The sequence below is a fragment of the Toxorhynchites rutilus genome, chromosome 3 (genome assembly GCF_029784135.1).
Source record: "Toxorhynchites rutilus septentrionalis strain SRP chromosome 3, ASM2978413v1, whole genome shotgun sequence".
NCBI lineage: Eukaryota > Metazoa > Arthropoda > Insecta > Diptera > Culicidae > Toxorhynchites > Toxorhynchites rutilus.
The window spans coordinates 72,622,340-72,694,428 of NC_073746.1; positions in this window are offsets into that span (position 1 = coordinate 72,622,340).

Here is a 72,089-nt window from a genome sequence, read left to right on the forward strand (position 1 = left end):
TTGATGTATGATAATTGTATAAAACATCAGGTATGATACTAAAAAAGGCACTTATTTGACTGCCTATACGTACATGGTCCTCTCTGACTGAACCGAATGAAGTATTTTTTAATATTTGGTTCACTATGACTGAACAATTTCGAAATATTTCTAATTCAATTAACAGTTGTGAGTCAAAGTGTGCCATTCTGTTATGAGAATTAGAGCGAGAAAGGGTGTGATGCATAAATTGCACAACATATGGTTGCGTTCAGAATAATAGTCTCTGTCATCTATTACAGGTATGAATATGATTGCACGCCAAACATGTTAAAGCATAAACTTCCCATTTTCAATCATATTAGACAGTATTCGTCTGTAGAATCGTCAAATTTGAATTCATTGTCATTGTTACAGTCTAAACCGCACCCTGAAATAATACATTTTGCGATCATTCACATTGAAGGCCAGCATTTTTCACTGATCTGTTCAGTTGGAGTAAACCAAGTTTATTTTTTAATATATTCAGAATGAGCACATTTTACACTAACGGGTTCAAGCACATTTCAACAAGGTAACTATAGGTTTCAAGAAAAAGTTTTGTTGGTTCGTATTCGGCGCTTGAAAATGGTTTAAATTCAAAATACAGTTGATTGATACATGGTCCACTCTGTCTGCACATGATATAGAGCTATTTCGCCATGGTAAATGGTACACTCTGTCCAACTTCTAAAAGACCAGTTGATGATCTTGCTGATTTGTGTCATTGTAAACAAACAATGCTGCAATTTATATTCTAGTGTGTAGGTATTGGTGCCTACCATACACTACATGCGAGATGGAAAATAAAAAGTGGGAAGATTTTGAAATCTGTGACGTCACAGATTTTTTTCTATGTATGTTACTTTTTTTTATAATAGTTCACTACATAGGAAAAGTGTTGTTATTAAAAGTAAAAGTATATAAGTAGATAAGATGAAAGAACTAGTTTTTTTTCTGAAATCAATGCTAGCGTTTAAAATCATAACGGACCAGCTGATATTTTAGCAGAAACTGAAATTTCAGCATTATTGAGGTGTTCTAAACTTAATTTCAATTCAATTCTACTTCTCGTTACGTCGACCAAAAACATAAATGAACAAAGTCAGAGTCACAGAATCTTTTGTTCCTTTGACGGAGAAACATTCGACAGTGCATGGAAAAAAGATTGCAAGTTTTTTTCATGTAAAATTCACTTGAAAAATAAATTTAATTGACTCCGTATGACCGTATGTAAATCAGGAAAATTCCGAAGGGAAAAAAGCTCACGGAGAGAGAAGAAAGACAAATCGATGCATTTCAACAACAAAAATGTTGGTATCAGAGAAATTGCTCGTCGGATTGGACAATCTCATCAAGTAATGCTCAATTATTTGGCGAATTCTCAAGGATTTGGTAAGAAGGAGAAAGCTCCACGAAAATCGATTCTCTCTGACCGGGAGAAACGGGAAATAGCTAGAACAGCTTCGAATACCTCAAAATCGCTTATGCAAATAAAGTAATATTTTAATTTAAATGATACTCGGGTGACAAATCGTCAAATTTTGGTAAAAAATCCTCACATAAAGAGGGCTTAGAAGCTAAAAGCTCCTCATCTTACACCATCTCATATCGAAAGATGTCTGAATTTTGCCAAAGCTCACATAAACCGACATTGGGTCATGGTATGTTGTGACAATGAATGTATCCAAAAGAATTCATTTAACTATACACCATAACGAAATGTTCTTCAATGTATAGGTTTTTGATGGTCCTCATGGTTTTAATGGGTACTGACGTGACTTACGGACGGGAGAACAGTGTTTTTCAACCAGGAATTTTGGTGGAAGCTCGTGTATGGTTTGGGCGGGATTCTATGCAACCGGATAGCTCTAGGGAGCTTTCACATCATCCAAGGATTATATACATCCTCTGGAATCCTCTCTCCTACCGTTTTCGCGTGGATATCGTCACAAAAAAATCATATTCCAGCAAAACAATGCTTCTATTCATACCAGCAAGTAAACTAAGCAATGAATTAAAGTCCACAAACCTCATTTTTTGGACTGGCCGGATCGCTCTTCAGATTTGAATTCTGCTGAAAATCTTAGGGGAGATCCTTGTACGCAGAATCTACACTGAGGGAAAACGGTACACCACGATTAAAGAGCTCAAGGTCGCAATTTCCGAAAAATGGAAAAATATCGAGAAATGCATTCAGCAGAATCCGGTAAATAAATAAAATCCGGTTGGAATACTTCCAACACGAATTTTCAAGGTTATTAGTCGAAAAGGCAGGGTTGCCAATTATTGACATGTAAATCAGCCTATCGTTTTGATTTTTTCATTGATAATACTTATGAATTTTGAAGTGGTCTTATAGAAACTGGACAGCTGAAATTATCATATTTAAGCACAATAAATAAACAAACAACTTTTTTGAACGAAATTGACGTTAAATATACTTTATTCTAAGGAGTCTACAATGTATGAATGTATCTTGTTGAAACTCTAACTGTTTGTGTTGCAACGAAATATAATCAGGGTGGTCTTATAGATGTTGGACAGAGTACATGGTCCGCTCTGACTGCATACTATGAGGGGTTTTCGTTGATCAATCATAACATTTTCGTTCAATTATTCCTGCTGTATGCATGCTTTTCGAAATCTGATAAATGAAGTATGTAGCATACTTAATGCTTAACCAAATGTAATCAATAACTCGAAATTTACAATTTTGCGACTTGGTCCCCTCTGACTTCACACCGACCATTGGTGACTATAATACGATAAAATTTTGATAGAGGCGTGTATTTTTTATACACAGGTCCAATGTTTTGTAATAAATCACCACTTTTGACGAAAATCTGAAGATTTCCGTGAAAATCTGTAGTTATGTACCTTCTCCCGAAATATTAGATCTGTATTTTTTGTTTTTTGTGCTCATTTCCATTTTAGGATGGTCCGAAAAATCAGATTTTTCTACTTTTTTTTTCCCAAAAATAACTTTTGAACTACTAGACAGGTTTAGATAGTCGCCATACCAAATTGAAGTCAATTAGCTGATCTTTTTTTTACAAAATACTCTACTTACAGAAAATTTGTGTTAATAATTATTGATTGTAATTTTTTTTTTTACGGTTTACTTGGGACCAAGAGCGCTGTTTTTTTCATATTTTTTCTTAAAAGCTGAGGGTTTTTTTTCGAAATATGTTTAAAAATAAGAGATGTGTTCTTTTTTGTTTTTGAGTTATGATTTTTCAAAGTTAACCGTTGATCTGAAAAATCATCTTTCATCAGATGCATTCTTTCAAAAATTCATAACTTTTGAACTACTACACACAATTGACATTATAAATTGAAGTCAATGAGTTAATCTTCTTTTAACCATGCTACACCATAAATCCACAAACTCAGTCTAGTCGCATAGGAATATTGAGCGAAGACTGAAACCATGTTAATATAGAAAAATCATAGCTCAAAAATGGAAATAAACATATATTTGTTTTTCGGATATGATATGAAAAAAAACTCCAGATTTCAAAAAGAAATATAAAAAATATTACACCCTCAGTCCCGAGACCATGTAAACTATAAATAGCAAATACAATCAATAATCACGAAAACAAAATTCAATTTTATCGCAAGTGTAACAAACAAGCGATCTAGTATTTCGAAAGCTATGAATTTGAAAAAATGTTTTTGGACCATCGGTTAACTTTGAAAAATCATAACATTAAAAAGAAAACGAAAGCATCTTTGGTTGTTGGATATAATATGTAAAAAATCCTCTGCTTTCATAAAAAAACATGAAAAAATATAGCGCCTTGGTTCCGAGACCACGTAAACTATAAGAACAAATAGGGGTAGTGGGGGCAAATTGGTCATGGGAGCAAAGTGGTCAGCTGCTTGTTTGGTAGTATAACTATTGACTATAGATACCGTATTGATAGTCACCTAATTTATGAAGAATTTAATGACTGTTGAGTCACCCTGTACTTCAGTAGAGCTGTCGCATGTCAAAATAAAAATATAAACAGAAATTGCTCTCTCGATAGCCATTAGGCCGTAGCTTTGTGCGTTTCAAATTTAAAGAATTTCTAGTGAAATTTAGTTTATTCAATCTGATATATTGGACGAATCATCGGCTTGGACGACTATTCATATATTCTAGGAGAGGTGAACAGATATTTTGTTCAATCTAAGCGATTAATTAGCATGGAAATTACTTTGCTGTTTGGGGACAAAGTGGTCATAGGTGAATATCGACTTACAATGCTCTGTTTCTTAAATCTGATATACCGCGTCACATTCTGCTCTTGAAGAGGATTCTTTTGTGGCTTTGGCCCTAAATAAATATGCCACTCCAACTACACCAAGCCTAATTATGCGGAATGTTGTTTGTTTCATACAACGTTTTTGTATGCATGAGAAAATTTGAATTGAGACTCTAGGTGAATGGGCCAAGCTTATCTCATATATGTACCTACTATATTAAGTATGATTTGAACAAATTTGGAAAAAATCGCATAAATCTATCCCATTTAGCTTGATATGTGCGAGTGACCACTTTGCCCCCACTAGGTGACCAAATAATAATGTTCGATTTTTCACGTTTTTTTCTAATGATGAAAAGTGTACCATTTTGTATTTTTATAATAAAAACCGTTTGCTTTCTTAAACAACTATGAGTTGAACTATGATATTCTTCAAGAAACGGGAATTGAAGCGTTATGTGGACGCTGAAAATGGACCCTAAGGATAGACCACTATGCCCTCACTTCCCCTACAATCAATAATTACGAGAGCAAAATTCAAATTTAATATAGTATTCTTTCAAAAAAGAGCACCTAATTTGCTTTAATTTGATATGTTGATCATCTAAATCTGTCCAGTAGTTCTAAACTTATGAATTTATAAAAAAATCAGCTTTTGAAAAAGGGGAAAAATATTTTTTGGATAATCCTAAAATTGAAAATTACCCCAAATGAAAAACAAATTATTTTTTGAAGAATTTTATTGAGTGAATAAAACTGACAATAAAACTAATCAATCAAACATTCTTAGATGTACCTGCTATGTTCTCCACAACGAGGGAAGGTTTACGTTAGGAATGTTTGGCAATTATGATAGCGTTTATCGTTTAACCCGTTACAGGTTTATTCGGTAAAGATACCAATAACACGTTTTTTCTATGAAATAAATAGTTTTAATGTTAGTAACTATTTTTGTTGCGAACCAATCGAATTGGAAATTCTCTAAGAATTGTTTGATATGTTATACATTACGATTCCCTAATCAGTAAATGATTTAATCAACAAGAATTGGAAGCACGTTGATTTTCCTATACATGTGTTCTGTGCATTTTTGTACTTATCTACCCATATTTTCTATTCCGAGGAATGGGTGTAGCCGTGAGGTACAATTTTTATATACAACTGCGAATGACGCGCCGGTAAATCGCTCGTTAGAAATGTAAATGCAGCGTTTGTAAACACTGTGAAGGGAGGAGATATTGCAAAGTAATCTCTTGCGTTTATAACTTATAGGGTATAGATAAACCTTTTCTAATATTCGGTCTCGCTCCAACTAGCGAGCAGTCAGCAGTCTCACCTAATGCTGATGTCGCACACAACGGTTTTGGTTGTTACAAACTTCAAAAGCAAAATCGTTCCACGTGCTGAATCAGTCTCAAGTGCTTAAGGTGAAGGTGGAAGGAAGCCATTGTAGTAGTATAGGTAAAACCACGTGTAAAAATGGGGTAATAGTGTTTGTGGGAGAAGAGCAATTTGTTTCGTCTGTTTTGATTTTTGTACGTAAATAGATCTATTCACTAGCGTAAACAGATCAATTCACTAGTTCAACTAGACTGTGTGGCGCTTCACTGACACAAGTCTTAGAATACATTGATGAGTTCCGATGAACAATTGCAAATATAAATATATATAGAAGGTGCATTTGCATATGAAGTAAGATTCTGATTACACGCGCGCGTAACATGAGCGAATTGGGGATCTTTTGGTATTAACAAGTTCTTCTGCACAGTAACTCGATGTTGATAATTCCTTAACATTTTCCTTCGTTGATCGTATTGTTTTCACATATCGTTGGCCGAGGCATTTTGATTGAATTTGATACCTTTCCGTTTACTATTTTTGAAAGCATAGGCAGCCATATCAGTGTTTCGAGCTCTGCAATACAATTTTCTTGAGCAATGTTAAAGTTACTAAAACTTACATTATAGACCCATTAAACGTAAAAACAATAATAGTATTGATATCATCATCATTTTATTTTATTGATTTTCATGACATAAAACGCTATGACTCAGGAATAACATTTCATTGAGTAGTTTTTATAGCTGTTTCGATGATATTGTCTGGCATCAGCGTCGAAAAAATAACGATCCCTTCACCAATACAAACAAAACCATTGCGTAAAATTGAAAAATGAAAAGTTAACTTCCAGAGCACTAGCTCGAGTTTTCCGACGTTTTTCACTATACAGTACGACGGCAGATTGAAATTTTATATCTTGTGAGTAATCGATTTGAGTTTGGTTGATATTACTTGGTCATTTGTGGCTTCCTTCCACCTCAACCTTAAACGGTTCAAAATCTGTGTACAGTCAAAAGCAAAATCGTTCGGAGAGTGTAGATATAGTACATCAGGATCCCTTGGATTGGCAGCAACCCCGAAACAGAAAATTCTGCTTGTTTAAAAACCCCCTCAGATAGAAGCGATCCTTTGATGGGGTTGTCTGAAGTATTACTGCACGATGATTTTTTGCGACTGGCATTTTGTAGAGATGGGACTTTATATCAAAGCCTAGCAGCAGCATATTTTGCATAGACCGTTTCAATGACTGCCCAATTACTCTTCGTCATTTTCTGGTGTTCTTCAACTCGTATGCCTTCTTTTGTGCCATCAGAAATGTGCTTCCTGTAGCAATCACACAGTTTAACCAGGTTCGAATTGTTTTGAGAACCGAGCTCTAAACGAAACCCTGATGTTCCTCAACCAAACCATCAGTGATTGATAGTGGGATCTCGAGACAAATAGCGGCATGGCACTGACCTTTGTACCCTCTCTCCGACAGAAGTTGGAAACAAGCGAGTTGAGTAAAATAATTCCGTAGTCCTGCGTCATCAACGCGGTCTTTTCTTGGATCCAACCCCTATATTTTTTAGAACACTTCTCATCTCATTAGTTAAAAATACTTCTTGCCTTTTATTTTGAGGAATTCTAATAAATAATAATAAAAATCAAAATTAACAGGGACTTTAGAGGCAGATATATAATTTCTTTCTACAAGGCGAATAAATGTCAAATTAATAATTTCTGGTGGGAAGGGACCAATCGAAAATGGTCGAACAAACGGTACTGTCCCGTTCAAAACGGTACGTTTGGTCGGCTTACTAATTGGACATACCGGGACTCAGACGAAAAAGATCGATTGGGTTTTGTTTCTTGAATCCGAAACCTATCGAATATTCTAGAATGTATTTCGTCCTTTTCCTTTACTACTTCCGGATTCACGAATGATGATTCGTGACTTAATTCCCGCCGCGTCATACTTGAAATATGGAGTCTTCATCGATTATTTTCTTCAAGTCTGAATCCATTGGGTTTCTACTACTAGTAGTCTTCTACGAGGCGTGAAATCTACTAAGCTCTATTTAAAACGACTATGCTCGTTTCAAACTAAGCATTAAAAAAATATTTTCAAATATTTATACCAATTGTATTTATTAGCAGTATTCACCGTGCTTACGTAACATTTTCTTGCTAAGCATACATTAAGATAGCATACATTGTTATATTTGAGTGATACGATAGAATGGGTATCGATAGAGTGGGGGAGAAAAGTGAATAATGTTGAAATCATACATATTGATGAGAAAAAAGATTTTCCATTTTAAAAAGTTTCAAATGTATCACGATTCCATTATATCATTTCTCGATAACTCAGGTACCTACCACAGTCCTGAAATTTTGGACTTTTTTTAGTTAAAGTGTCTACTTTTCATAGAAAACATAGAAAAACAAATCGGCGACAGGCACTTCTCCGATTTTTGTCCGTCTGAAATCCCATAGTGGGATGATGGCAAAGGATCGTCGCAGGCTATTGAACTTCATTTTTTGTCATGGTCCTCAGTGTGATTTTGGCAAGCTGTATATCGGAAGGTCGCTTTTTGCGCTGCTATTTATTTTTGATTATAGGTTTATATTTGAGCGCTTTGTTAGGTTGAATCCGTCTTGTTTCAACATCTCGCAGTAGCAAATAAACGTGTTTATTTAATGGAAATGCTTCGCGTATCTCCCGTTGCCTGTGATGGTTTCTAAGAACAAAAATACCAATAATTATTCACATTGCTTCGGGTTCAGTTGATCTTTGAATTTTTTGGGTTGGAAGCGATTGGAAAGCGAGCCACCAAGAAGTTTTCATATCAAATCTCATCGAGGAAAAAAAATCTTTCTTCACGAATTTATCTCGATTGAATCAAAATCGTTGGGAGTATTATGTCCATCCAGTTACTGTCGAACGAGAACTTGGGGGAAGAAAGAAGACTAAACGAAAGTGCGCCGTCATGAGCCGCACATCGTCACCACTGACAGCGGCAGGGGCTGCCATAAATTTTATTTATATTGTTTTAATCAACACCAATTTATTTCTTTATGAGTATCGTTTTCATTTTTTCACACGGTACGAGTCGAGTCCGGTGGATGGAGTGTCGAACTCTCAGGATGTCGTACCGAAATTTTTAGGATTGATTGTGATTGTTCTTCTCTGGTGATATGAGGAATGATGTACACTCGTAGTTTATTCTAAATATACAAATGAAGTGAGTGGCTTTCGTGTGCTACCCACAAGATTGCCGCACTGGAATGAATTTTGGCAAAACTACGGTGAGATTCTTCAAGTAATTCGTCAAGTAATGAAATCACCTCGATCGGTACCAACTATCTCAAAAATTCGCCTAGTAGTCTTGGATTCTTTCTACTTTTTCTCTAACGACTCGTTTGAAAGATCGATTCCATGAAACAAAGAGCCATCATTTGATGTGATAAAGTGTTGAATTTACCGTTTTTTAACAGGACTAAATTCAAAAACAATTTTACCGAAAAATCAGAGTCATACGCCTTGCTTTCGTTCTTGCCCCTAGGCTTCAAATCTTATACATTTTTACTTTCATTACTTTCTTTCCATACTTTCAATACTCAAACATCACAGGTAAACTTAACTATTTGTTCAATTCTAGAGTAAAATGTTTTGTAAATAAAAATACTGAATTTCGACGAATATAGTTAGATTTATTTTTTGTAATGTGAATTATGACAATTAGATATTGAATTCATCAATCCAAAAGCCACCCACATGTTGGTCGCCATCCTACGGTTATGTTGTGGAGGATTCCAGGATTTTGCAGCGCTCAATGTCACGGCCATAATGATCGATGAAGACTGCAATTGCCAGGGCATACATTTTCATGAAGAGCAAAAAATGAAACAATTTCTGCCATCATCATTATCGTCATAATCAGCAGACATCAAATTAGAAAACAGTAGAGTGTTCGAATGGATCATCTCTTCGCTGCATTTGTTTTCTGCATATTACTATCGGTCTGATGCTGTGGCATCAAAATTTGTGCGTTATTTCCTCCGCTTTTATTCATACACCATTCGAGAATAGACGCAGCGTGGGAGAAATAAAAAAAACGCCTGACTGCCTCATCCCAATCAAATCTGAGAGCAAATCATTTCAAAATGCAGCCGCAGCAGTCATCGGAGATAGGAAAGCGACCCGCTACTGTCTGCTGATTGTACATTAAAATTATAATTTATGCCTTTGTGAGTTTCAATACACAGTGGATTGCAAAATGTTTCGCTCACTGAATGGTATTTTCCAGTCCATGTCCCTTTTCATTCAGAGGGTCTTAAAGCCTAGTTCACCCAGAGTGTTTTCATTTTAAATGCCACACATGAAATTGATTGTGATGAGGTGTGTACTGCCGTTCTATTTTTTTTGACGATTTTCACTTTTCTTCATAAAACGTTGTTTTATGCATAATCTTACGGAAAAACACAAAAAAAACAAATAGTTTATTCTCAATTTTTATAAAAACAACATCAAGTTCAATTGTCCTATGTTGATATTCCATTCATAACTGTCCCACTATTTTTTTTTGTAGATCCATATCGAATAAGTCGGTTCAAGTACAAGAATTTCATGTGACACTTTCAGCAGGCCTAATGCACTCTTTTCTGGTTTGGAAGAACGAACTAATTCTCAAACAAATAGGAAAAAGTTTAACAGAACACGTGTACACCTTGTTAGCGAATGTCTAATAACAATGAGATTTATATTCTGCGAAGGTTTTGCAGATCACTCATTTCTTCATAAAACAATGTTTCTATGCATAATCTTTCGAAAAAAAAATGGGTGGGTTATATCTATGATATAACCGCAAGGTTGACGTGGGACTACCTTAGCTTAGCAATCATTCGTTTGTATTGATTAAATTCTTGATTGAATGAAACAGTTTCCAAATTTAATTGAATTCAATATATTTGCTTTGTGAGTAAAAAAAAAAATAACAAATGCCATGTAAAGTCAATTTATTTATTGTTATAGATTGTTCTTTGTTACAAGTAAATTTAATGACAGACCTTTTACGTTTGGTATGATGACTAGGACAAAATATATGTACGGAAGAATTATCAAGCGTTTGAGGAACCAGACTAAGGCTGAAAATCTTTCTAATAAAGAGAAAAAAAAATCAAACGATTATTTTATTTTACATTTTCCTTTGAAGTTTACCTCCCTCAAGTGTACGTACTTCTCGAACCTCGAATTTGCTTGAAACTGGAAAGTTCATTCGCTCCTAGTGTCTGCACGATTTTCTCAGGTTCCTATGTTTAGAAGATCGTGTTAGGACAGACATATCCCACTCTGCACAAAGGCAAGCGAGGACAAAAGTACTCGCAGTTTGCATTTATTTGCAGAGCCGATTTCCCCAGAAACCTTGGTTTTGAAGTCTGTGTTAGAGAAACGCTTTTCAATCGGAACAAAAATACTCCCGATTTGTATGAATTCGCAATGTCGATTTCCTCAGAAACCTTGATTTTGAAGTCTCTGTTAGGGAACTTTTTTCGATGAGAACAAAAGTCCCCCTACTTTCATGTATTTTCAATGCCGATTTCCCCAAGGCTGCTTGGTTTTGATGGCTGTGTTCGGGAAACCGTAAATCGGGCAATCTAAATGATGCTGTTAGGGCGTTTAGATAACGCATAATGTTTTACAGTTATTCAATTGTTTATCTGATGAAAAACAACATTTTGTTACTTGCGATAGATACGTAGAAATATTTCCTATCATTTGATGCAAACATCTTTCCGATCCAGTAAGAAATGTTCGAGTTATAAGCATTCGAAATCTTTAATTTTTTCCTGCATGTTCTGTGTTTAGGTTTTCATTTTACCCCCCATATATTCCGGTTAGACGTAGTCCCACGTCAAAAAACTCAAAAAAAATTGTTTGTTCCCAGTATATCAAAAAACAACATCAAGTTCAATTGTCCCATGTTGATATTCCAGGCATAACAGACCCACCATGAATTTTTAAACCCGTAATCAAGCTTAATTGATTCAGTGAGGGGATCTTATCATATTTCATTAAACAATAGTGCTTATAAACAACCCGGTGTCTTGCTGAATTGAAATGCTTAAAGCTTTTGGTAGACAAATATGCGAGGAAACTTTGATTGCGTTTTTCTCAGTTGCTGATTTTGGAACATGGGACAACTATACGTAGAACGGCAGTGTAGGTTTTAAGATGTATAACGCATTACTATCAGAATTATTGCTAATCAGGACGAACATGCGTACAAGTTCGGTAAAAGACAATTTGACATTAATTTCGATTCACTGGGTATTCAAATTTATTGATCTTTCTTTCAAAAAATCGTATTTCGAAATCCAGATGTGTGATTAAAATATGATATTTGACAAAGTCATTGGGAAATAAATGAACCGTTTAGAAAAAATAATATTTCAAATGTACTGTTCAAAAACCATTTTCAAGAATTAAATTTAATATGAAAATCTTATATATCTCAAAAACACCCCCCTCTTTTTTGTATATTTTTATTGGAAAGCCCTTCGAATTTAACAAAGTTTGACGTACAGTAGTGCCGTGGTAAACTCACCAAAATGGAGATATGAATTCTTCAAATTTGTTGAAATTTCGATACTTTGTGAATACGTTATTATTTTAGAAAAGTAAAATGGAAAATGAAATCTACATGCGATCTCTTGGGAGATCGATTCTTGCCCGTCTTCTAGTACGATTTAAGTCGAAGAATCGTCCTGCGAAGCCCATTTTGGTGAAACTGCGTCTAGAGAAACGACTAACAAATCACATGAAGACAGAGAAGGTCAAGTCCGAGTGCGATGACCCCTTTGTTCCGACTAATTAATTCAAACCACGTCTAACGCTCACATGGTACAAGGTTTCGTTAGCTTTGTTAGTAATTATGCAAAAAGTGATGGCTCTGAATATTTATGGGATTGGCGGATCCTTCGGCTGCAGAAGGTCTCGATGATTGATCAGGAATCGGGATAATCTGGCACTTTGGTCTTGAGGAAGACCATTGGATATACACAGGACAATTCGCAAATAAAACACTTGGGAAACACATTAAATCTGTCCACCTTGTTTCAAGTAGGCTTCAAGTCGGGGCTTTGGGGTGGCCACACCATGGTTTAATCCGGGTCGATCAGAAGAATGCTGCCGTTTTCTTTGCAGAATGCTTCGGGTTATCCCGAGAAACATCCCCACACACTGGTATTTTCACCACCATGCTTCATAATCGGTTGTAGATGCCGTTCCTGGATTTTCCTCGTCGCTCTTCCGACACACCCGGAGTCGTCTTTTTTTTTTGTTAAACAGCTTGAACTTGGACTCGTCCGATCAAAAAAAAATGTAAGGGGTTGTGTCTAGGACTTCGAATATTATTTTAGAATGCATCGTAATTTTTGTAATAGATTATATTCTACGTTACAAAAAAAAATGATGAACGTCCTTTTACGTTTGATATGATGCCTAGGACTACCAAAATATGTGAACGGAAGAATTGTCAAACGATCATTGTATTTTACATATCCCTCTGACATAATTGCACATCTCATGTTTACGTAGTTCTCGAACCATGAAAATCATTCACCTCAAGTATCTGAAATGGCTATTTTCCCAGTATTCTCAGTTTAAAAGTACGTTTTAGGGAATCATATTCCAGTCTGCACAACGACAAGCGAGTACAAAAGTACTCAACACCAAAAAATACCCCCGACTTGTATGTATTTGCAAAGCGGATTCCCCCAAGCACATTAATTTGGAAGTCCGTGTTAGGGAAACACAGCTTGGTGGGAAAAAAATACCCCCGACTTGCAAAGCGGATTTCCACAGCTACATCGATTTTTAAGTCTGTGTTGGGGAAACCGTAAATCGGGCCAATCAAAACTTGACAGATAGTTCAGATAACGCTTGACATTTTACAGTTATTCAATTGTTCATCTCATGAAAAATAACATTTTATTAATTGTGATAGACGCGTAGAAATATTTCCTGCCAAAAGATGCAAACGTCTTTCCGATCTGTTAAGAAATGTTCGAGTTATAAGCATTCGAAATACGGGTAAGGTTAACACTCAAATCGGCAGAACAAATGTATGGGAAAAAGGGAAGTTTTTCCAGTTTTCATGAATTCAAACCGTTTAGAGATTAGCGAATTGTAATGTTTAGTAAATTCAAATCTAGTTTTAGGAGAAAATTGAAAACGTTATTTGAATAAGAACTAGTTATATCATAAATTTGTTTGTCAAATTTAACTTTTATGCACCAACCTTTGAGAGAGGCGAGTTTAAAAAACTAAATAATTATATTTAACATATTTTAGGTTTTCACTATTTTTATGTTTCTTGAGATATCTCTGCACATGCTTAACCAAACTGCAATGTCTTTATACCGTTGAATGGGTGATTAAATACTTGCTTGAAGAGCCGTGGGTAGACCTACGTTTCATTTTGTAATTTATGAGAAACAAGCATTTGAAAAACAGGTATTTTGAAGCGTTATCACGTCACAAAAAAGAGCATTTTTTAGTTCATCAGATGAACATGGGTTTAAACATTTTTATACTAGGGTTTCTCTGAGCAAACAATGAAGGTCAACAACCCACAAAATTTGGTTGGGATCGGTCCACAAATAGAGGAGTATAAACTGTCTCCAGAAGTTGTTGTCACGTCACAAAAAGTATACAATCCATTCCAGTGTGACGTAACAATATTTTGACTCACTACGAACGCTTTTTTTTGCGTTTTCATGAATAAAGCAAAATTAAGAAAATTTCCAACAAGAATCATCAGTTGGATAATATTTTATAGTCAGATTGGCTTGTTGTCAGTCAAATACTTTTGTGACGTGGCAACACCATTCTTTTAGCTGTTTCGGACTGTTGGACATTAATGATTAATTTAATTAATTACAGTTCCGTTTCAAAACATACAAATCATCTTTCTCCTATGTTTTATCAACAATAAATGAACGTAGATTCCATAATATAAGATATAATCTTATTTCAACTTCCGGTTGCTGATGGTAATATTGAATGCTAAAAAATATGGATACCCCATACGGAATGGGCTTACCAGCGGAAGTCGAATATCGTATTCCGATGCCATTTCGGAATCGAGGATGGTGACTTCCGTTTCGTTAAAAACGGATATAAAAGACCGGGAATGGCATGAAATCCCACAATACGATCGTGAATGGTAATGTTGGCATATACCCATGGGTGCGCGAAGAGGAATAAAAAAATGTTTGATAGTGAGAGATAGGGTTTAAATAAGAGGGAGATAATGTTTGAGTGGAAGGTACATAGCCTTAAGCGGCCCTTACACGATCAGTAGCATTGACATTATCAGTAATGACAATATTGACAAGAATCGCTCCATTCCGCAATCACCTTATTCTTCAACCTTACCCGATCATTCTTATCGCTTGTAGGAATGCAGCAACTCTGGCATTCATAGTTGTAAGAGAAATCAACACATTTTCGAAATGAAAATTATCAATGAAAATCAATTTATTTTATCAAATAAACATCCCCGTGAATAATTTGAAAGGTATTCTGCAAACAATGAAAAAATCTTAAACGAAACATGTTTCTAATAATGATTTCTAATTATAATTTCAACATTTTGATCTGTTCTTGTAATGTTTTTCAGTAATGGATGAAGAATGTTCAGAATAATATGTTATGAACATTCAATAAAACATTTTGAAATGCTTTTCATTGATCTATTAACAATTCGAAACTGTATTTTGTCATAGTAATCCTAATAGATTATGCTTGATTCATTACCATTCAATACCTTCGTAGATGTCGACACCGTATCTTACCCGTGTGCTCCACCCCCGTATTTAGGTAATAGATATCGACACTGTGTAGCAGCCATCGCGATTTAACATTTTATGCTTCGTGCATCATCGTTGTGAAGCGAAAATGATAATGGATTTTCAGGTAGAATGGGCAAACTTTTAAAATCAAATAATGTAAATGAAAATCACTTTCTTCGCATCAAATATGTTGCTCTATGTAGTAGAATAACAGGTTTTCCGCAAATGGTGAAAAAACCTCGAACTGAAATAATATCTGGGTATAATTTTATTTTATAATTATGAGTTTTAGTGGGGATTTCAGAAAAATTATAAAAAATTGATGAGGTATGGTTCAGTGCTACGTGTTTTATGCATTCAAGTAACAACAAGCAATAACTTTCATTCAAATTTTAGAGATTGAAAATTCTCTTGGGCCCACTAACCTGATAGAGAGTAAATTTCCTCACAAACATAGATTTTAACACAAGATGTCGCACAGTATCTTAGACACCACGAATGATAGTGTCACTGTCCTATTACAGAAATTATGGAGCGAGATCAGAAAATCCGGATATGCATCATTATTGCCCGTCATTTCAATTTTGCCAACCTTACACGATCATTTTTATTGTCAATCTGATGAAGAAATGTCATTATTATTTATCGTGTACGGGACCGTTTAGAGCGACGTGTGTGGAGTCATACAAACAAAATGCACATACAAATGTACACGCAAACATCAACGATCAATGATCAACAATCAAAGTCAACGTCAAAGTCAAAGTCATCTCCAACTCGCAAACATAAACGCCCTTGCACAGGTATGTGCGCGGATGCTTACAAAGAGTTTATCGAAATTTTCTGATAGCAAAATCAAATGCGTTCCCCCTGTAGTGAGCGCCATTCGATGAACCAGGATTGTGCTAGCCATTGAACGTGTTAAATAATCACGATGTAAAAATTGGAGGTCGGCTTAGGACCACCCTGAATTTTCCCAAATAAAGACATACCGTGTATTACAGGTAACGGTAGATTCAATTTATATAGCTTATTTTGATGAACATACCATAAACAATTAAAATTGCCTTGTTTCGCAATGTTTCACAATCTAATAGAACATAGAACTCATTTTGCACCTAGGTCGAATATATATCTTCTCTGTTTTTGAAGGAATCAAAACGTAAAATGGCGCTGAAACGCTAGAATGAAGTGAGCCAGAAAAGGTCACCATATTATCAAACTGTCAGCGTTAAGACACCTTTCATTTGACACTATTGAAAATACAGCAGGAAGCACCGTTCCTGAGATACAAAGGAGGGTAGGTTCAGGACCAGCGGTTACCACCTTCCCTTATAGGATGGACTTTTGGAATAGGAAGGGGATATCTCAGAGGAGACTAAGAAGTATTCAGAGTAATAAAAAAAAAAAACATTAAAAATAGTATATCGCTTGCTACAATACGGTGAAATTCTTATTTAATACATCTTTTTAATTGTGTGACGTGACTACGCTTCGTGGAGACTGTTTATTCGCACAGAGCGCGTTGTCACGTCACAAAATGCATGTTCTTGTGAGTTTTTTGAAAAACTGAGTATGCAGGAATTAACGTTCATCTTTCATTGACAAATCATAGAACAAAGTTTATCTGTATGTTTTGAAACGGACCTGAAAACACAACATTAATGTTCAAAAGTCGGAATCCGCAAAAAGATAGGTGTTGTCACGTCACAAAAGTATTGGGCTGGCGACAAGCGAATTCAGCTGCAAAATATTCTCCAACTGATGATTCTTGTAGGAAATTTTCTCAATTTAACTTTTAAATCGTTTACCATTTGGAAATCGTGTCATTTATACATGAAAACAAGAACAAAAACCTTTTTTTAGTGAGTCAAACCGTTGTCACGTTACGCTGGAATGGGTCAGGTGTAAACAACCAGCTATTAAACCTAAACAAACGATACTGTGGTAACAGATTAGTCAGCAATGGAGACATGGAGTCCATCAAGTGGCGATTTTGAAGAGCTCCACGGCGTTTCAACAAAATTAGCATCAAATTCGAGGAGAACTATTATAAGAAATAGATATTTTACTCAATATATTCAAAATTGAATAAAAAAACCTAATGATAACATAATGATGTTCGTAGGAAAATGTGCTGATTAAAAACGATAATTACTGTCTAACGTTATCAATTTAACACTGCTAATGGGAATTGGAATGATAGAACACCTCTTTATCGGACTCGATTATTTACTTTGCTTGTATTTTCACCAGGAATCGTTTGAATTGATATTGTGGAATGTGGAATTAAGAAAGATAGAAGTTGAGTGTCAAAGCACAAATTGTACAGCGGTTAGAGAGCTTTAATTTGATTGATAGAAATAATCATGTTTCATATGAATTTTTGGGGTAACATTGATAATAACACATTAAAAATTACTAACTTTCAAATTTTTCACTTCCAAAATGTTATTTAAATCCGCTAGTTTAGATGTTCCACTACTATATTCTATACTAAATTTTCAAGTCTTTCAAATGGGAACAACAGAAACGTCTTACGTAGCGTACTTTTTAATATAAATCTAGTTTGAGGCAACAAAAAAAGTTCTGTAGTTCTGCCATTGTTGAAATTCGAACATAACGTAGAAGGATTTTTTTTCATCAAATAGGATCATCTATCACCCGACCAAGAGATTCTGGATAGTTTTTTTTATGAATTAAAAATTAAATTCTTTGCATAAAAAACGAATAAAAAATTTTATTGACTCGATTTTATATCGTGAAAAGAAACCCGAGACTGTATATAATTGAGTTCGCCCTGTATACTGTGCTACGAATTGAAGAAAATCACCCAATCTAAGTCCCAGCGTTTGAAGGGGAACACGCATTCAAACTCAATAAACCCTGATTCTTCCGTTAATTTACTATCGACCTCTGTCACGCGCCTTTAAATTTTTGCCCTACATCCTCACAGCACCAATGCAATAAATCTACTGCAATTACATCACTCCGAAAAAATATTTTTCGTGGCATTTCAAGTTCGAAATTCATTACATCCATAAGAATTTCGAAAGAGCGTTGCCTCCATCACTCCACTTAAATTACTTTCCACTGTGACAGACGCGGAGGGAACCGCTTGTTGTTGCCGCAACCCGCCTCGAACCCAACCGGGTTCTGCCGCCGCCGTCGTTTCGTCCTTCCATCCCAATCAAGATCATAATCTGAAAAGCAGATACACATTTCTAATTTGCGTTACCCCCCACCGCCATCAGAAGCGAAGCTGTTGGCGCCCCGGTCCTTCGTCACCCACAATTTGTTGCTTCAATTAATTATTCTGCCTCCAGTTTCTTTCGGCGAGTGTTTATGGAAATCATTTCCCAATTAGTCATAAAGATGAAGCGTTAATGAAATCTCAGCCACCGCTCCCTCATCACAGTCATTATTCGAACGAAACGGCGACGAATATAACAGTCAAACCGGCATCAAAATGAATGCTTCGGAAAGTTTTACAGAGTTTTATATTTTTATTTGTTTCTTTTTTTCAAGAAGTCATTTTACCCCTGCTCATTTTCCAAGAGATTTGGCAGATAATGAGAGAACTTGTGACACTTGTGAATGAGTGATGTTCGTGTTTCATGTGAGGTTCTCCTTTTAAGAAATTGAAACTCAAATTTGCCTTATTTGGTGACGGAATGTAATTAATTCATTGATTTTCTGGTTCCGGAATCATCATACGCTCCAACTGGCGCTCTTATTTCACATCATAAATGTCTTCTCAGCGGGAGGTTGTATTTATTTACCAACGCGAAGATACGCATATCCCAACTTTGATTAACATTCCGCGTATGTCACGCGGTAATACTACTACAAAGTCACGTATAGAAATTATAATTCAGTTTGCTATATCAACACACAGCTCCGCGCCTTCTGTTACCCTCAATTGGCGCTACTGCGAACGTGTTGGGCCCCTGAATAACCCTTCGGAAAATTCCGGGCACACTGTTCCTGCCGTGGTGAACCGTAGCGTTGGCCGTGGCGTTAGTTTATGATGTGATAACGATGAGCATACACCGACGCCCACTCAGCCCAGCCTTCTTGGTTCGTGGTACAGGATTGTCGTGTGTCGTGCAGTAACCATCAATTGATCCCCAACGGTGGGTAAAAAGGAGACCTACCGACGACTAAAATTAGATCAGAAATTACACAAACGCAACCACTATATCTCAAATTTGGTTCCATCAAAGCACCGATAGGTTCAAATTTTTTCCTCAATTCAACCCTAAACTGGAACATCGCACAGGGACACATAACAAGCTTGACTTTGCAACCGGAAAATTATTTAATAACTGAGTCAGAGCTGTTTCGTCCCAGCATGCAGGTCCCACTGTTGGAGCGAATGGAGGCGCCAGCCAGTCCTGTTTTTACCGGCATTAAATCTTCATTAAATTGCGTAGAGCTTCCGACACAATCACACACAAACACTCACACACACATGCCTACACACATCGGAGGCTAAGCCAAACCAACCGAACATAGCATCGGTTGCCATTTTTGGGACCAGGGCCAATTGGGTGATGTTTGAAAACTGCACTGCACCCGATTTCACAACCCCTCACAAAGGTGGGGTCGTTTCAAAAATGGTAGTTCTGCTGATGGCGGATTGATGTCGATCGATGGCGATGACTCATCGAACTAAAACGCGAATGTGTGGCGTTTGTGATAAATTATTTCTCGATTGTGGGTGACATTTGATGCGTGGCTTGATGAATTTTGTTTTGGATCCCAGTGTCTAACCCGATGCATTCGGGCGAATGATATTTGGGTTCCAGCAAAAAAAAATAAGGCAAATGTCAGGCAGCTGGATGCTTCGAGTTCTTTGTTTGTAGAGATAATCGACTCGGCTCAAAACTCTGCTGTAATTCAATTCATTAGAAGTTGTACGGTTTAAGCTATTACTGAGTATGGCATTTTTTTTGACGAGGGGCTACGTTTTTCATTGGAGGTGCCAAATCATAAAACATATACCATTCATTCTATACTCGAAGCAATGAACATAACTTGTTCTACCACACGCATGATGTCTCTGGCATTGCAATCCATTTTTTTTTGAAAACTCTATCATTATGGCTATCAACTGATAGGATTTAGCCGGCATAATACAGTTGTATCATGAAAAATCAAAATCCAAGACGGCCGACGGATTTTTTAACGCAACTCTCGCATATAGGTATCAAATGAAATTTCCCCATCCTTTTGATTATTTGCTCTTAAATTCAGTACAATTCATTATTTATGTTGTCGTTATAACTATACGTATTGATAACAAAAAAATGTAAGGGGTTGTATCTAGGACACGACCGCATATTTTCGAAGTACAACTACGCAATGATATTATGCAATCCACTTGTTTACCACTTCGAATATAATTTAAGAATGCATCGAAATGTTTGTAATAGATTATGTTCTTCGTTACAAATAAATTTGATGAACGTAAGAATTGTCAAACGATCATTGTATTTTACATTTCCTTCTGAAAATATTGCACATCTCATGTACTACGTAAACATGAGATCTTGAACCGCGAAAGTTCATTCACCTCTAGTATCTGAAATGACGATTTTCCCAGGCTTCTCAGTTTAAAAGCACGTTTAAGGAAAACATATCCCGGTCTGCACAGCAACAAGCGAGTACAAGAGTACTCAACACCAAAAAATACCCCCGACTTGCATGCATTGGCAAAGCGGCACATTGATTTTGAAGTCCGTGTTAGGAAAACACAGCTCAGTGGGAAAAATATCCCCGACTTGCATGTTATGACGAAGCAGATTCCCCCAGGCACATTCATTTTGAAGTCCTTGTTAGGGAAACAAAGCTCGGTGGGAACAGAAATACCCCCGACTTGCATGTATATTTTCAAAGCGGATTTCCACAGCTACATCGATTTTGAAGTCTGTGTTGGGGAACCTGTAAATCGGTCCAATCAAAACTTGGCAGTTAGGGCGTTTAGATAACGCTTGAAATTTTACAGTTATTCAATTGTTCATCTCATGAGTACTAATATTTTATTAATTGTGATAGACGCGTAGAAATATTTCCTATCAAAAAATGCAAACGTCTTTCCGATCTGTTAAGAAATGTTCGAGTTTTAAGCATTCGAAATACGGGTAGGGTTAGCACACAAATCGGCAGAACCAATGTATTGGAAAAAAGGAAGTTCTTCCAGTTTTCAATAATTTAAACCGTTTAGAGATTAGCGAATTGTAATGTATAGCATGCTGTGCTCCCGTGGCCGAGTGGTTAGCGTCTTAACTAACATGCCGGGTGTTCGGGTTCGATTCCCGTTCTGGTCGGGGGAATTTTTCGTCAAAGAAATTTCCTCCGACTTGCACTGTGATCACGCGTATTCTAGAGCTTGCCACTCAGAATGCATTCAAGGCGTGTTATTTGGCATAGAAATCTCAACTAAGTACTAATAAAAATGACGCAAGTAATACTACGTTGAGACGGCGAAGTTCCTCTAGGAACGTTAGTGCCATTGAAGAAGAAGAAGAAGAAGAAGAAGAAGAAGAATGTATAGCATATCAAACAAATCTTAGAGAATTTCCGATTCGATTGGTATGCAAATCATGAGAATTCGTTCACAGTGAAAATAGTTATTAACCTTAACTTTATTTCATAAAAACGTGACCTATTTTCTGATTTGGCACCCTTCCTGAAAGACGTAGTTCTACGTCAAAAAAAAAATCAAATACAATGTCATATAATTAAGAGATTCGTTATCATCCGAAATATGAATGAATAAAAAGGATAGTATAAATATTACATTTTATGTTTTTGATTTTTGAAAATGAAATTTTATTAATTTTATTATTAAATTTTATGAAATTTGGCCAATGCAAGCTAAAAAATGGCAGGTTTCATATTTTCTCGAAAATAAATGTTGATTGGAATATGTGTATCAAATGAATGAACTTGACTTGGGGAACCTGACATTATGAATAACATAAATCCAAAAAGGTCGCCATAAAAAAAATGATCGACTATGTATTTTTCGCCTTAAGGAATATTAGTATCAAATGATATGATATCACTAATAGAATACAGTCCATCGTTACTGATGTTAAACTAAGGGCTTCGTCAACAATCTATGGGTGACGCTTGTATTGTTGAAATGGAATTAGATTTTGAAAAGGAATTTATGTGAACAGGCACTGACATATAAAAATAGGATTTTTTAAATAATCAGGAACAGACGAATTTCAGCAACTTTCTTCTTCTTGAATGGCGATAACGTTCCCTGTGGAATTTTTGCCGTCTCAACGTATGTATTAACTAGCGTCATTTATTAATACTTAGTAGAGATTTCTTAAGACAAATAACACGCCTTGAATGTATTCCGAGGGGCAAGCTCTAGAATACGCGTGACCACAGTGCAAGTCGAAGGAAATTTCTCTGACGAAAAATCCCCCGACCAGAACGGGAATCGAACCCGAACACCCGGCATGATAATGTGAGACGCTAACCACTCGGCCAAGGGTGCACTCTTTGCATACTTGAAATATTCGAGAAAGAATTAGACTACTTTTTGAAAAAAGGCAAAAATGTTTTCTTAATTCTTAATAAAAAATTATAACTTAAAAGATACCTACGAAACTCTTGTCAGAGGCTAAAATGTAGGAAATTGTTTAAATTTACACAAAAAAATACAAACGAATTTTTTTTAAATTCTCAAAAATATATATATCAAATATATATATGAGCTGTTACGATTTCCAACAAGCCGTTCATACATTGGAAGATGGGCACTTTTTCAGGGAAAAAGTTTTTCTAACAACAACTTTTTCATGTTTTACTTGAAAAAAATACAACTAATCCTAATTTTGTTTATAGTCGAGTTAGCGGTAGTGTATTCGTCAAAGTTTTAGATCTTATTAAAATATGAACTTTTGTCGAAAACATCAACTTTCTATCTTTTATAGTTTTTGGAATATAAGTCATTTTCGTATGAAGCCTCCTGAAAAATATAATGTTTTGCTCGTAACATTTTCGTATGTAAATTAGTTAGCAGAGCATTTAAAATGTGACAATTTCTACATAAAAATGTAACGAATTAAACATTAATAGTACTTTTTCAAAGAAAAAAATGAAAAAGTTGTTGCCCAAAAAAAATTTTCCGTGTAAATGTGCCCATTGTCCGATGTATGGGAAACTTGTTGAAAATTTCAAGGGCTATTTATATCTATTTTTTTTAGAATTTTAAAAACATATGTTTTCAAGAAAAATGAATTTTAATTTTCAAAATATTTTTTTTTTCAATTAATTTTTTTCCAAAAATTTCTTTGATGATTTCTAATGAAAAACTTAATAATTTCCTATATTCCATTCATTGACTAAAATTTTGTAGGTCTGATAGCTTTTTTGTGAGTTTTTTTCAAGTTTTTCTTAGAAAAATCTCAACTCAATTTTTTGTTGATCTTACAATTTTTAATATATGGTCACAGAATGAAATGTAGGAAATAATTTAGGTTTTCATTAAGAAATATCATATCAGAAGATGGGCACGTTTACATGGAAAAAGTTTTTCGAACAACAATTTTTTCGTTTTTTTCTTTGAAAACATAATATTAATGTTTAATTCGTAACATTTTTATGTATAAACTATCGCAATTTACATGCTCTACTAACTTTTCTCTATCTAGAAACATGTCAAACAAGAGAATAGAATTAACACACAATAATGTTACGAGCAAAACATTATTTTTTTTCAGGAGTCTTCATAGAAAAATGACTTCTTCGACAAAAGTTCATATTTTGATAAGATCTAAAATTTTGGTATTTTTTTGTGAAAATTTAAACAATTTCCTACATTTTTCCTACAGAATTTTGAAGGTATCATAGCTTTTAAGTTATAAGTTTTTGTAAAAAATTAAGAATAAAAAAATTGGCTTTTTCCAAAAAAGTAGTCCAATTCTTTTTCGAATATTTCAAGTATGCAAAGTTGTTTAAATGACACATGTCTTTACACCCACACCGTTTCACTGCTATCTGAGATGCTGAGGTACTGCCAACGGCCAGTCGAGTTGGCATGAAATTCGTCAACAATAAAAAAAAACATAGGAAATAATCATTGTATATTTTCTTCATAAATTTATGTTTCGAATAGATGGTTATATTTTATTTTGTCGCATGGTATTGGTACGGTAGACACATTTGAGGTATGATCTTATAGGTTCACTCTGCTGATTTTTTCTTATCTCCAAATGATGTCGCATTTTCCTCATTATATTTTTAGTGTGTTTGACAGGCATAGCTTTTACCGAGGACGTCCATTCGGAAACGACATGTTCCCGAATTTTTCTAATTTCTATTTTCTCATTTGTGACTCTCTGGTACACAATATGAGTATTTACTATAGATGTCCCTAGAAGGAAACGCAGGGTTAATTTCCGATATATTTTTCTTTATTAGACCCATCCGAGTCATCAGGCCGATAAATTTTGTAAATTCTTCGGAAATATTGTGCTTCTATCTGTTCTGTCAAGCGTGATCGGTGATTGCACATTGAAAACATTTTTGTTCCGCATATCTATTAGTCTCGGTGACTTAGGCTTAGCACTTTTTCATTTAGGGATAACGAAAGCACTTCTGTTAGTGATCTTTTTTCACTGTATATTATCAAGTATATCAAGTATAAGTATATCATTAGAGTTCAGTTCCTCTTCTTCGTCTATAGTAAGCTCTTCTAACATATCGTTCAGGTCTTCACTTGCGTGTAGTTCCTCAATATTTTAATCGGAACTTGTTGAGATAATTTTTCGAAATTTTTGTTCTAACGCTTCGCACTGTTCCGTCATCACTACTTCCCTCATTTTCAGATTTACTTTCACGCCATCCGGTGAACATTTTGAATATGAAAAAAAAGTCACAGGAGGGTTGTGTCCGAGGCACGACCGCACAGTGGACGTAGAATTCCGTTAGGCTATCTGTTGATTTTGGATATGTTTGAAAAATTACATCGTTTAACTCTTTGATAATGTTTTGGTGGCCTCATGAAAAGGGCCGTTTTGTTTGGTTGTTGGGTATTGTTTGTTCGCTCCACAAGTGTTTACCGAGTGATGATGACAGAAGGATGGTAATCAGTCGTTGGTAATCAGGCGTATCAGATAAAAGATACCGAAGTTGAATGAGATATGATGATAACCGCCCTCTGTGATCCTAGACGAGATGCCTCCTGTGTTATTTATGGATGAAATAAAGAAAAGAAAAACTCACCAATGTAATATAAGATAATTACCAATACCGAACCCAATTATAATTTTTTCTCATCAGTAAAAACATGTTACTTTAATATAGGGAAAACATATTTGAAATGGAAAAGATAATTTTGTTTTATAATTTTTACTTTCTGAGTGTTTACTCAACCCATTGCGAATTTTAATTGGACTAACAACACCTTATACTATATGTAGAGCAATCACATTTTTTAATATTTCTTCACTTTACCAATTTTTCTCGCCGTATGAACTTTCCTTGGGTGAAAATGAACACAACAAAATAGACAACTTAAACCAAATGACCCGTTCTCGAGCGGGAACACACCCTGGTTTTTATTTATGAAAATTTAAATAAATCGTTTCATTTATCAAGTCATTTTTAGCACAACTGCTATCATATACAATTTTACACTTACACTTTTGCCAAATTTTTCACAGTATACGATCGGTCATTGATATGAAATTTCACGAAGCAACCAACATTGAAGTTCCAAATTTAAATTTTATTTGCTAAAAATAATCGTATCACTCACCTTACTTGCAATATAAAAATTTTCCCGACTTTCATATATTTGCAATGACGATTTCCCCCGGGCACCTTGGTTTCGATGTTTCTATTAGGGGACACATTTCGGTAGAAACATAAGGTCCCCCTACTTTCATGTATTTGCAATGTCGATTTACCCCAGGCAGCTTGGTTTTAAAGTCTCTGTCAGGATATACATTTCAGTAGGAACAAAAGTCCCCCCGACTTTCATATATTTGCAATGCCGATTTCCCCCGAGCAGCTTGGTTTTGATGTCTCTGTTAGGGACCTGCCGCATGTGTTTCTGTTAGGGACCTGCCGCAACTTCGACCAATTAGAAGTGGGTATTTCCGTTAGGATAGGGGTTGAGATTTTTCAATTGTCCGATAGTTGGTTTCATGAAATATATTTTTTCCTTCAATATAAAAAAATGTTATGGAGTGCCGAAATCGATTGACGCAAAAAAATCATCAATCAATCATGAAATGATTGAGCAATAAGCGTTTGAAATTTTCACGATGTACTCGATTTTGGATTTTCAATTTGCACCCTAATATAATCCCGAAAGACGTAATCCTATGTCAAAAAACTGAATACTCTGATCGGCGTTGCCGAGCTAAATCACGCCAGTTCAAGGCTGGGGATACAGTTGTGGTAAAACGAATGGTTAGGGATAGTAAGCTCGCATCGAATTATAGTCCAGAAGAATTCACAATGATAGAGCAGCAGTTATTATCTTATTATCTAAAGAGTCAGATCGAATTATCCATCGGAATTTTGCCCACTTAAAATTGTTATTTCGGGATATTGTTACGACGAAATTTACTGAAGTGATTAATGATATTGTAGCAGGAAATGTTTATAAAAAAATCTTCTAAGGAATGAATGTTCTAAAAAAGAAGAGCAATCATTGAGTGTTCATTTCCCGGTTTAGACCAATTACCTTGCTAAATTATGATTACAATGTTCTTTCGAGAGCTTTGAAATATCGTTTGGGGAAATTAGTAAAATATGTAATTTCTCCAAATCAAAAATGCGCTAATAAACAACACAATATATTTGATGCTACGTGTGCACTGCGTGATAAAATTGTAGAATTCAAAATAAAGAAAAAGTAGGGCTACATGGTCTCTTTTGATTTAGTACGGGCGTTTGATAGAGTGGAAGATTCTTTTTTAATCGACACTATGAGAAATATGGGAATAAAAGAAAGATTTGTCAATCTGATTGGCTTGATGAGACAAATGTCAGTTTCTAAAATATTGATCTACGGAAGATTGAGTAATGAAATTCAGATTAGAAGATCAGTCAGACAAGGTGATCCCTTGTCTTTGCACTAGTGCGTTTTGTATTTGGAGCCCCTTATTCAGCATTTGAATAGAGTTTGTACCAGTGAAATGGATCTTTTAAGTTTTTATGCAGATGATATTTGCATAGTAGTGGAGGATGTTCAAAAGTTAGACGAAATAAAAAAAAATTCGAGAGATATGGTAGTGTATCAGGAGCCCATCTCAATATACTGAAAACAGAATGTATGATTGTAGGAGAGGAAAATGTCGATTCACAGCAGCCACGATGGCTAACAGTGCAACGAAATATGAAAGTTCGGCTATGTCCCATTCACCCGAAACACGTTTACCCGAAACACGTTTACCCGAAACACATTTACCCGAATGTAACAAATACCCGAATCACATTCACCCGGCTGCAAAAAATACTCGAATGCAACATTAACCTAAATGGCATTTACCCGAATGCGGCAAAAACCCGAATGGACATTTATCCAAATCCAACAAATACCCGAATGTAACAAACACCCGAATGCGACATGTACCCGAATGCAACATTTACCCGAATGGAATATTTACCCGAATGAGAAGGAAAGAGTCCGTCAATTTCTCAAATTGCATTACCCACGAACAATACGAACTTTTTGGATACGTACTCGACAAATATGATCTTTATATAACACTCATCCGGAATAAATATACAATTGGGGGGTCTTCGTAGCCACATTGGTTGCGCGTTCGCTTAGTAAGCGATCGATCGTGAATTCAAAACTCAGGGCCCTCATTGACAATATTTGTGTTGTTACAGAATAGCTACGTCCACGCAACAATTATCAGCGATGGAGATCGATCCACGGTCGAAATAAGATCGATTCATCCATACAACTGCTCTGCTCTGCAAGACACATCGGGCTGCTGTTCTATAAATAACTCAACAATGATCAATCAACTGTCTCCGCTGTCCGGTGCTCTAACTGGATAATGGAAGAACAGAAAGAATACTCTCACGCCTAAATGGCTACTGTGTTAATGTACCATAAGCAATGGTATAGAAGAAATACTGGCGAATGGCAACTGTGTAATGTGCTAATTATAGATATGATAACCATGTGACATGTACACGATTAAAATTTGGCTCTGTTACAGCTAAAATGCTAATGAGCCTAAAATTAATAAATGGGATAAAAAAAAAGGACAAATACTTCCTAATAATAAAATTTGCGTATTATTCGAATATATTCTTCTTTCGGGTAAGTCTCGCAGCTTTTCTCGATAGATATGATTGCACGAGATGCGTGATTCAAATAAAATTCAAAAGGTAATTTTCCTAAACACTTTCGTTTTATCCAAGTGTGGTACATAGAATCAATTTTATATTTACCGAACTAATTTGCAGCAAAAATTAAATCACTCATTGGCAGCTTTATTTGAAAAAAAAATTGAGCAAAGGGTTAGTTATATGCAACTAATTCCTCCCAAAAATAAAGGTGGATTCGCGCTACATGATCTGGAAATGAAATGAAAATCATTATTGGTTAACAGATTCCAAAGAACACAAATAAACCGTTACATTCATGACACGATTATAGACAACTCTAATGGTTCAAATACAGCTTCCAGTATTCCCAATGAATACGATTACCTTAAAAAAATTAACCATGAATTAGTAATGTTGCCATCTCAAGTTCCTGACCATATGACCTCAAATGTATTGTACAGTTTCTACATAGAAAAAGTAAATACACCAGAAATAGAGAAAAAATATAGACAGAGAACAGGAGAACAATATGGAGAAATATAAGGAGCAAAAATCTTACGTCGGTTGAGTTCTACTCTTTATATCTTTTTATTAATGAAAAAATACCAAATGAGGAGCAGTTTCATAGACAGGGAAGATTACCTCAACCGTTCTGTTCATTCTGCATCGGAGTAGTGAAGGATTTATGTCACAAAGTAAAGGATTGTCAATTTAGTGCAGGTTTATGGCGATATATAGATGCAAAGGCTAAATGACTAGAATAGAGAGATTGAACTTTAATAGTCTGAAATTTCCAACACTTGTGAATTATAATAGAGTAGAAAAAAGGAAAATCGTAGAGGTTTTTGACAAATACGTGCATTACATTGTGGCAACTGCTCCAGGCGACAGAAATGTAAATGATCTAGCTTAAATAATAGAATAAGTTTTGGAAGAATAAATCACTAACAAAAAAGCGTAAAAGCATCGTCTATTGATTCACTGACAAGTGAAAGGTCCAAAATGTTGCCATGTCGGTTGGGAAGACTATTAATTTGACGCAGATAGCAGGAATTGATACCATCGAGAAGCATTGTTCATGTTCTAATTGAGGTTCTTTTACCGCAAAGGATGATGAAGGAATGCTCTTCTTGATTGCGATGAACTATTGTGACAAGAACTATCTGGATGCTCGACTTGGTCATATGATCAGTTTGTGTATTGTTCTTACGAGGACAAGAATGAATCATCAATCACCATCAATCATCATTATCGTCAACTGATTCCACAGAAAAACCTTTTCAGTGCGGTCAAAACCTTCTACTAAGAGGTAATTTCTAAATTTTCAAAGAAATTTAAAATAATATCCGAATAACAAGCGAAATGAATACTACTTCGCTGCGTTTTCCAACAACTCTCGTATGTTTATGCTGGAAAATTCATGATACAATGTTGGAACAGAACGTGAGAACTGGTGTAGCGATAAATTTAAAGCTGACTGCAGATTCAGAAGAAAAATAACTTGAAATCAATTGCATTGTTTCACACAGCACAACATAAGCAAATGCAAGTATGTAATAAAACTACATGAAAAAGGAAAACCCCAGATTTAATTCACAACGAAAAAAAAAATTAAATCTGTTTTAATAATTCGTTGCATGTGTCGTCAAAAAGCCCAATAAAAATAAATAAAACTTAATTGCCATTACAAACCGGAACACCCGGTGGTCAATTGCTGGGCTGTGACCAGAGAGCTGTCCCTTTCAACACTGTTTTATTTTTCCCCGCTGACATGACAGAGCAAACACAACCCGAAATGGCTGTCAGGTGTACAGCATACAACAACATAAAAAAAACCATTGCGGAAAGGGCGGATTAAAATTTCATTCAAGTTTGCATTTTGCTTTAAATAAGTGAGGCAAATGCAAGCGCGACCAGCCACAGTGTTGTCATATTTTTGAATACGAGTACGAGTGCCCCCTGGTTCGCTGATATTTTTTTTTATTTGTATGAGGACACGAGAGTTGTTTTGTAGGGGGTACATTTTATCGGATTACCTTTATCATGCGTGCTGAGAATATTTCACCCGCGAAAGTGTGATGCATCAGATGAGTACATCACACGAAACAATGTCACAACTAATCGCACCTATCCGGTGTTGGGAATTGTGATCGGAACTGGTTGTCAACGGTGAGTGCAGGAGTCCATTACAACGACACATTCCAATTTTTTTTAAAGTTATTTTAAAACCGATGGTTATCGAATTATTTACCATACCGAACAATCCCAGACTGCTCGAGCGGATTGTGAGCTCAGAAATTCCTGGAATGGCCCCGTTCGCACCAAACCCACATACCCAGAGTAGAGGAGCATGGGGTCAATTTGCTGTTTACTGCACATCAGCAAACACGAGAGGCTATCCGTTTGACCCAAATCAAGCTCGGGACACGTGTGGCCTGCGGATATCAATCGCTTGTGTTGTTCGTACGCTCGCTCATGTTTTGATACCGATGAATGTTAAATTTAGGAAGAATGGAAAGGTTCCAAGCAAAGTAATTTTTCAACCGCTGCTTAGCGAATGAATATGTTACTGAGCCGAGCTGCGTTCGAATGTGAATACACTGTGGCAGGAAGAGGAGGGCAGCAAAAAAAACTCCTCGTTCACATATTACACTCACCTACTTTATACGCTGACGGCGACGAAAAGGATGATAAGCATGACTTTACATTCATTTACATTTAAATGTGGGATTTTTTCCGTAACCTCGTTTACTCGTGACGTTTCCGTAACTTCGGCGGTTTCGTGACCGAAAGCGGAGCTGTTTTAGAATAAAGTTGAACAAAATGCATCAGATTACGGGAAAGATCATCGCTGCTTTGTGGCGAAGGCTTTCGGAATAATTTGGTGGAGATTTATCATGCTTATGTGACGCTCGGTGCGATACGAGTGAGGGGAACGATGATGATGATGATGTAGCATATTGTGAGCGCCAATTGCGTTGAGCTGAAATTCGTACGCTGGCGGTGCTTTCAACGGTGAGCGTGTGTAGTAATTCATTCCCTAATTAGCACTGCATGGCTCTGTGTTATGATTCGCTGAGTCTATTCTCCCAGAATATCACATTTCAGCATTGTTGTCATACTACAGTCTGTGAGGTTTTTGTTTTCTCGAGTCTCCTTGAGCACAAGTGTTTGCTATCGAGCCTGAGAGATGTTACCATCCGAAACGGAAAATACCCATCATTGAACTTTCTTATCGCAAAATACAATGATGAGCTGATTAATGAATAACTCAATCTAGAAAGTATTTTAGGGAGTGAGATTTCGTTGTTGTAGTTAAATTCTACTTTAGTACATTATTCATTCTGTCCTTGCTTACAGATGTTTTGAATGAGAACTAATCAATAAATTCGTGTACTGTAGGGAACTGTTAGCCTATTTTTTTATTTCAGTCGAGTTGAAAAAAATTCAATTCTATTTGAACTAAAAATTTCGGATTTTTCAAAAAGATTTCTATCCATTTTTTTCGGAAAAAAAACACTTTGTTTTTTTTAAACCTCCAAAAAGTTCAAATGATTGAATTCCTTTTGTTTTTTCGGTTCACCGAGGAGAAAAACCATAATAAACTAGCAATATTCCCACCGCATGGCGTCATTTGAAAGCAACCATTGGACATTTGTGAACCAATGTATTGATTCTGATAAATGGCAGCAAAACAAAAAGCACAAGAGCCCTGACTCTTAAGTCAATGGTAATCCTGGTGTCTACTAATGGAACTTTAGCGTATTGCAATATTGGGATAAAACATTCTTGGACCCAAACAACACTGCAACAGTTAGCTATCAGTTGTGCATTCATATTGTGAAATGGTTAAATTTTCAAAATGAATGTGCTATAATTGAATCTCTGATCGTGATATGCGACGCGATAACGACTTATCACCATGCTACTACCATCATCACTCGATTGTACCAGTGATGGACTGATAAAAAATATCTAACAATCGAACCTTAACGGCTCTTTTCAGAGCCACAAAGTTATGAAAGCACCTGTATGTTTATGTTTATCTGTTTTTCGAAGAATCGCTAAATAACAAAAGGCATTAGTTAAAAACACATATTTGACACGAACCATATCATCATTACGGAATTTTCGTATAAGACATAATTTTACATCGAATAAGTGTGTCCATTCTCGAAAAAAATACCAAACAAAAATATTATAAATGCAATACGAACTCTTCGCATTTGTCAACTACAATTAGGTCACACTCGGCTAGAAACAAATTGTAAGAGGTTGTATGTAGGACACGACCGCATATTTTCGACGTAGAACTACGCAATTATATACAGTCCACTTGGTTACTATTTCGAATATTATTTTAGAGTGCATCGAAATTTTTGTAATAGGCTATGTTCTTCTAAATAAATTACAACTAAATTTGATGAACGTCCTTTTACGTTTGATATGATGCCTAGGACTACCAAAATATGTGAACGGAAGAATTATTCCGGTCTGTACAACGACAAGCGAGTACAAAAGTACTCAACACCAAAAAAAAACCCCCAACCGGCATGTTTTGACAAAGCGGATTCCCCCAGGCACATTGATTTTGAAGTCCGTGTTAGGGAAACACAGCTCAGTGGGAAAAATACCCCCGACTTGCATGTATATTTGCAAGGTGGATTCCCACAGGTACATTGATTTTTAAGTCTGTGTTGCGGAAACCGTCAATCGGGCCAACCAAAACTCGGCAGTGAAGGCGTTTAGATAACGCTTGACATTTTACAGTTATTCAATTATTCGTCTCATGAAAAATAACATTTTATTAATTGTGATAGACGCTTAGAAATATTTCCTATCAATTGATGCAAACATCTTTCCGATCTGTTAAGAAATGTTCGAGTTATAAGCATTCGACATAAGTAGGGTTAGCACACAAATCGTCAGAACAAATGTATGGGAAAAAACGAGGTTCTTCCAGTTTACATGAATTTAAACCGTTTAGAGGTTAGCGAAGTGTAATGTAGGGGATCGCTAATATTTCCAAACCAATACGGTCTAAATAAAAAATGTCACATTGTATTTTAAGCCCATAGAGGCGAATGAACTGCAAAGTTTAAAGCCTCTTAAAAACAAAGAAGAAGAAGATGTATATTAAGCTACACTTGTTTTCTCTCAATCAATGTTTAATCATTATATCAAGCTTTAAAGGGGTATTCTAGTCTAGAAATCTGAAAAAATCGAAATTTTTTTTTTACCATATTTCTGTAGTTTAGGCATTCAAGAATATACTCTAGAAAGGACTTATCGAAAATCCTATTATTTACCTAGTTAGAGCCATCTTAGTGATGTGGTATCTAACCTGTTACGGCCATCACAATGAACTTCAAACGCGTTTCTCTCGGAACTAATTTTTTTGTAACTGGCGTACACGATATCTCAAGTTCTACTGAACCGATTTATGTCAAATTTATATGAAAATAATCTGCATACATCTCTCTATCGCATGAACCAATAAAAAATTATAACTTTTTAATTTTACTATTTTTAAAAAATCGGTAAACGCAAAAAAAACGTTTTAAACAGCATTTTTGTTTTCAAACGGCCACCATTTTGTTAAAGCCCATGTTTTTGACTTGTCCGAGGTTCATGCCATAGCGACATCTTTACTGATTCAGAATCTGTTCGATTTTTTTGTTTCAGATAACCAGAAGGACTGGAATCGTGTACGCCATGGCACAACTTTTTTTTGAACACCCTCACTTCACCAGCATGTAACTATTCTAATTATGAATATTTTTTTTCCGTCCTATTTTTGTTTTATTGTTGAAAGATAGATAAACGAATAATGATAAAATGGATAGTAAAAATATTCTTTGTTTTATTTTTACGGAGTTCGAAAAAACGTCCGAAATTCGTGTCTCTACACTAGAATACCCCCTTAAACTATCAAATATATCATAAAATAAAAGAGATGATTTTTGGACATAAAAATTTGATGCGGGGTGATTTGGTCCAGTGTGTGTTTCATCGAAAAAAAAAAATGGGTGGGTTATATCTATGATATAACCGCAAGGTTGACGTGGGACTACCGTAGCTTAGCAATTATTTGTTTGTTTTGATTTAATTTTTGATTGAATTAAACAATTTCCGAATTGAATTGAATTCAATATACTTCTTTTGTGAGTAAAAAGATTGTATAATGCCATGTGAGGTCAATTCATGCATTTGGATAGATTATGTTCTTCGTCACAAATAAATTTAATGACAGTCCTTTTACGTTTGGTATGATGACATCTTGGTTTTGAAGTCTGTGTTAAACAAACACATTTCAGTCGGAACAAAAATGCCCCCGATTTGTATGTATTTGCAATTCCGAGGTCACCAGACACCTTCATTTAGAAACTTGTAATAGGTAAAAACATTTCAGCCGGAATAAAAATGCCCCCGAATTGCATGTATTTACAATGCCAGTTCCCTCACGCTCCTTGGATTTAAAGTCTGTGTCTGAGAAGCACATTTCAGTCGGAAGAAAAATACACCCGACCTGCATGAATTTGCAATGCCAATTTCCCCAGACACCTTGGTTCTGAAGTTTGCGTTAGGGAAACATAATTCAGCCCGAACAAAAATGCCTCCGACTTGCATGTATTTGCAATACCAACTTCCCCATGCCAATTTCCGCACGCTCCATGGATTTAAAGTCTGTGTTAGGGTAACACATTTCAATCAGAACAAAAATACCCCCGACTTTCAAATATTTGCAAAGTGGATTCCCCCAGGCACATTGATTTTGAAATCCGTGTTAGGGAAACACAGCTCGGTTTGAGCAAGAATACCCCCTACTTGCATGTATATTTGCTAAGCGGATTCCCACAAGTACATTGAATTTAAAGTCTGTGTTCGGGAAACCGTAAATCGGGCCAATCAAAACTAGGCAGTTAGGGTGTTTAGATGACGTTTGACATTTCACAGTTATTCAATTGTTTATCTAATGAAAAATAACATTTTATCAATTGCGATAGAAGCGTAGAAATATTCCGTATCAATTGATGCAAACATCTTCCCGATCCAGTAAGAAATGTTCGAGTTATAAGCATTTGGAATCTTTCATTTTTTCCTGCATGTTCTGTGTTAGGTTTTCATTTTACTCCCCATATACTACGGTTAGACGTAGTCCCACGTCAAAACATACTTATGTTTATGTAAAGAATTTTGGAATAATGTTACAATCAGTAACAGTGTTCTGGGATCGATACCAGGTGTCTTGGCCATATTCCAGACCAGAACAATTGGAATTGGATTGGAGACCATCTCGAATTCTGCAAAGTTTTTTTACGTTATTTACATACGGTTCATTAATGAAAGAAGATGACATTATAAAAAATCGAAGTCGAAGCCGTACTTTTTGAGATAAAGGGGTGGTACAAATCACCCCGTATGTCCAACTCACCCCGTGTTACCCTATAGCATATCTTAGAAATCTTAGAAAATTTCCGATTTGATTGGTATGCAAATCGTGAGAACTCGTTCACAGTAAAAATAGTTATTAACGTTAACTTTATTTCATAAAAACGTGACCTGTTTTCTGATTTGGCACCCTTCTTGAAAGACGTAGATCTACGTCAAAATTGTTTATTAGCATACAAAGCATACGAAGACTGAATTTATGGGCTTACGTTTGGAGCTGGAGATTACGTTGCAATATTTTTGTTCTACTGCTGTGCATTTGCATTTCAAGCGAGCGACTTACGGGCGACTGAATTACACCGATTTACGATATTTTCGTACCCAGAAATGTTGTAGCAACCTAAGCCGTCGTCATAATTCCCCGTTGCATTGGTTCCCATGGCTGCCTTGCACTTGTAGGCATCGTTGTTGTTTAGTTTGACGACGAAATAACTGTTGCGGTACCGTTCTGAATCATATTTCGGACACTTTGTTCTAATATCTTGAAATGCTTAATGCACTGATGATATAACTATAAAATTAATATCACAATTGCTTCTTCAGAGTTTCACTATCATGTCTCATGAGAACTACATTTGAATTATAACATAATCGGCCAAAATCTGACAACACTACTCACTTTCGTTTGTGTTTGACGTTTGCTTAGCGTGAGCACGTAGAATTTACCCGTTAATAAATATTTAAATTTCTCCCGTGTTTTACCAGTTCTCATCATCGTTACCAGTTTACTGTGATTGCTTGGTAAGTGTTTCGTTTCGCAGTTGATTATAAAATACTAGCTGACCCCACGAACTTCGTCCCGCCCAAAATAGATTTTTTGATTTGAATACTTTCAAACATTCACGTTTTCTTACTAAGTGAACGTTAGTGAGTCCAATCACTAAACTCTTCATTGATTGATTACCCTTTGACCCTTTACAATTTACTTTTACTATAAATTGTCTGGTACTTCTACAAAATTCGTCCTTATAATATAAAATCATTTTCAGACACAATTCTCGTTCAAGATTCCTCAAGCATTTGGAAATAACATGTTTCTCCGTTGCATGGAATACATGTTTGATACAGAGAATATTACAAAATAAAGACAGCTCAAATCGGACCATTCCTTCCTCGGGTTTAGGGGCCATATTTGGCCTTCCATTTTTGTTTATATAGATAGAATATATAGCAATGCGTTATTCCATCTGCAAATCCTTTTCCACTTTCGAACTAAAATCAATTTCGTTATCGCCAACATCAAATGGACTAACAACGCTTAGCTAATTGTAGAACATATGGGAATTCAATTTTCCGAATTTTCCGATTTTTTCTCTCCACTGCATTGGTTTACGGGAAGAGAGGAATACAACGAAATATAGATGACTCAAATTGAACCATTCCTTCCTCGGGTTTTACGATTACCAACACATTTGACCTTCCATTTTTATTTGTAGATCACTAGCTGACCCGGCAAACGTTGTTCTGCCATATAATGTATTGCTAGAGAATATTTTGGTTGGTTAAAATAACGCATATACTTCAAGAGAGTTTGTATGTTATTGTTCAGATCTGTAAAATTGATCTGAATGATGATTTTCACAGCGAAACATACATATGCGTACCTCTCATTTTCGAATTTTCCCTTTTTATTGTAAATATCCTTCTTAAATATAAATACTAGCTGACCCGGCAAACTTCGTCCCGCCCAAAATTAATTTTTTGTTATTACATCCACGTTTTCTTACCAAGCGCACGTTCATGGGTCCAATCGCAGAATTGTTCATTAATAGATTTTCTAATCTACCCTTTAAAATTATTTTTAACTATAAAAGACACAATTCTCGTGCAAGATTGAAGATTGATAGAATGAAGACAGACCTAAATCGGACAATTCCTTCTTCGAGGTTTGCTCTAATCAACATAATTTTGTTTTTTCAATTGTCATGTTTGGTTGGAATATGTTTGGTTGAAATATGAGCATTATTTTTATGAGACCTCCTCTCCTTTCCAGAGGAGGAAGGGGTGTCATACCATAATAGAAACATTTCTCATACCCAAAAACCCTCATATCCCAAAATGGGCTCCATTTGGAGGTAGATGTGTTGAACCACCATAGTAACGTTTCGTGCCCGCTAAAATCTTCACATGCCAAATATGGCTCAATTTGCTTGATTAGTTCTTGAGTTGTACAGAAATTTATGTTTCATTTGTATAACAGCCCCCCCCCCCTAAGAGATGGGGGAGGAGTATCTAACCGCCATAGAACCATTTATTGCACCCTAAAACCTCCACATGCCAAATTTCGTTTAATTTGCTTCATTAATTCTCGAGTTATGCTGAAATTTGTCTTTCATTTCTATGGCAGACCGCCCTAAAAGAGGGGGGAGTGATATCCAACCACCGTAAAAACATTTATTGCACCCTAAAACCTTCACATGCCAAATTTCTTTTCATTTGCTTGATTAATTCTTGAGTAATGCAGAAATTTGTGTTTCATTTATATGGCAGCCCCCCCTTAGAGAGGGGGGCTGCCATATAAACTGTCTGACCACCATAAAACATTTATTGCACCCTTAAACTTCCAGATGCCTAATTTGGTTGTATTTTCTTGATTAATTCTTCAGTAATGCAGAAATTTGTGTTTCATTTGTATGGCAGCCCCCCCTTAGAGAGAGGGGAGGGGTCTCAAACTATCATGAAAACCTTCCCCATAAGGTTCCCCTTCCCAATAATCCATGATATACAAGTTGATTTGTCTCTTCCTCGCAAGGACTCATCACAGGCCAAACTTGCTAAATCATCTTTGTTTAACCTTTACTGACCAACATATCTGCATGCAGCTGCGCTAACCATGATTATCGTAACGTTATTGCAGTGAAAACTACACCGGCAAGTTCGGCATGATATTTCCAAGCATCTACCAAAACAATCCTCATCACATACACACACTAGTCAAAATATGAACCAAAGTCTGCTGGAAACATTTATTTATGTCAAATCAGAATGCATCAGTGGGTGCGTGGGTAATGCTGGCGGTAAGCGCAGTACCCACTGGAGAAATGTACGCCATAAATGGCCATCCCATCTACGGCAGCTGGGATTTGGCCGAATATGAGAGGAGGGCGGGGATGAGATGGTGGTCTGTTCCAGGACATAAGTGTGGAAATAGTTCGCTCTTTATTGTCGTGTTTCCATATGTTGCAGCAGTATCGCATAGTTTCGTTGGGGGTTGCCTGCAGATTCGACGTGCGCCAACTTTCCCCCCAGAGGACACGGCAACAGCGGATTCGTGGGAGAAGGGACACCAAACTTTGTCGTCGTTGTCACTGCTTGTATGGTGTATGCGGAGACTGATGGTCTTTCGGAGCAGTCACGGTTGACGAGTTCGCAAAAGGACGAGAAAGAGTTGTCAGTGTTTTGGCGTAATTTAATTGTACTTTTGACATGTTACATCCTACCAGCAGAGAATTGTGACACCTGCTTGTGTCCCAGAATCAGGGTGAGAGAAATTGTGGCTTTTTATGGGTTGGAAGTTTTTCCCGTCTCGCAAGATCTTAATTTCGATGAGCGAAAATAAAAGTAACTGTCGCCTGCTCATCTTGATTACAACAGTCATTTATCGATACAGTTCAACCACTCACTTCTAGTCTCTGGTCTTTGTTTGGTTCGGAATCGTGAAACATCAAACGCAGACATGGCAAACTCTTCCGTCCCAAAACATCGCTATCTAATCGATGTGAAAAGAGGGAGAAAGGTTACTCATCATCATCATCATCCTCATCACCCGGAATGATCTCTTATCGACTCATTCGAGTGAGGACTTCGAAGGATCACCAACTAGTACCATTTGCTCAAATTTCTCAACACCAGAAAGGCGGCCAACGAAAGGCATCTCGCTAGACAAACGAGGGTAGGGATAGATTTATTCGCAGACTTCACTCCACACAACCAGAGATATTGTCGTCGGTTGGGGGAAAAGGATCAGAAGTACAACTTGAACTAATCAACGGAAGATACAAAACCAATTTCAATTGTTTGTCAAACCATTTTCTTTTTCTTCGGTTTGCTCTGTGTGTGTGTATGTGTGTGTGTCTTTCCAAAGCGCTATGGTCAAAGCAGAACTCTGGCCGGGGTGATTACCGAATGATGGGCCTCATAAAATTGTACATACACGACACGATACAACATTTCCGACCCACCCACGCTATTCGAACCAGCCGTATCTATGTGACCTCCAGCGCCCGGCCGAATAACTCCTGCCGTGTCGATTGCCATTTGGAGGCAGGCGAAGAAGAAGAAGAAGAAAAAAACACCGTCGAGCAGCAGCGGGAGAGAAGAAGGAAAGTTTCGACCCGTGTGGTGCGATTAGCCCATCGCAGGTTGGGCGGAAGTGATACGGTCCTGCACGCTTAGAGTGAAACTGTGGGTGACAAAATAAATAACCCCGGTCAACCGATAGCCGAGGAAATCGGGAAAAGAAAAATTCAATTAAGATATAAAACGTTTAAATCGTTGCCAACGTTTACACGACAGGTCGGCGGATGGCCCAATGGATGGTGGTGGTGGGTGAGAGGGGGTGGTTGTAACTTTCGATAGATAACATGATTCTCCCCTACCGACAGGTTGGCAGCGAGAACGGTTAGATTAACTGCTGGAGCGTGGAACGAGAATGGGTAGCCGATTGATGGCGGAGTGACTGAGTGGTGGAAAATTGAATGTAGCGAAAATAGAAAGTAATAAAGATCTGACTCACGTTCAATGATACAGGATGCGAGTACCGATAAGATGGGGTTGGTACTTTTGTTTGATTTCAGTTCGACTTACAGTTGTTAAACCGGAATTTCGAGCTCATGGTTAGTTCTGATTGAAATATCATCCAATGAGTAATGGTGATGATAATTTTTTACCAACATTGAAAACAGTAAGAGAACCATAAACTGGCTATAGATATATTGGGTTGGGGAAAAAGAAATGTCGTATATTGTCGAATGAAACGCAAATTTCTGCATAACTCGAGAATTAATCAAGCAAATGGAACCAAATTTTGCATGTAGTGGTTTTAGGGTGCAATAAATGGTTCTATGGTGGTTAGATACTCCTCCCCCTCTCTCTAGGAAGAAGCTGCCATACAAATTTCAATGGGGTCGATTAGAAGATCAATCAATGAACAGTTCTGCGATTGGACCCATGAACTTGCTTATAGTAAGAAAACGTAAATGTTCGAAGGTATTGATAACAAAAAACAAATTTTGGGCGGGACGAAGTTTGCCGGGTCAGCTAGTCTAATAATAAAAAGAAAATCAAATACGCGGTACACATTTTTTTTATATATTTTTTGGCATTTCGAAATTTCGAAAAAAAAATTATAGCTTTGAAACCAACTTTTGCTCTAATTTTTATTTAAATGCGTTCGAATGTGTCGTAATTTTTTCCTGAATTTTTAAAACATTGTGAGACACAAAAGTAATTTTCTTCATCGTCTGCTGCATTATTTTATTTTCTTGAAATCGATTATTTTATTGTATTCGTGGTTTTCAATTGTAAGATTAAAAAAAATAATAATAATAATTTTCATTTTTTAAGTGTTCTTCTCATTAAACCGAATGATCTTTCCACAAGGACTTTATTTTTTCTCACAGAGCTCTATCGTACTGCTGACTCTTATGAATTTGGTAAACCATCTAAATCCAATGTAAAGATAATCTCATATATTTTAAGATAAATGAGATTATCTCTAAATATACCGACAAAATTTAGACATATAAAAAACAAAAATCAAATAAACATAAATGCGTCTCTAAATTCAAAATAAATTAAAAATGTCCAAAGGCCAAAACAATTTTTTTGCGCAATCCTCTTAAAAATTAAAGAAAAAATTACGTTACATGTGGAAAAAACAACACATACGAACGCAATTAAATTAGAGTAAAAGTAGGTCTCAAAGTATTTTTTTTTCAAAATTTCGAAATGCCTGAAAATATAAACAATTTTTTTTTGTACCGCGAAAAACACTCTAATAATTCTTGAACAGATCACATATACTTAAAATAGACCTAGGAAGAAATTTGAATACAAACTAGAATAGTACTGAATCTCGAAAAAAAATGTAAATAAAAATTAATTTCATTTTTTTTAATATTTGATTTTTTGATGAAAAAATTGTTTGAAATTATTGATGGGTACACCTTAGCAAGATGTACCTTCAGTATTTTTTTCATATTTTTGTCTCAATGCTATTGAGAATGGTGTGAAAAAAACGAGCAGGTGCATTTTTCACCATAGATCCTATGTTGTACTATAAAAGAACTCAAATATATGGTACTTCTGTCAAAATTTCATATTTAGTACCGTATACAAAATTTTCCATACAGCTGGTGATTTGGTTTGGGGGCACGTTTTACTTCCTTACCCGGCCAGGCCCTTTGAGCAGTTATTTCTACAACTGAAATGACTAATTCTATTGCAATAAAGGCAATAAAGATTCATCGAAACTGTTTTTTTTTTTAGAGATATACATTCAATGATAAAATGAGTAACCCTAACAATAAAGTTATCGAGTTGCAATGGAACAATAGAGCAATTCCACCCCAAATCAGCCGAAAAACAGCAAATTTTTGACGCGACCCTCTTCGTTTTCATTGAAACTTGGTACAAATGATGGAATCTACCCAAAATCACAATTTTCATTCTCATATGACCAATTTAAATTACGACTGATTTTTTTTTTAAAGGGCCTAATCAAAATCATTTATCTTTCTTTCAAAAAATCGTAACTCAAAATCCAGAAGTATGATTAAAATATGATGTTGGACTCATATGACCAATTTTAATTATGACTGATTTTTTATAAGGGCGTATGCAGAAAGATTGAAGTTTTTTTTTCAAGAATACGTAACACAATATCAAAATATGATGTTTGACAAAGTTATTGGAAAATAAATAAACTATTTAGGGAAAATAACATTCCAAATGTACTGTTAAAAAATGTTTGTCAAAAATTAATTCGATTATTAAAAAAAAAATATATCTCAAAACAACCTCCCTTCGATATTGTTTTGTATATTTTTATTGGAAAACTCTTCCAATTTGATGAAGTTTGACGTACAGTAGTGCCGTGCTAAACTCACCAAAATGGAGATGATTTTTTGAAAATTTTTGAAATTTTATTAGTTTGTGAAATCGTCACCATAAATAATGTTTTAACGTTCTATCCTAAGACTAACCATTCTCGAGATATAACCATCTCTTTGTAGTGAAAAGAATATTAGTGAAATTTCTATACGATGTCGGAACCTTCGTCGTAATGTCCAGCAGCAGTATTAATTTTTTAATCTTTTACAAACATGATTTTGATGATATTAAATTTGATATATCCCGAGAGCGGTTATTCCTAATATAAAACTTTATATATAGTTTTTCATATAGAACCGCATGTGTATTCCATTTTTCATGTTACTTTTCTTAATTGGTAACGATTTCACGAAGTATTTAGATTAAAAAAAAATAAAAATTCATTTTTTCATTTTAATGAGTTTATCACGGCACCACTGTACGTCAAATTTTGTTAAATTGGAAGGCCTTTCCAATAAAAATATACAAAAAATATCAGAGGGGGGGGGGGTCTGGTTAATTTGAGATATAAAAGTTTTTAATATAACAGGACATTTAAAATATTATTTTTTATAAACGGTTCATCAATTTTCCAACAACTTTGTCAAACATCATATTTTAATCAGTCATCTGGATTTTGAGTTACGATTTTTCGAAATAAAGATCAATTATTTTGATTAGGCTCTTTCAAAAAAATCAGTCGTAATTTAAACTGGTCATATGATAATGAAAATTGTAATTTTAGGGTAATTTCTATCATAAGTACCATATTTAAAAAAAATCGGAGAGGGTTGAGTCAGCAGCCGGCTAATTTGAGATGAAATTGCTCAATAGACGCAGGAACAGTATGATATATCATAGCGAGATTTTATGATATTTACAAAGAAGACATTCAGCTCAATTCAACCAATCCAATACAACAATTATTCAAATGAGAAAGAAGGACAACAATTTAAAATGAAATTTTTTGTAAAAACTCGTTATAATACATAATATCAATTCTATTTGTGGCGTGCATGTTTGAGCGCATACCAATGTAAAACATAAACAAGCACTTTTCGCTTGCACGCTATGCGAGACTGAAGCTTAAGCACTACCGCCAACAAGGCATTTAATTGAATTAATTCTAGAATGAGCACTGGATAACCTAAAGCAGTATATTCGTAATTTCGAGAGTTTCAATTGTAATTGAGAAAAGAACTCACCGTTGTGACCACAAATATATTATATATTATTTGGAAAATTTCCTGCTTAATTTTTGATAATGAAATAGATAAACGCGAAACAACAGTTCATGTTTTACTCTTTGCGGTCGTTTGACTGCTCTCAGCCACCAATGCAAGGAGCTATACTAAACCTATACTTTATTCAACAATGTATCAGCTTACATTGTTTCTAAACGAATTTTATTGTTTAGTGAAATTGTTCACGAATCAAAACAAAGCTTCTATGATCAATATATAAATATATGATATGTATGTAAAGATAAAAGATGAATTATTACTGTGATATATGCGGAAACCAGGACTGCTTGTTGGGGACTCTTACGAAAGATATCACAAGGAGGAGAGTTATAACAACTTAAAATTTTTCTACGAATGTTTTCATATAAAAATTAAAAACGTTTAAAACACATCAACAACACAAGATATATCAACACACAAAACACAAAAATAATGATAAAAAAAATATCTTGTTTATCTTCGTAATCTTACAAGTTATGTATCACAGTTGTAAAAATAATTCCGACCAACACAACATCCATATCCAAATTCAAAACGACCACAAAGAGTTGAAATAATGAGGAATATCTATGACGCATCAAATTTTGTTTTTTTTACAATCATCGTGACAATCCAAGTCATTTTCAGATATTTTGTGTAATTATGTTACCTGTCGACTTGTCCATAGTAATATATCTATATAAACAAAAATCGAAGACCAAATGTGTTGGTAAGCGTAAAACCCGAGGAAGGGATGGACCGTCTTTATTTTGATGTATCCGTTTATTCTGAAAAAAATCACATATATCTAAAAGTTCTGAAAAAAATCACATATATCTAAAAAAGACGTAGAAAGAAATTTGAATACAAACTAGAGTAATACTGAATCTCAGAATAAAAAAAATTGATTTTTTTTCCAAAAACGTTTATTAATCAGACTCAATTACTTATTATCTAACGTTTACAGAGTCAAATTTCTTCTTAAAATATAACCTATTTTCTATATACTTAAGACCAACAATTTAATAGTAACTAAATCTAACACTATATTAATTAGACAGGATTAGGATTTAGGATTAGGACGGAGCAAGTGGATTAGTTTGATTTGATGAGGAGGGAAGGAAAAAAACTGAGATATCATTTCTATTGAGAAATTGGTAAAGAGGAAGCATAAGGTTGAGGTCGCGACTGGCTAAGATGTCTCTAACCGGTAAGTCAGATTGCCTTCCTAGTGCCCTGAGTAAATCCGATAGATTACCCCTGGAAGAATGAAAGTTGATACAAGACCAGACCACATGCTCGATATCATGATAACCATCAGCACAAACGCAAATATTACTATCAACGATCCCAATGCGATAAAGATGTGCATTTAACAAGTAATGATTAGATATGAGGCGGGACATCACGCGGATGAAGTCCCGACCTACATTCAATTCCTTGAACCATGCGTTTGTCGATACCTTGGGAATAATTGTATATAACCAGCGACCCATATTATCTTCACTCCAATTGTGTTGCCATTTGGCATCAAAAAAATTCATGATAGATTATTTGTCGATAGCGTCTATTGAGCTGAGGCTGTCTGAAAAGATAAAATAGTGATCAATTGACAAGGATTCAATTTTCTCCAAAGCGTGAAAGATTGCAGACATTTCCGCAACGTACACCGAGCAGGGATTGCTCAACCTCTTATAGGCACTGAAGTTTTCGTTAAATATGCCAAAACCAGTGGAGCCAATAATGCATGATCCATCAGTAAAAAACATTCTATCAGAACTTACTTCGCAAATTTCGACGAAAACATCCGTGGGATAACCACAAAACTTGTATGTTCTGGAATATCACGTATTTCTTGATGCATGGATAAATTGAAATTTACAGCGGAATCGGAGACAGTCGTGGTTGTAGATGCTTGGCGAAGGTTGGAATCCTTGTGAACGGAACTCAACATATAAGGTGGTGAACCTTGACTCTGGATTCAATTGAAGGAGTTCTTCGAAATTATCAATTACCAACGGATTCATAATCTTACATCGAATGAGATATCTGTATGATAATTCTATAAATCGGAGAGGCAGAGAAAGTACTCCTCCCAGAACCTCAAGACTCATCGTATGAGTCAATTGCATGCAACCCAAAGCAATACGCAAGCAACGATATTGTATTCACTCCATTTTTAGAATATGAGTCTTAGCCGCCGTTCGGAAGCATAAACTACCGTACCCGAGAACCGATAATATCGTTGTTTTGTATAAACTTATGAGGTCTCCTGGATGGGCACCCCACCATGTTCCAGTTATTGTCTTTAGGAAGTTGATTCTCTGTAGAAATTTTTGTTTCAGATACGCAATATGTCTCCCCCAGGTACATCTAGAACCGGAATTTAATTTAAAATTTAAATATTTTACCTTTTTTTTAGTACAGGTCGGACTCGATTATCCGGATAATCGAGTAAAAAAAAATTCTCTCGATAAACATAATATAATTATGATTTGAACTTATTTATAAAAAGTTTTATCTAGGTTGACCTGTTTGTATGTTTGTGACTTTGTATCTTTGTAACTATGTCTGTAGCGCTGTACCACAGGTGCACCCGTGGCCGAGTGGTTAGCGTCTCACATTATCATGCCGGGTGTTCGGGTTCGATTCCCGTTCTGGCCGGAGGATTTTTCGTCAAAGAAATTTCCTCCGACTTGCACTGTGGTCACGCGTATTCTAGAGCTTGCCCCTCGGAATACATTCAAGGCGTGTTATTTGGCTTAAGAAATCTCAACTAAGTATTAATGAATGACGCTAGTTAATGCATATGTTGATACGGCAAAAGTTCCACAGGGAACGTTAACGCCATTCAAGAAGAAGAAGCTGTACCACATTAATATAAATTTAGCCCCCTTCCTGTTGACCGATTGATCTGAGATTTAGAACACATCTTTACCTCTGGTGTCATTATAAAACTGCGTATTCCGTGATTTAGAAAATCCAAGATCGCGGCCACTATAAAATGGCGGATTGCACATTGTCTCAGAACCCCATCTATGTGGGTATCACATGAAAGGGCTGGACTAGTAGAACACAGTTATTTATGAAAAATGTAAATCCAAAATGGCGCCATATATGGAATTATTATACAAATTATTCAAAATTTCCGAAAGTCAAGAATAAAATATTCCGGATAATCGAGTCTTCGGATAATTGAGTCCGACCTGTATTTGATTTATTGTTGCAAAATTGTATAAAAATATTGATCGACACACCTTAGTAAGATGTACTTCAGTATTTTTTTTCATATTTTTTTTGTCTCAAAGCTATTGAGAAAATAAATTAAATTTTTATTATATATGTTTTTTTTATTTCTTACGTCAATAATGCGTCGTGTCTTAGATATCATCTCTTCTATTTTTTATGTGAATATCGTCATTTAAAGAGCGTCAAAAAGATCGCTACGCGATACAAAATTAATTTTTTCATTTTGGAAATAAATTTTAGCCGTAAATCGATTATGAAAATGAAAAATTAAAAAAACAAGGTTTAAAGAGAAACGCGTTTTTATTTAGCTTATACTGCGATGCATTGTAATGAATGACCCCATTGCCCATTCCCAATTGATCCCATAACTGTGGTCACATCTACGTATTCAATATTCCTTTGATACCATGATAGTTGGTATACCTGATGTTTGACATTGGAATGTTCACAGAACTAGTCTTAAAAAACATGCTTCATCTTGCATTATAATAAAAATACGCAAACAAGTTCACTACAGAATTGATTGACCGCTTTTTCGAGTCCTTCAGCTGTCACTTACCCCACTCTGCTGCGGCTACCATATCGCGCTGGCGATATCTTACCCCGCGCTATCCTGAGAAAGTGTGTGGGCGGTGGTGTATTTATGCAACAGCACAATCATCCCTCCGAGCAGAGCTGTCCGCCGCCGCCGCCTGGATAAGACATCCGGGATATAGATGCTGCACAGATTGTATTGCTTTCCGCTAGGAGCCAATGTGCATAGCGCACATATGCCGGGTTGCAACAAGGGTGATTCGAGGTTTGCAGTCATCATAACAAAGCGATGCGATGTAAGCAGCATCCAGCTGCAAATAAACTGGGGAAATGGGGGGAATTGAAGAAGATATTATATATGTCTTTGCAATTTATATCCAGTAGACCATATCGTAGAGTAAACTTTCTGCATACGCATTCCCGGCGTTCCGGCGATAGAAGACTACGCTCACATAGCTCACATAATATTAAGAACACTTTTTCTGTTGTTTTGTTGTTGCAGAAAATCACACGAGAATGATGGATTGCGGCCATTTATCAAATTCATAAGCTGTTGCTTTGGGGCAAGGATGCAGGAGGTGAGTACGATTCTCGTTACCGACGTATATTTGGGATTGATAGTTTCCACAATAAAGCTGTTTTCCAACCTGAAACTTTTCGTGTGTTAAAACGTCGCATCCAATCGATCGATAAATCTCTGTCTCCATCGCCGGCCCAAAGCGCGTCGGGGAAGATATTACGTCATTGCGAGCGTAAAAACTCCGATCAGCACTTTCGAGACGAGTCTAGGCCGCCCCGTTCGTGTAACGGAATTAATTGGCTAATTAAGAGGAACATAATTAGACCCTCCAGCTGTGTTTTGTTCCTCCCCATCAGCAGATCCGTCGATAAGCCCGAAGCCCAGGCAAAGCTTCCGTCGACATTCCCACACGTACACGCGCGGACCAGACTTTCCACGAACGTCTCCGGTCGTCTCCGATTAGCGCGTCGAACCGAGATTTCCCACCACAATCGACTGATTGTTGTTCCCTTTTGCCATTTCAAGTCAGCAATTTTTTTTGTCCTGTGTGGTCCTTCGGGTGCGAGTGGGTATATAGTGCGCGAAATAACAAAAAAAAAAATTGTCGAGAAAAAGTGGGCTCGTAGCAATTAGCTTTTAATTAGAGGGAAAACTGCTTACAAACAGAGGAAATCGTAACACTGGCGCGGGATTCAGATGGGCGTCGTTGGTGCGGAAAACCGGTGACACTTTGTTGGAGTGGTTTTCCGAGCGGTACAGATCCAATTTCTGCCCCATGTTCATACTGTCAGAACGGGGGAAAACGGAGGGGTGAATTCACCAACCCTTCCTCGCTTCTTCGTCGCACTACACGCTGGAATAATCACTGAAATTAAATTCTCTAGCTGAGAAATAGAGCTCTCCTTTTGGTTTTCCTGGTTGTGCACTAATTTTCAAATTAAACAAAGCTTAATACCCTTTGAGATTTACCCCGACTGGAGTGATGCTGGTCGAGAATCTACAAATCTCGTCGTTTCGTGACACCCGGACGGATCCGAGTATCAAACATCGTGGCCGAAGATCGCGGACAGTAGAGTAGAGTAAGCGGGAAAGAGAGAAAGAGGGACAAACAGGGTGAGCACAGGATGCGGATGCTGCTGCCGGTGGAGCATGTCTGGGGTGTAAGTGAGTTTCCTTTTTTACACCCCGAGAAGAGCAAATAAGAGCCTTTTGAATGCCGTGTGCCAGATTTGTGAACCCGCCGAAGAGCGCACAGCAAGAGGAGCTGCCGAGAGGCGCGCCCGAGAGCCCGGAGCTGCCGGTGGACGCACGAACCTGGAAAATCCCGGAATATTAGCCTACGGCAGAGCAAATTTGTGGCAAGGAAAAATGCAACCGCACAGTTTGAACAAGGATTTATGAGCTGCAACAAAATGTTCCCTGGGCGAGCAGCAACTTGGTTGCACTGCAGAGGCAGGCATTCGTTCTGCTGCAGCTTTTGGGGCTTTCCACTGTAGTGATTTCACTGATGGGGGTCATATAACATCGGCCCGGTGTGGAAATGCTGCTGGCCAACACAGCATGTTTGTTGCGTTCGAGTGGCTGCTCACGGGCGATCAAAGCAGATTCTCGACGAAGTCACCTGGTTCTTGGGTAATGATGTGAAATATGGATCACTTGACGGAATTGTTTCACATGAGTGTTATGACATAACGAGCATCGGCCTTCCAATAATTATCCATAATTCTAGTGGCTCCAAGAAGGTCAAGATGTTTTTTTTTTCGGTGGAATTCCAGAAGCATACACAAAATATTCCTTGGAATATTTCTAAGCGCTGTGTTTCCGTTCAATGTATCAATACCTACTATTGATTATTCACATTCCAGTCTCTCTCAGACAAATCGTGGATTCTTCCCAATAAAAATTTTCGTTTAGACGAAAGTCATTCGCCGACTCATTGTTCGACATCTTCATATTCGGCGAAGTGCTGCTAAGCAAGTGCATGTTCCATTGAAGGCAAGAGGTGACAATCTGACCCGGCACATGTCTGAAGAATACAGAGGTGCGATAACGTAGGGTGCACGGTAATGATATCGATTATGTGGTTTCTTAATTTTGAAATTCAGATCCAACACAAACTCGCTTGTGTGACTTTGAGCATCGCTTTTCTTTCGTTTTTATCTTTTGATTATTTCGTCCAAATAGCAAAGTTGGTCGGCTAAGGGGTAAAATTCATCTTCATCTATTTCCACTCGAACCGTGGAAGAGGCAGGAGTGGTGTTGGTTTTTGAACCGCAAGAAATTATCTGATTTTTGTTCTTTTTGTTAGCTTTCGTTAGCTCCAGTGAGTAGGATTATGCGAAACCAAAGGTTAACCTCCCACGCATCAGGTCAATGAATTTGGAATTAAATTGAAAATAAAATGACGTTTGAATTTGGAACAAGAACAATGTTTTCTATGTAGGTTCAAACAGAAAGATAAAAGACGGTAGACGCCAATCTAATTATTTTTAACGATACATGTAGCCAAAAACCAAAGCTGCGTGTTGGGGACTATTGCGAAAGATATCACGCGAGGGAGAGTTATGAAATACTAGCTGTACCCTGCCACGCTTTGCTGTGGCACATCGATTTTCATTAGAAGCCCAATTTCAGAAACACACTTTGTTCGTATATAAAATTATTTTTCTTCCAATTTTCCATTTTTTATGCCGTAACAAAACTCCTTGAAGTGGATTGTATGTGTCCAACTTTGAGCGTACTTTTCGATATATATATATATATATATATATATATATATATATATATATATATATATATATATATATATATATATATATATATTATATATATATATATATATATATATATATATATATATATATATATATATATATATATATATATATATATATATATATATATATATATATATATATATATATATATATATATATATATATATATATATATATATATATATATATATATATATATATATATAGAGAGAGAGAGAGAGAGAGAGAGAGAAGAGATAGAGATAGAGATAGATGAGGGAACTCGATAAATTTTAAATCAATTCGAAACACAATTTCAGTTCATGATTTAGTCAAACTCGTAGAAAAAAGGTGTTTCCATCACATAGATTCAGTAATGAATATGTGCATTACTGAATCGTTGATTTTCATTAGAAGCCCAATTTCAGAAACGCACTTTGGTCATATATAAAATCATTTTTCTTTCAATTTTCCACTTTCTTATGCGGTAACAACACTCCTTGAAGTGGATTGTATATTGTGTCCAACTTTGAGCTTAATCGGTTCCGTACTTTTCGAGTTTTTGACGCGTACACAAACGAACAGAACAACATATATAAAGAGATAATTTTTATATAAAAACAGTATATTAAAACACATTGCTTTTTAGATACTTATTCAAAGTTATGTTCAGTGTTGCCACATTTAAATCTGTACCAGAGGGGTGAAAAATCTTTGTCAGCTGTACTTTTATTCCAAAAAATCTGTACCATCTAAAATATTCGTTGTAGAGAAAAATCTTTTTCATTAGCATGAAAACAATACTCATTTATTTACTACAAATACTACACCTACATTTGCAAGTCACTCGTGTGTTTGATAATGCTTATACAAAGTTTTCCTAAATCTAGATTGCATGCTATCATTTATTAAAATTTTCGAGCTGCCGTCACGATGTTCAATCAAATATTTTGATCTCAAAATACCGTTCATCGTATCGGTGCAGAGCCGATTCCGAAGCCTATTTTTGTTCTGATTATGTTCAGAAAAAGATCGATCGACAGCTGTCGAGGAGTAAGGTATAGTGAGAACGTTACATACAAGGCATCGAAGCGCCGAAAGCGAACGAACCGTTACTTTTTAGGCATCCAATTTCTGGGCAATCGATTTTTATCAAGAGCATTACAAAATTCGAAGCTGTCATCATCGCACCGTCCGACGCGAATCTTTTCAGACGATCCTTGCAATGAAATCCGCCCTTATGAAACTGATCAATTATTGCAGTGTAAATACTTTTATGATCAACAGTACCAAAGTACCAAGCGGTACTGCGGCGTAAAAGTCATCATGTACCCTCATGTAGCTTTGTTCAAATGTAAAAAAATTCACGCGTGGAAAAAATCTGTACTTTTTGACAAAAATCTGTACTCTGTACCGTACAGAATCTGTACCAAAAATAACGATCATATCTGTACCTATTCGAATAAATCTGTACGTGTGGCAACACTGGTTATGTTATTTAACACCTTTGTTCATAGCTCTTGATGTTTTCTTATTAGTTGTGCAATTTAATTTGTTCCATTTTTAATTTGCATGAAAAACACATTCAGTTGAATACTAAAGCGAATTAATACATTTTTCAAAGTTTCACTCATTCCCCCAATGATTTTGCATGTTCTGTTTGCATTTGACACGAATCTTGATCGAGTAATGTCTCTAATTCTTCGTCTTTAAACGTTTTGTTTTTAACACTAAAATCACCACTTCTATATCATCCAAATCATTCTCTACACAATCCATCCGATGGTGCGAAGCCACCGTAAACCGCCACAAGCATTCGACGCGTTTCGGCTGCATTTTTTTTTTTATGGAAACAAAAATCAAAACTTCCCGTAAATGGTGCTTATTGGCAAAGAAACTCGACGCAGTAAAAATTGATCTTGTCGGGCAAATATATATCGGATATCCGATATCCGATGCAATTGCCTTTTTTTATGCCAAATGTTTGAACATATTCGTTTCTTATGGTTTCTTGGGGTGTGGAGATTTAACCCTACATAAGGCCGTGGCAACTATATTGCCACCCAAGAAAACTATTTTAACTATAGCGAGTTGTAACGATTCTGAGAGAGCAGAATCGGTGACGTGATTATTAGCCACTTGCTTGGACTGTTGTATCTAGTTGCTAGGAACACAATCCACGAGGATAACGAGGATGTAATCATGACGGTGATGGTAAGCTGAATCCCACTGTTCTCGATCCTTTTCCTTATCCCTTTTATTCCCTAAATAAAACTTCACAGTCCTATCCCTACATCAGCTGTCGTTTGTGAAACGGCTCTCCTCGGCGAAAGCCCAAAACGACAGCCATGACGGGGCGAAGAGTCCTGATGGTGGATACGCGACGAGTGACTAGTTCTTCTGGATTGAGCCGTGAGCGAGTCAACACGTTAATCGATATCCTTATTTGATTAGTTTGTCGAAATTTGCCTTCTCCATTGTAGTTCCACGAGTGGAAGTGGTGTACTAAGTAGAGGCATCCGTTGATCGCCGCAGTCAAACGAGCCAACCGGAAGAGGTCGTGGGTGGACCGTAAGGATAACCGCCAAAGAGTCATCGAGTCCCCACAAGTGGAAGCAGCTTCCTTCAAGACGTATCCTGAACCGACGGGAGCGGTTGGTGGAGGTAAGCCTGAACCTGATTGTGACCTGAATCAGCATCCTCACCGAGCGTGCGAGGAGCGATTAGGTGCAATCAGTTCCTGTACTTGACGGGTGAACGTTGTGTCACCGTGAAATTCTCTGTTTTCGTTGCAGACCCGCCCTGCCCTCATAGCTCTACCGACAACGCGAGCTGCTTTCGAATAAGAGAGATAGAACGAACAAAAGAAATCCGCGTGTGTACACGCGAACAATTAGTTTATTGAATTAAATATTATTATATCAATTGAAAATACACTGAATTCAAACACGATTTACATCTGCCGAATAAATCCAGTTACAGAGTTTCCAACATTTCGATCCCCTTTCTGTAGTACGAAACGTCTAAGTCTTCGAAGTATGCCTCAGTATCTCTTTCCCTGGAGCCACCGCTTTAGGTTTGGGAACATATAGTAGTCGCTGGGGGCCAAGTCTGGAGAATATGGTGGGTGAGCAACCAATTGGAATCGTAATTGATCCAACTTGGCCATCGCTTTTAAGGATGACTGCGATGGTGCGTTGTCATGATGATACAGAACTTTTTTCTTTGCCATAAGGGGTCTTTTTTATTATATTTCGTCGTTCAGTTTGTCCAATAACGCCATATATCATAATATCCATATCGTAGGAATTTTTCACCGTAGCAAGTCATTCAGACTCATTCTCAGCAAACCAGAAGTCAAACCATGTTTATATGAGTTTTCCACTCGTCGGTTATTTTCACCTATTACTTTTGTAATTGGGGGTGTATTTCATTACCGACATCGATCAATGTTCCAAGTCGCAAAATAAAAAATGTCGAATTATTGATTACATCAGGTTAAGCATTTCTTAAGCTTCATATCACATTTATCAGATTCGGAAAGTCACACGTGCAGGAATAACGTATCGAAATTGTTATGAATGCTCGATGAAAACCCCTCATAGCACCAAACCACCAGTAGAAAATATAGATAAAAAGTTAAACTATATATATATATATATATATATTTGATGAAAAACTAAACAAAAGGCTAATGTTTTCATCGATGCATCATATTGAGGATACAAATTGAAAACTATACATTGGTTGCGTCTCGAAAATTGTCTAAGTTTGAGTGCTTATCGCTCAGTCATTCCTTGATGAATTTACAAGATCTTTATACCACCAAACACTATTACTACAATATCAAACAATCTATTTCAATAGAAATAGTTATAAAACTATCGACGAAAAAAAGAGGTTTCCTAACACGGACTAGAAAATGAAGTACACTCAGTTTTTTTCACGCGGAGGATACGTACCTCTTAAAAAACGCGATAATTGAAAAATCCGCGTAAAAATCACGTTAACTAGAAAATCCTCGTAAAAAACGCGCTAATTTGACAATCCGCGTAAGAAAAGCTTAAGTGAAAATCTTCGTAATAATAAGGATAGAGCGCGGCACTTTTTTCCGTCATAAGCACTGTCTAGGCACTATAATAAGCACTAAGCACTTATGGCCATAAGTAGTGAGCTCATCCATCATTCCTTTTTTAGGAATAATAATACTTAGAAGTGTTTCGCTCTTTAACCGCGTCTATTCGAAAATCCGAAAATATTTTATCGCTTCACTAGGAATATTGTTTGGTTTTTGCATAACCAAGGGCGCAATAAAGTGATCTTACAAGGCAGCTACAAACAGTGTTCTCGGGGTCAACGGGCAGTGGACACTATATTGCTACCACATGTTTCACATGTTTCAATTGTTCATTTTTTTATTAAAGGTAAACATGTGTTCTTCCTCATGTATGGATTATGTGTTCTGAAGTTGGAGTCGTTTCATTGCCTCGTTTCCACAGTGTTGTAAAGGGTTAAGAGATCTTAGTTTTTTTTTCATAATTTCTAGGAACAATAATTTTTTTTTCTGTAAATATAAAAATCTCAAGAGAATTTATTTTTTTCATTTATGAGATATATTTCTGAAAATTTGAACTGATTAACAAACGTCAGAGGAGAACAAATCATAACATTGACATAAGACATTCACAAACACCATTCATGCCATCTATGTGTGAAATTGCAATTACTTTTCGGGCAATCCAATTCGCGTTGACGGCATTGATTTTCATTTTACGGGTTCGAGGGCCGTCAAAGATAATAATTACACGCTTTCGACATTAATAATATGAACGAAAACTAACCTCTCCGTATCAAAAATTAGTATTTTATGCGAATGAAAAACACTTATTACAGGTGGCGAAAAAATCTCATATGAAAATTGTGTCTTAAGATAATTTAATATTAATATATTGGCATGACTCATACAGTATGAGGCATGATGTCGACGCCAAACTCTCTCAGTTTCTATTCTGTTTTCGCATTTTCGCATGACATTGTCATGACAAATGGTTTGCTTGATTATAATGAATAGTTTCACTAGAAATATCGTAAATGTCTAGGCAAATAATTAAGTAAGAGTCAGGATAACGTGTTTTGAGTGATTAAATAACATAATGTAAACATTTCCATTTAAATTTCAACATTTTGAAATTGGTTTCGTGCCTTCTAATCTGATAAAGATTATACATTCGAGTTTGGGACTCAAATTATGGCCCCCAACTTGACAGTTGCCACCAAACGTTGACACTGTACAACTGTCATCGCGAATACTTTGCCAATGAAAAGCTATAGACTAAAATATGAACATAAGACATAAGGTTATATAACAACAATTCTTTGAAAAAAAAAACTGAAAAAAGGACGTCAGCTCACAAAATTTATGTATTTATATAGGATGGTTTGAAAAAATACATGTATATTAATAAATATATAAAATTTATATTAAATATTGATATTTAGAAAAAAAATAAATCTCAGTAATGGAAATATATACGTTCCTAAACTCTAGATATTATGTAAAAGACTCTCATCTTCTTAAAATCATACAGCATTTTCCAACTTTAAACTCCGAAAGTAAATTGAAATAAAACACACTTAGAATTCGAATTTCGATGAAACTTTTATTTCAAATTAAAGTTTGGTTTATGCCATTATGTTTGAAATACAACATCATTCAAATGTCCACCTAGGGCTTCCTCGCACACCTCGATCCGGAACAGGTAATTTTCGATGACTTTTCGGCACATATGGGGCGGTATCTCGGTCATAACTTCACGAATGTTGTCTTTCAAATGTTCAAGAGTTTGCGGAGAGTTGGCATAGACACGGTCTTTCGCATAACCCCACAAAAAAAAGTCTAGCGGGTTCAAATCGCATGATCTGGACGGCCAATTGGCATCACCAAAACGCGAAATTATGCGTCCCTCAAATTTCGCTCGCAATATGGCCATGTTCGGTCGTGTTGTGTGGCACGTGGCGCCGTCCTGCTGAAACCACATGTCATCCGTATCCATATCTTCAAATAGCGCTCACCATTCACATTTACCGTCTCGTCGTCCTTATTTTCAAAGAAATACGGGCCGATGACTCCACCAGACCATAATGCGCACCAAACAGTGTTTTTTGGCGGATGCAATGGCCTCTTAACAATCACGTGTGGATTTTCTGAGCCCCATATACGGAAATTTTGGGTGTTCACATAGCCACCGAGCTCGAAATGTGCCTCATCGCTGAAGAAAATTTGATGCGAAAATTCAGCATTTTGCTGCTGTTGTTCGTTCACCCAATCGACGTATGCCCGACGCATTCCATGGTCACCACGCTCTAACTTTTGTACCAGTTAGACTTTATATGGATGTAGGTGCAATTCCAAATGCAAAATTCGCCACAATGATGTGTTTGACAAGCCCAATTGCTGAGCACGCCGTGGAATCGAAACATTCGGGTCACACTGGCAACAACAGCAGCAATATTTTCGGCCGAACGCACATTACGATGATGCACAGGTCTCACAATATCCGCTACGGATCCAGTTTGTTCGAATTTACGCACAACATTAGCGATTGTGTGCTCTGTAGGCCGTCCATGACGACCAAAATCCGTCCGTAATGCTCGAAAAACATTTGCCGGTTTTTCATCATTTTTATAGTATAATTTAACAAAATTAACACGTTGTACGATGCTAAAACGATCCATATTGTAAAATGGCAGACATTCAACTAACGATATGACGCTTTGGTTGACAGTTATGTCAAACGGTTGTCAGCGCAGGGTTGTATATTTTCGGAAGCCCGAAATGGAAAACCCTGTATAAAAAGCATAAAATATCATATATAAAAAAAAATAAAAGAGTGGTACCCAAAACACGATCACATTGTCGACGTAAGACTACGAAATCATTTTCAGTGAGAATAAATATGAGAGCAATTTAAGAATGAATTCTCTGCACCATCTTTCACCGAACGGCAACAGAAAATATCAATAAATCAATAGTCAGATGGCGGTGGCAGCGACTACAACGTCAACTTTGTTACGATTTACTTTCTGGTGCGGCGGAAAATCCACTGGTTCCAGGATGGAACGCAGTTTAAGCCCCCAGGCCCTATCTATTACAGTGCAGGGGTGGACGAAAAAGATCTCTTTTGGGTCCTCGGGTCTCAGGGTCGTCGCGTGTGCTGTGTGGGGAGGCTTTCGGATTTGGGTTAGCGAGAAGAAATAGTTTTCAGGTTAATGAACAATCGTTTTATTGACTCACGGATCCTTCTACGGTCTTTACTTGGTATCGGTCTTTTACTCGGGTTGGCGGCGGGTACTGGCGGGTGGTGATCGGCTACGGCGTGGTCTGGAATGGTATCGGCGAGATGGCGGTCGGCAACGGCGAACGGGCGGCTGGTTTGACGAGATGATTTCCCCGGATCTTGGCTTCGGTGGAAGGTCGCAACCTCCGTGTCGTCTTTGACGATGAACGAGTGGAGCGTGACGAGCAACTCGTGACAACTGGCCTGCGTAGCTCCTTTACGGTGAGCCGTATCAGCACGAGGCTGACAGGAACACTCTTCTGGCTGGTCCTTGATATTTAGCTGATCTTACTATGGCCAGCGACCAGGGCTATTTCAGCCGGTTTCTCCGCTCACTGTAATGATCCGCAACGTGATATTCACTATGCAGAAAACTGGTGAGAATCACTTTGATCCAACTTGATCGATGTGCACGATTCCGTGGTCGAAACCCAAGAGAGCCCAATTCTTTTCCAATTCCTATCTCGAACCCTTCTTCCTTTCTTCTTCCCGAATTCTTCTGTTCCAACCATTCCACTTTCCTACCATTTCAACCCATCGATGCCATCTAGTGGTTATCCTAACCACCCACCATGGGAGAGATTCAAAATATAATAGGGTTTTCCCGTTGGTTTGCTGTCGCCGAACATTGTTTGTTTCGCCTTCAACCACCTCTCCCGGAATACAAATGGTGGGAATCAAATTTTCGTTCAAATTTTATTCGATATTCTAATTTGTAACAATATATGGTTACAACTTTCCACCAAAGAACACAGTTTTTACCACCATAAAATAGTTTCTTCCCATGGGCTGCACTTGGCCGGATAATCAATAATAAACATAATATCCAATAAATAATTTTCATGAATTTGAGTCTCGTTTTTATGGAAATTATTTAATTTTCATGAATTTGAGCTTTGTTTCCGGATTGAACGTGGCGGCAAAGTGCAGGGCATGGGAAGAAGGTATTTACTAGTGATGAGAGCTGTGTTCTTCGGTGGAAAACTGACGATGAAAGCTTGCTCCGTAACGGCTGCTGTAGTCGCTGCCACCGCCATCTGACTATTGATTCAGTTCGTTTTTTTTTCTGTTACCGTTCAGTGAAATCCATCGGAAAAACTCACCAAAAAGTCCGAACACAGTCCTGAATTTACACAAGGTCTTGTATTGCAGAATATTACGAAAATCAATTCGCTGATTTTTATTCAAATGATCGTCATTTTGATATTTTTACGTTTTTACAAAAAGCGCTACGTAACAATTCAGATAATTTATGTTTATATGCTGAAAAAAAATTAACCAGATCGAACCACTAGATTATGAAAAAAACGTACTGCCAGCGTGGAAGAGCATCCACGCGGCCAACTGCCTACATAATAGTAATCACTATATAGGCATCCTGAGCATAAAAAATCTATCTTCAATTATACCTCCAATCACTATAATTTCTCAACACCCAACATTAATTCCAGCATCCGAAAAAAATCACGAAAATCCGTTACTTTTCAACCTTCTACAGCAGTGTTTCCCCTTAATGAAGCGCGACACTTTACGACTCATTCGTCTCTGTTCGTTTCGTTTCATTTTTCATCTCTATAATACTTAAAACTTCACAGTTCATTTGTCTCTAGCCTGGAGAAAGGCCCTTTCTGGAAAATTCACCTAACACGACGACACTCAAAAGCAGATGTTCGTCTCTGATATATCGATTCTTGGTACGGGTCGGACTCGATTATATGTGATTCGATTATACAGTAAAACCTGTTTTTGTGCGGTTTTTTTTGTGTGAATTTTTTTTTGTGCGATGTATGAAATAAGCATATTTGACGAAGTTATCGTCCATTTAGTTTTTTTCGATGGTTTGTATGCATTTCAGTGCGAAAAAAGCATATTTGCGTCTCAATTATCCATTTCTGAAATAAATCCCCTCCTCTCATCAAATGCTCTAAGTTTTTGCATGACATGATTTCTACCAGCAACACGTTTCGACATGCAACTAAAAGCACAAAACAGCCACGCGCTACCGAAAAGGCAAAGTGTCTCATCGCAAAGCAGGGAAACAAAAGGAAATTGAACGGTGAATGGCGCGGATTTGAGTTATTTTCTTGAAGGAAACTTTTTTTATGCGGTCCCTATCTACCGCATAAAAAAAGTTTTTTTCAAAATGTGTACCGAACACGATGTTTTAAAGCTGCTGGTGAAGTTTTTAACGATTTTTTAATGCGACTTTTTATATATAATATTAGGCTGTCAGAAAAGTCCTGCAGTATTTTTTTTGAATTTTCATTTGTTAATGAGGGCTTGGCCACCGTCTGAGCCGCTTCAGTGGGCTTCGACCACGACCGTTTGCGCTTCACGTTGTCGTAAGTGACCCACTTTTCATCGCCAGTCACCATCCGCTTCAGAAACGGGTCGATTTTGTTGCGATTCAGCAGCGATTCACATGCGTCGATACGGTCAAAGATGTTTTTTTTCGTCAACGTGTGTGGCACCCATACATCATTTGTGGATCCAAGCTTCTTCAAATGGTTAATAACGGTTTGATGACTTATCCCCAGCTCTTGGCCGATGCTACGGCTGCTACTATGCTGGTCTTTCTCGGCTATTTCAGCGATTTTGTCGCAATTTTCGACGACAGGCCTTCCGGAGCGTGGCGCATCTTCGACGACCTCTACACCAGAACGAAAACGTTGAACCCATCGTTGTGCGGTGGAAATGGAAACTGTATCGGGTCCATAAACTGCACAAATTTTATTGGTAGCTTGAGATGCATTTTTGCCTTTGTCATAGTAGTATTGTAAAATATGTCGGATTTTCTCTTTATTTTGCTCCATATTTGCGACACTATAACTCACGAACGACTTAACCAAACAAAACACTGTCAAGGACTATATTATAGCAAAAATACCAAAAAAATACCTTTCCAACAAGCTATAGTATGACTCGATACAATGAATACTAGAACTACGCGCTTACAACGACACCTCGCGGAAATACCGCAGGACTTTTTTGACAGCCTAATATATGCGACGATATACATTTTTTTTTGACTCGATTATATACAGGATTCGATTATATACAGTGAAAAGAAAACATAAACTGTATATAATCGAGTCCGCCCTGTACCTCATTTTTACGGTACTGTTAGTAGAGCACAGATTGTTCGTGCTTGATGATAATAATTAATATTTTTCAAGTATTTACTAGTTTATTTTCGAAAATATTTCATTGTTTTAGTTCTACGCTCAATTTTTAGATTTTCACTTCACTCTGTTTATCATCCTGTTGAATTGAATATGGTCCACACATGAGAAATAACAACATCCAGGAGCTTGGAGTCGAACTCTGTCACAAATTATTGAATTTTATTCAACAAAAAAAAGGGCGATGAACCAGTTCGCATTACGTAGGCATGTTAAATATTAGTAAATTTTATTATTGTTGTAAGAAAATGTTTTAAGATTTTTAACATTAAGACAGTTCGAACAGCTGCAAGCGAAGTGTTGAACGTCATTTTTCAGAATCAAGCTAGATAACGCCTCTGTATGCAACTTCTTTGAATTAATAGAATATATTTAAAATATACGAATTAAAAAAAAAACTTAACTCCTTACCCTACGAATGAACTCAAAATAGAGCGCACCATATGCAACCCCTTCGATGACAGGTGATGATTTTTTTCTCAAATTGGAAAGGATCATGCAATATCATTGATGTTTCTGACAAATTCACCTGAATCTAACGGATTTGATGAACACACGAGAATGATGACATAACAAACATTCGACTTCCAATCATTACCAACCGATCGTGTTGCATAATCGGGGACAATCCGTTTGTTGGTCTAACATTTTTCCTCCAGCTTACCTCAGCTAATAACGAATACATTGATTCCTGGGGCGCAAAGACGAAGCAGAAAAAATATCTGCCAACAAAACAACCCGTGTTAGCAACTATTTACACACCGGAGATGATCTGATGCCATTCAGTAGGAGAAAGAAGCTTTGGAATGTCCAGTGACCGACGCGCGGGCGGATGATTTCCATCGCTTGTTACCCTTTCGCTTCAGCAGTGGACTGAACTTCTCACCTTCGCCCTCATCTTGTCCTCTCCCGTGCAAGGAGCACCACGAAAAACGCCACAAGCCTTATTTACACACATTTGCAACCGAGAGCCGAGAAGCTCACTCGGACAGAAACGGTAAATACAGAGGATGTGTTCAATATTGATTTTTTTTCTCCGTCGGTGCCACTCTCGTTTCTTGGCAATAACCGTCCGCCAATGTATTTGCATATTGTAAAATCGAAAAAATAACACTCGAGAAGAGCAGCGAGAAGCAAAGTTCCTGCTGCAGGCAAACCAATATAGAAAACACGTCGATGAATGGAGGGAAAGTAGAATAAAAATTTTCCTCTGGCCTTGTGTAACGTTTTGCCGGCTGGAATCAATCGCTTCCGTCAGTTGCGGGTTTGAGCCCAGTGAACGGAAAGTGGGCACTGGAGACGCAAGTAGTTGATGAAAAATTTAATATAAGCGAAAACTGATGGCGCTGCTTTCGCTCTCTCCATCTTCGGTTGGATGTGGGCCCAATCAAAGAAGGGAGCGATTGACCTACTGAGAACGTTGATTGGCCCGACTTAGCGATGGATTCGGCTGTGGTTATTGACACTCGCTTAGATGGAATTGAAATGATCCACCTCAGGAGTATATGTATAATTGAGATATTTGCAAACACAAATATAGCTCGAACTAATGATGTATGAAATGTTCTATTTTGACGTCTCGTCTGACGCCTGCCAGCGGAGAGGAGTTGTAATCAAAACTAGCTATTTTCAATGTATGTGAGCACCTCACAAACAGCCACATTGTACACACAAATTCAACCCAGCACCCAGCAAGAAGACAGCAGTAATCGATGTGTGATCAATTTAAGCGATGTGCAGTGGGGAAACTAATTGAATCCATTAAATTAATTGACTTCATTCGCAGCAGGGGAACCGTTCCCGTTGAGGTCGATCTGCACCAGTCACAGTTTCATACAGTCAGTCAGCCAGTCAGACAGACAGAAGTCCAATTTCGGTACGGGGAATCGCAGCGTAGCGAGTGCATTCGGTCGAGAGTCAATATTTCAGCTCGATTTCATTTCCTCTCCGAAGTATTCGATAATTTTATGGGGTAAATCGAAATGACTCTTGATGTTTCTAGTTTACATTTATTTGTTTGTTTTGTGGCGATATTTTGAAATTCAACTGAACTTACCGTCGTTCAGAGATTTGGCAGTGCAAAACATTCTCCTGCTTGATTTGCTGAAGAAGTTCTAATTTTATAGATAAAACAATTATCAAACAAAATGTCCTCAAGCAACATATCAACTATACATAATATACATAATCACTCATTCTGACGATTTTTTTCTCAAGTGAAGGTTTAGTGCAGTTGTCGTAAGCATTGTCAGCTCAAATATTTACAAGAAAATCATTCAACCATATTTTCCGGATGCTACATTTTGAAACACCTGGTTCTCTTCCTAAGTTTCATTCAACTACTGTGGTATCAGATCATCTCTGGTGTACAAATAGTTACTAACACGGGGATTTGAGATTTGACGGATTTCGCAACTTAATCGAAATCGATTTGTGCATTTTGAAATCCGTTCGACTCAAATCCAATTTACATACAGTAAAACCTGTTTTTGTGCGGTTTTCTGTTGTTATGCGGTTTGTTTATGCGGATAGTTTATATGCATTTCAGTGCGAAAAAAAAAGCATATTTGCGTCTCAATTATCCACTTCTCAAATCATTCCCATCCTTCCATCAAATACTCTAAGTTGCGTATGACTTGTTGCTGTTAGAAACAAGTTTCGACATGCAACTAAAAGCACAACTCAGCCACGCGCTACCGAAAAGGCAAACTGTCCCATCGCAAAGCAGGGAAACAGAAGGAAATTGAACGGTGAACGGCGTGGATTTGAGTTATTTTCTTGAGGGAAACTTGTTTTATGCGGTCCCTATCTACCACACAAAAAAGGTTTGTCTGTATATGGTTACTTTTCCTTGATGCAAAACAAACGTCAACATAAAGCACCAGTATTTGTGAAGCAAATTACTCTCTGTGAAATTAGTAGACCTGGAGGCAGTTTTAAGTTTTTTCTTAAGTTTTAAGTTTTAAGAAATTTTAATGAAAATTATTACTTCATGTTAGTTTCATACTTTGAACACGTATTTCTTTCAGACTTTTACTTAACTATATTCCTATCAATTACCTATCATCTCCCCTAAAATTCCATTAACAATATCAAATTTTTATCTACACTCTGTCCCACTTCTACACTCTGTCCAATTTCTATAAGACCAGGTGATTATCTTGTTGCTTTGTACCATCATGAATAAACAATGCTTCAACATATATTCAAGTGTGTTGATATTGGTGACTACCATACACTGCATGATTTTCATATGTGTGTGTGCAAGCGTTGAGCATAAACCAAAGGTTTTGTAATTTCCAAGTGTCAAGTTTCTATAAGGCCAGTTACATTTTTCCTTTGTTTTAGTTGTTTTGATTAATAAATCTGGAAAACGCCTCTGGAAAGTGCTCACGGAGAAAAAATGCATTTCACCAAGAGAATGTAGGTATCAGAGAAGTTTCTCGTCAGATTGGACGATCCCATCAAGTAGTGCTCAATTATTTGAAGAATTCTCAAGGATACGGTAAGGAGGAGAAAGCTCCACGTAAATTGACGCTCTCTGACCAGGATAACCGAGAAATAGCTAGTACAGATTCGAATACCTCAAAATCGCTTATGCAAATAAAGCAATATTTCAATTTAATTGTTTCTCGGGTGACAATTCGTCAAGTTTTGGTAAAAAATTAACACATAAGGTTAAAGCTACTCATTTTACACCATCTCACATCGGAAGACGTCTGAGTTTTGCCAAAGCTCACATGAACCGACAGTGGGACATGGTATGTTGTGACAAAGAATGTTTCCAAAAAGAATGCATTTTGCTATATACCATAACGAAAAGTTCTTCAATGTATAGGTTATCTTCACTCACGAAAAAAGGTCAATTACGATGGTCTTGATGGTTTCAACGGGTACTGGCGTGATTTACGGAAGAAGGAACATTATTTTTCAACCAGTAATTTTGGTGAAGGCTCGTGCATGGCTTGGGCGGGATTCTGTGCAACCGGAAAGCTCAAGACAGCTTTCATATCATTCGAGAATTACATACATATTCTTGAATCCTCTCTCCTACCGTTTTTGCGTGGATATCGTTACGAAAAATTCACATTCCTGTAAAACAATGCTACTATTCATATCAGCAAGGAAACTAAACAATGGATTAAGGACCAAAAGCTTAATTTTTTGGACTGGTCGGCTCACTCTCCAGATTTGAATCCTGTTGAAAATCTTAGGGGGATCCTTGTACGCAGAATCTACACTGTGGGAAAACGGTACACAACGATTGAAGAGTTCAAGGTCGCATTTTCGGAAACATGGAAAAATATCGAGAAATCCGTTCAGCAGCATTTGGTAAACATTATTCCAACACGAATTTTCCAGGTTATTAGCCGAAATGGCAAGGTTGCCAATTATTGACATGTAGATCAGCCGATCGTTTGAATTTTTCATTGATAATACTTGAATTTTGAAATGGTCTTGAAAAAACTGGACGGCTGAAATTTTAATATTTAAACCAGTTTATGTAAAGATTTGTGGGTTATCCGTGTATAAACTGGCGCCCACTAGGAAATCCATTAACACGTTACGTTCCGATTTCTTCTTGCTGCGCTTTCCATTCAGCCCGTATCAAGAGCGTTTGCACAATATTGCGGTCCTAGTTCCCAAATATACTTATTGTTTGGATAGAAAATAGTCAGCAATTCGACTAGAAAGCAGTCACATTTTGTGAAATATTCGAAAATAAACCGTATATTTTTTTATTTTATTATTTTGTTACTGTCAGTCCCAGTCAGTCAGCGCTTTTCTACCAAAAAGCTCAAAGTCGGCCCGTAGAGACCGACGCTGGGTTCAACGTGTTGAAGCTTCTTAAAAACAAAGAATCGAATTGAATCGGAAATCCATTTAGTTTGCGAGGAGAGATAACGCTCACACGCCTATGCATTATGCTTTCCCTGCAGTCGAACTGAACGGAGCTGCATTATTGGATGAAAAAGCCGTTCTATTATCGAATGCCTTCCGAGGAGGAATCGATTCCTCCTTTGAGCGATAATGATTATTTTTCGGCCTAACGAAGTGGTATGATAATCACTTCATTCGAAAGATGATATGTCTTAGAGTTATATGCTTGTTACTTATCAATTGCTATGCCAACGTTAGTCCTATGTCCACCTTGCGGTTATATCACAGATATAACCCACTTTCAGTTTGTTTTGCTTATTTCTCTGAATGTTTTTTATATATAAGCTAATACTTTATTTTATTATTTCATTCTACAGTCGAATTCAGGCTCCGCAAGATACTCAGCTGAATGTCGATGGGTGACGAACGTGACATACATCTATCGGCAACCCTTCTAAAAATGTTCGACGCTCTGTAACAGATGATATTTTTGGCCCATCATGGAGCAATTGCTGCTCTTTATGAGAGGTGTCCATATTTCCACACCCATATCAATGAGTAATCGATTCATTTTCATTCCTGTTCTAGGATGATTTTCCAATAAAAAAAATCAGTAGCACGGTCCCTAACCGTAAGTCCTAGTCATAACCATCCGGCTTTCGGGACACCCCAGCCGTGATTTCTAAACATTGTTGTTGCGGAGAAGAGCACTTTGAAATATCCGGGAGTATGCGTTTCGAGCGTTCCTTCAAAGAGCGCTTCTGTTTCTTCCAGCTACTCTTGTAAGTTTTAAACATGTGGGGTTCCTCCGCAATATGAATGCTTATGATAAGTCGCACTGTAGGGTTCGCCCTCTTGTTGCTCTCCGCAAGTGGCACAGCGCTTCTTGTTGGCGCAATAAGCGGCTGTGTGATCAACTATTGCATTTTTGGCAAGTCATGGGTTTTGGCACGAAGAGCACGCACCGGTAGCCTCAATTTGTCCACCATGAAGCTTTTTGAATACGTCAACTTCTTTCATTCATCATTATACACGCCAGACCCAACCACCCTCGAGATTTCTACATTATGAGAAGGCACGTATACGTGATATTCTAATATAAATCGCTTGACAACCATATCGTTAGTTTGTTTATGATCAACCACGACAACACGCAGTTTGTTCTGTCTAACCATTAAATTTCGATTACGGAGGAGTATTTTGTCAGATCTTTCGTGATCTGAATAACATTGCACGCTTTTCCGTTTGGTTTGGGTCGGGTGGAAACAATCCAAGGACCAGTTCCAGGTGCATCTTCTGGATGAACCTAGACACAACAAAAAGGGGAAGACGAGATCGAAGCAGAAACAGAAAGGTTGAGTGGTTGAGGTTGAACGGGAGCGGGAGACTGAAGGGGTAAAATAGAAAGGTTAAAATTTTTTTATGAGGGGGGCTTGTTGCGGCGGGATAATTATTCCTCGGAAGAGATGTCTTCCGAGGTGGGACACGTTTAAGTGACTTCCCAGCTCCCGTTGTAGCTAGTGAGAAGAAAACAGTAGTTTCAATTTCCATTTCAAAAGGAACCCATCCTGCCGTTATGGAAGACAATACAAAAATACAAGGTTACTCACACATATACCGAACTAGTAGGAGTGGATGTAAACAATCGAAAGACCCTAGACATTAGTTTAGCCGATCAAATATTCCTTGTATCAAATAATAGCAAAAGTTTCACTGGGATCGTTGGTGACATTCGAGACCAGAAGTTTCTTTAGTTACGTTAACTTGTTCACGATATTGATGTTGTTTTGCTAAAATACTCTATGCTTTTCACCTAGCATTATGAGAAATTTTTGAGATTAGGACTATAAAATTATTTCGATGAAAATAAATCAGCCAAATCTTGCAATATACGTTTAAAACACAATTATCGAAATATAGCAAAAGACGGTACATTCGAGCGCCACCAAAAATTTTTGCATCCATATCAACCGCGTGTCGGTAATCGAAAGTTCCGTCGGTCCAGCGGCAAATTATTTCCCAATGTTCCAGCTACGGCGCCCGAGGTTTCGCCAGCTCTCCGCATGGCAACCATGGCGGGTTAAATTTATGGTGTCGTTATTCGAAGATCCATTTCCATCGGAGGGAAGCCGGATCAATCCATTCATTCAATATTCATGCACTCGGGCTCCCTGACCCTGGATCAATGTTTTTCCAATTCACCAAAAAGCACACCCAAATGGCCCCGGGATAGTGAGTATCATTGGGTGAATGGAGGGGGAGTGCAGAGGTTTCCTCTCGTCTCCTCGAAAGTGGCACTAAACCTTGGGCAATCCCTTGCGGAGCGCTAAAAGATTAGGTTCACGATTTTTATACGATGGCGCCAATTCTTTGGCCATTCTGTTATATGGCTTCGGAAGTAGGAACCTGCATATTATAATTCGAGCGGAATATTGTTGCAATTTACTACAAATGCTTCCTATTTCGGACCAAGTGGAATTCATTGCCAGTAATCAAGTTGAAAGAGACATCACATACATACACACACACACTCCGGTCATAAAGTTTACATTCATAGCAGCAATTGCGAAATGGGGGTCGACTCCAGCGGATGCATCTTCTGCAGTGAATGGGGTACTGAATTCACATTCAACATGCACTATTTGTCAATGTCTTCCTCTGCACAAGGACAGCTGCAGTACAGCATATCATCGGCGAAAGTGCCGTTAGTTGGACAGAGAGAGTTCTCACTTTGAGCACAATGTTCGGCGAGATTCATGTTGTTGGCGTTGTAGGACAATGTCATTTGTGATGAACGGGATGCCCAATAAGAGACAGCCAGCGCCCAGTTAAGCAGTGCTGCTAAGGATAACACAAACAAGCGCAATCAACATAGAACGCATTTTGCCCTCCCAGGGGTCCTCGTATGGCTTAACAGCATTTCATTTCCTGCCGCCTAGCATCGAAAGATCGTTTGAGTTTAGTTGAAAAGAGCTCCGAGGAAAAATGATCTGCCGATAAGCCGACGGTCATTGACGGCATATCTCCGAAGTCGAAAGTGACCCACAAGTCAGGGCCCCCCGGCTGCGAAGAGGCTAAACAATGTCGTCGGAGAAAATTAGAATTGGTAATGTATTCTTGTTCGTGTGAGCTTGCCTGCTTCTTTCGCTGTGTCGCGCTGTGTATTGTGAGTATGCTAAGTTGTACTTTAAGTTGAGTAGACTTGCCTTTGTACAGCGAGGTGACGTTCGGCGCAAAAGGGACACAGCTTTACGCGCCGCACAAAGAAGTAACCTTCAACCCCTCGAGCGCTCTGAGCCAAGGCGGACGCATATGTTTGTGGGCTATTCCAAGGGAAGGGTCTTTCCAGTTTCTAATTTCACAAATGTGTGCACACAAAGAAAGCACACGAAAACTCGAGAATAGGTGACAATCGATCGGTTCGTAGGTCAGCCCGGACGGGGAGAGGACGGGCAGCGAAAGCGAAACGAAGTGGGTCAAAATTTCAATGAGATTTTAATGAATAGCGTTCGGGTTTCCAAGAACACACTTTTGAGAATGAAGGAACAGCGAATTGTTTGAGCGAATGAGAGAATCGGTTGTGAAGGATTTGTAGAAACGTTGAAACTACAAACAAAATTATGCGAAAGAGGGCACTGGCTTGGTGCAAGGATGTGGTTTTATTGACCTTCAATCACCACAAATTTTGCTTGAAATAAACTTCTGGAAAAAATAATAATTTAACCTCTGGAATCCACAGCTCAATGGATTCGGATAAGTCGATAAAAGTCGATATTCGTACATTGAAAAATTTCTTCTCCAGCTAGCCAACAAGATAAGATATATACATTAACGTCACGCTTACCGTTTAGTCTCATATTCCAAACACTTCATTTTTAAATATAAATTTACCGTACTTTTATGTTATAAATAATTGAATAATGAAAACACAGACATTCTTTGAGGTATAGGCTTCATTTTGACATCATTTACAGGTATAAATACAGCCTGTAATTTATAATATTGAGCATTTGCAAAAAAAGTGACAGTCAAAACCAATCATTAAATGTATGCGTTAGCGAGTTCTGCAAAAAACAAGCATCGTTGATTTTTAAGTTTTTGTAGTTTTTTCAACTATTTTGTTTGTTGTTTTCGTGTTAAGTGCTAGAATTTGTACGAATCTACAATAAATGGATGATAAAGCGATATTTTATGCAGAAATCTTCATTAAAATTAGTGTTCGGAATATGAATTAAGTTTCTGCGCATGATACAAATTGCGAACACTTCATTTTTCAATGTTAATGAACTTTAATGTTATAAATAATTTTAAAATCAGAACCTTGACACTCTTTTGGTTATAGACTCCATTTTAACATCATTTACAGGTAATGATACCATTATAGCGACCTTGGTTTCGAAACCATGTAAACTATGAAAAACAAATACAATCAATAATTACGAAAGCAAAATCCAACTTTTTTTCTGAGTATAACAAAGACTAGCTAATTGACTTCAATTTGATATATCGATCACATGAATCGGTCCAGTAGCTCAAAAGTTATGATTTTTTTTAAAGCATTTTTGCTGTTCGGAATTTGAGACAAAAGTGATTAAACATATTTTTAGTTTTTCACCATGAATATGTATTTGTAAATCAATTTTATTGTAGTCAAATGAAAAAGAAGGCTCTATGGTATCCAAAAATCAATTTAATTTTGCGAAAGGGTACCATTTTGAGTATTGAGACGCTGTTTAATCAAAGCTTAAGTGTTTGGATTTTCAGACAAAACGGTATATCACGTCAAAAAAAAAATAATCACGTGATATAATGATGATAATATCTAATGAAAAATTTGTTTTTTCCCTCCAACATGTATGATTTTAACACAATTTTTAGTGCGACAAGCAGATTGTACCGAAATACTTTTATTACATTATTTTTCACATTTTTTATTTGACAAAAAAATTATTTTAAAAATTATTTTTTTTAATTTTTAATTTTTCTACTTAGGAAGGAAAGAAATTACTTAGGTTTTCATTGAAAATTATCAAAGAATTTTTGGAAAAACATTTAACTGAAAAAAAAATTTTGAAAATT